Genomic DNA, 72,089 nt, shown 5'->3' with positions numbered 1-72,089 from the left:
AATAGGCGTGACGCCGTGGTACAAGTATAGTCAAACCATCCTTTATTAGTATCCCGTATATTATTTGGGGGACGAATTAGATACGTTTAGAGCTAATAAAATGATTAAAATTAGCCACCAACAGGGTTAGAGAGACATCCTCCTGTAGACAATAACTTATTTCAATGGAAATGATGTTACTATTTTAAGGAACATACTGATGTAATCAATGTCAACCCACTTTATTTGTTCTCTATTGGCCCTATTTGGGGCAATATCATTTAAAACAGTGAATGATTCACATTTCTTACCTCAAACAAAGAAAGGCTTGATCATGGGGTTATGATCACTTAATAGGGAAGGAGCAATAATAGGAGTATTGCACATTACGGTTACCGAATCTAACACTAATACGTGGTCAATAATTGTTGATGAATTTCTTCCTGTAAATGATGGGCCTCGGTTCCCATTAACATCACAGCCACATCTCAGTAACTGTAAATCATATTTAGAAATAATGAAGTTTAGTACCTTCACATATTAATTTTGATAAAAGTGAGCACTACCCATCATTGCCTGATTGGTAAATCCAGAAACATGTGTAACTGACAGCTCACAATATTAAAATCACCTGCCCAAAATACTGCAAAATTAAAGCAAATAGGGCGTAAGAAGAACTCATGGCCATGGTCAAGCGAGGGGGCCACTCTGCTACGACTAGCATCAACTACATTATTGTAAAAGTTCACCAGAATCAGGTCTCCTCCCTCTTCCATTTACGCCACAGTAATTGAGTATGTGGCCCCAATTTTCACAGAGAGTTTATTAGAAATGGGAATCTGTGGACCACCTTTCGCCTGCCTAGATTGAGAGGCTATCCTGCCTAGATTGAGAGGCTATGGTATCCAAGAATTGTGAGAAAACCCCCTCCACTACTGTTGGGGTCATACACCACGTTTCTTGTATACAGATGATATAAAAATGAGATATGGTATTAACCCAATCAGCATTTCCTAACTTATTTATTAGCCCACCCACATTCCAGGTTATAAATGTAAATTTCCCCACCTGAGTGTGGATATGTTTATCCCTTATTAGAACATTGGAATGTTGGTAGCTCCATTGAAAACAATGGAGTGCTCTGGGCTTATGATGGCTGGTGTAAGCCCGGAGTTCCAACATTCCAATGTTTCTTTTTTCACAGCTGTGAACAAAGGCCTAAGGGAGCCTGAGGGGATTTCAATCCCCTTGTGCTCCCTGAACGCTTTGTTTCATTTGTTAGAACATTCTGCCCTCTAGTGGCAGAATGTTCTAATAGCCTTATAGCCCTTCGTAGCAGGGCTAGACGGCTTTTAAAGTCCCTCTTTTTTGTTAAAGACCCTCGCCTTCGGCTCAAGCCTTTAGTGCCTCAGCGGGCCTTTGATAACCTGTATAGCCCGCTATGGCGGGCTATATTATAGCATGGGTGTATAAACATCTTACAATGGTGGTACCAACAGAGTTGTTAACAGTTCAATCTTGATTATCCATTATACAACTCATTTCCATCCAACAAATACCCAGGGAGACATTGAAAGGCAGGTTGTTATAGTTAGTTCCCGGGTTATTATCTCTAGCCCTCGTATCAATGTGCCCCCAGCAGCTAAGTCAATCATTGCCATCTCAGGTACCTAATATGTATTGGGCACAGCTAGATCTGGATCTTAGCATTCTCTGCGAGTCCCATGCAGCATTAAAATTGTGTTCAGGGCTCCGTAGGTGGCAATAGAAAAAGCCCAGTGGAAATAAAGCCATATCCTGAGTGAACGGAGATGATGGCTCTAAGCCAATGAACTACCTTGTTCTTTAAGGATTCAGTGGTCTCGCTAACACCTGGCTTCAAGGGGGGAACATTGACCAGAACCATCACATAGGGACAACATGCAGGAGAAGATTAATTGTTACTGGGTCACGACTAAGCTATGTGGTATTAGGATCAGTATGGTTATCTAACATCTACTGAAACTGTGTGCTAGAGATGGTCGATTTACCCCAGTAAGAGTGACAAGCACATGTGTCTCCTCCTGTACACATCCACCCTCAGCACTCGTGCCTTGATGCACTACTCGCCCCAGATAAAACCGTAGCATTCTGGCAGAGTGGTGCAGGATTTCTAGCAACGTTTTTCTGCCAAGATTTTAATATGAGGTGCTCAGCAGTACTAACACCAGATGTATTCTCAGTGGACACTTTTTGACAAAAAGATGTTACATTACTCAAGTCACCCTCTAGCCAGTCCAACTTTGTTCTAAGATGTGTTAATAAGTCATTAATAATGACAGATGCTTTACTCTACAAAGGAGTTCAGAGAGCATAATCAGTAGGGATATGACCGCCAGCTGCCCCATGTGAAACAAGGGATTCGGTGGGGCTGGAAATAGTCACCACTTCCTTCTGGGCTTTCATTTTATCTTTGCTGCTGGTGGACATGTAGTGGATATAGAAGCCAAAGAGGGAAGAAAAGAAGGGGCTTTTACAGTCCCAGACACAGCAGGTGGTCGGTAGGTATCAGTACCATCCACAACATCCATAACACTGATGCTATGGATCTTCTGGTCTTTACTCAATCCAAATTCTGAGGCCTCGGTTTGTACCACATGATCATGCACCTCATTTGGTCAAGCCATACTCTGTGACAGGCGCCAAGTCTCTAATTGTGGCAGGGCTGGTTTGCTCCCTGGCTGTAGGGAGCCCCAGCTTGCTTGAAGGTGCTGTTGCCGGTCGTGACCCCTGTCCTCGGCGGTGGCACCTCCTGGTGCAAGGAAGGATGGGACTCAGAGTCCCTAATTGCGGCACTGCTGTATTTTAACCCCAACTGTGGGAAGCCCTGGCAGGCTTTAAGGCAGGTGAACAAGCCTGGTTGCGGATGTTGCCCGACTGCGCTGCTCGGGCCCAACTGCCACTGGAGATGCATGGTGAAAGCAATAAAGTAGCGCAACTGACATTAGTCACACCAACTTACAGCAACATACTCTCCTGACAGGGAGGTAAGTGCGTGATGTTCTCCCCCCTACAACGCTTATTGCGCCGGAGGCAAGAGCCATCGACCGCAAGTGCGCAGACACTATAAGGACAGTGCAATACCAGCACTACGGTGAACCCTGACGCTGGTGCTCTAAATCTAGCGTCTAACTTATCTCTGTCCGGTGGGGGTTGCTGTGTGGAAGTAGAGCCCCACAGACCGCCACAGGGCAGTATGCAGAGAGTGAGCACTGGACGGCTTGTTGTGCGATCATCAATAAAAAGTACCAACTAGATTTTCACAAGGAATAAAATCAATACAAGCATTCCTGTCCCTCAAGATGGGGAAAACGGACAGGCAACAAATGCACTTCACTTTTCAAGCAAAAAAAGTGCCCAAGATTGCAGACTCCGAACAGGACCCACCTTCGCAGGCAAATGAGTCATTGGAAGCCACGTTGCAGGCCATACAGCAGAGTCTGCAATCAATTGATGGAAAGATAGACGCTTTCAACATCCGAATGGATAAGATGACTTCTAAGTTAGAAAAACAAGACAACAGACTTACCACGGCAGAACAGCGTATCTCGGGTGTCGAAGACAACATCCAAGAATTGACCCAAAACAGCTAAATATGGACAAGGCATTAGCTGTCATCCAAGCCAAGAATGAGGACTTGAAGGAACGGTGGCGCCATAACTACCTGCGCATAATAGGATCTCTTTTTTTGAAACTGAGGTATGGAACTCTTCCCCTTAACACATTTATGGAGGGCTTGAAAGGATCAAAAGCTTTTCTCCCAACCTGCCCAAACTGTCCACACGTGCCAGAATCCTTACCCCACTCCCTGTTTGCCTGCAAAGCATACCAAAGTCCAAGATCAAGATGGCTAAAACCAGTATGCAGGGACTAGGGAGCCAGAGACTTTAGGATCGCCCTACGTATCCTCTCCTCAGACACAACATCTCTGTTCATTGTTTGTGGGGTTGCAAAATATTTATCAAGTGCTTGGTTGATTCGTAGTAGGCAGATAGATTCAAACAAAGCTGTAAATTTGCCTGTTTAGACACCCCATATGTATTCTTGCACTTTACCTCCCGCTATCAGGGTTTTTTTTATATAGTAAATACTGTGTATATAGATTACTTTTAATGGGTTTATAGTTTTTAAACTTGTGTAATGGTCACATTTTTTTTTTAAATATACGTGTGACTCGGTGATATGTTATGTACTTTTATGATATGCAAATATCAAATAAAATAATTCAACAGCAATAATAGGCATCCCAGAATCTACCAAAACGTGTTGGGGAAAACTATGTGAAGGAAATGCTGAGGAGTGTATTTGGCAGTGAGGAACTGTCGGCAGTGCATATAGTAGAACGGTCAAATAGATCCTTACAGGTGCGACCGCCTCCTGGTGCCCCACCGCGCCAGATTATAGCTAAACCGCTATACTATAGAGATAGGGAAACAGTGTTACGACTCTCCCTGAGCGTGGCACTTTCAAATTTGATGGCTACAAAATATCCTTTTATCCAGATTCTAAGGTTGCAGTATAGGAAGCACGACGCAAATCTGGGCATGCAAAAAAGAAGCTGCAATCACTGGGCCTGAAATCCACCATGCTATATCCAGCTCGACTGCCGGCCTATTGTACTAAGCACTCCCAAAGCAGCAATGTTCATCAAGAAAATGGGAAGGCCACAAACTCTTTCCCCGAACAGAGACACAAATGATGGCGTTCCCCACTTCAAAGAAACTGAATAGTATTAATGAACTGTAGGCGTAGATAAGTGATGTCACAGGGGAATATGGGTGGACTGCACTTGCACTGTAAAGGGGCACTACGAAAAAATTCCCAGCCTCACCTTAGAATTGGAGGAAGGGTACATGGGACAGAGATATATATGGTGCCTATCCTAATCTAAAGGGCTGGAAATAGTGGCCAGGGTCCCACTTACAATTTTCCTGGCCCCCTTTGTACCAAAGAAGGGTAAAGTGCTCTTGTGCCCCCCAATGAGGGTAGACCCCACCTAATCTGAATGTTTATTTCATATCATGGTTCTTAGGAATGTATGATATTCTGTTGTGTAAATGTACATTTTTTGTGATGGGTATGGCTTTGGCACATTCCTTTCACCAGAGTGGGAGGGTTTGTTACTGTTGATATGTTATAGTCACCCGAGTACATTTATTTTTACACAACAGCCCACTTGGATATGACTAGACCTGAGAAACACCTCCCCTGCCGCCCGACAAAACAATGGGATTTTTAAATGATCAATAGAATGCAAATGCTCAACCTAGTTACATGGTACGTAGGAGAGCTAAGCAACCCCAAAAAAGTCAGGGAGGTTATCGCATACCTTGACATGTGCCTGATAGATATTGCGCTCATTCAGGAAATGCATGTCACACCACAAACAGCGACACATATTGGAGCACGATGGATACACGAAAGAGTAGCATCCTCATACTCCTCAAACTCAAGGGGAGTACTCACCCTGGTCCATAAGGGAATTGCATTCACAACGATACACTCCGAAACTGATGACCAAGGGAGATTCGTTATTTGGCAGGGGAACTATAGAGGGACAACACTCACCCTCATAAATGCTTATGGTCCCAATGTGGATGACGCCTAACTCTTCACCACAGTATATATTAGAATATGTAAACTACAGCCTTCCATTATTGTATGGGGGGATTTTATTTTTCCACTGGATCTGGCAATAGATATGTCCGAAACTCATGCAATTCTGATCAAACAAGCAAGCAGGGTACTCAAAGAGGGAATGATGGACTGGGAACTTAGTGACATCTGGTGGCTGCGAAAACTGGGGAAAACAGCGGGTGCATAAATATCGACTGCACATGACATGCAGTCCGCACTAGATTACTGACTTGTATCCCATAAAGTGAATAACTAGGCAAATGGGGTGAGGTACTTGCCCAAAACACTATCTGACCATTACCAAGTACTATTGTCACTGGTCCTGTCCACTGACACACCGAGAAAGTTCCAGTGGAGATTTCAGGATTCAGCCATTACAGATGCAGTCTATAGGAATGGGAGAATGGTGACTATCATACAATACTTCGGAGAAAATAAGGGATAGGTAGACACAGCGGAGGTACTGTGGGAGGCTTTTAAAGTCACCATACGGGCTCATTTATTGGTCCCAGGGCTGGTGTCCTCTTGTCACTATGCACTAGAATGTCCCAACTTGAAACACAGCTCCAGACGTTCGAGAGCGCATACAAAGCTGATCCCAAACCCCAAACACTGGCAGATATTAGAACACATCTTCAAGAGTACACAGAGACAGCGGACAGAAAGATCCGCTGTTTATCAAAAAGATGGGTGGCAAGGGCATACAAGGAGGGAGGGAGACCGGTATGCAGCCTAGCCACCAAAATAAAAGAGCCTCTGGATATACCCCAGATCCAGACCCTTAGCACACATGATGAAACACGGCTGCAAGACTCCCAGGAAATTCTAAAAAACTTTGTGGATTATTAAGTGGACCTGTACGGTGGCCATCGGTCTGCCACGGCGTGCATAATAAAAACATACTTAAACAAGATAGCGGTAGCATGGCTACCACAAGGGCAGAGAGAATACCTAGGGCAGCCAATTATCGGAAGTGGAGGTGTGTGATGCTATTCATTCCTTACCCAACAGTAAGTTGCCTGTAGCAATGGGATTCCAAGTGAATTATACAAAACTCGGATTTATTAACAACCCATTTATTAGCTATGTATCAAGAGGTGTATGATAAACAATTTCTCCCCCCCCCCTCCCTAAGTGAGGTGCTATTAATAACGTTGTTGAAACAGGTGGATTCATACCGCCAGCTGTCTCTAATTAATGTGGACATAAAGATTATGGAAAGGAACATTGCTTCACGGATTCAGCCGCTATTAAAACCCCTGGTGCAACCGGACCAAGCAGGTTTTATACCTTCAAGGTCTACCACAAATAACCTCTGTACACTATTCATGGTTATGCATCAAATGAACCCCTTGCTGCCGGCGGCAGCAGTCTTTTTAAACACTGCCAAGGCGTTTCATTGCATACAATGGCCGTACATGTTCATGATCTTGGCCAGGATGGGAATGCTGCAAGCACTCTTAAACTGGATCCAATTGCTGTACAAGAACCCGGTCGCAATGGTATAATATCAGAGCAAGTTAAAATATGCTGATGAACAAGACAGGGATCTCCACTATCCCCAGTTTTATTTGCGCTTGTGCTAGAACCCCTGGCATGCATCATACGACACAAACACTCATCTGCAGTTCTGGGCTTACAGCAACGGCATCTCGCGATCTCACTCTATGTGGATGACATGATGGCCTATATTAGAGATCCAAGTGCACACCTGCAACCCGCGTTGAGGGAATACATCAAATTTGAGTGGTACTCTGGGTTGACTATCAATTGGAATAAATCAACAGTGTTCCCACTGATGCCGGTAACCAAGACTCATTCAATAGAATTTCGACTAGAGTGGTGCACGGAGTCACTAATATACCTGGGTGTTTGGATACACAGGGACCCCAAAGAAGTCATATGACAAAACTATGGCACTGCCTTTACAAAACTGCAGGGTCAAATAGCATGCTGGATTAGACTCCCTCCGTCGCTTGCTGATAATGAAGATGATTAGCCTGCCCAAAGTTTTATATTTATTTGTCAATATTCCTATTCCCCTCATGCTAAATTGTTTTTAAACACTGCAGTCTTGCATGACAACCCTTGCCTGGGCAGGTAAGCAACCCAGGATAAACTGGCAGATAGCCACACGCCCCTATGCACAGGGAGGGTTAAATGCCCCAGATCTATACCTATAATATTTATGTGCCCACGCAGACTCACTATTGGTACCATCCCCAAAGATACATTGCACACACAGCAATTGAGTCTGATGAAGTACATCCGACACCCCTCAATGCAATGCTAATGCATGAGTGCCAAGTGACGAACCTCGAAACTGTAAGTCCACTAGATAGCACATTAAGAGAGTGGCACATACTTGCAACACGGGCAAATAAGACCCGAATAAATGCTGCCAAATTACCCTTACTACATCACCCCTCTATATAAGTTTCTAGAGAAGCAGGAGCACTGATAACATTACAGGAGGCAGGGCTCCGAACCCTAGGAGATGCTTTCCTCGCTGTTGAGTTCATCTCGCTAGGTGAGTTTAAAGATAGCCGTAGTGGCACTCTGATGCAGAGATGTGTATACCATTGATTGAGGCTGGCGATGAAAGTATTGTGACCCTGCTTCCCTCAGACCCCACCCGAACTGATGTTGTTGCAAACCATGTTAGTGAGCGATGACAGGAAAAACCTTATAACTAAGCAGCTAAGGCATCTCAGAAGGAGTGCAGGGCCCTAACTGATACTGCCGGGGAGCGGTGGGATACTGCCTAATCTAATGCCTGAGGACTGGGAGTTCTGTTGCGGGCTGCTACGTAGACTCACTTCAAATTGCAACCTGAAAAGCATTCATTTTAAAGACTTGCAGCAGGTCTACTACACCCCCTAGCAACTATATAAATATGGGTTATGTCAGGACTCGAAATGGAAAAGATGTGGGGAGGAGGAGGCAGGTTTTCTCCATCTTCCATGGACGTGCAGCCAATAGCGCAACACTGAACACAGATAACACAGATAATGACGGCAACGGTGGGAATCGGAATTCGATGCTCACCTGATGTTTGCTTACTGGGTCTTCTCAAGTTCATACCAAACACACAATGCAAATTTGTGGTTGTAGGTCTGTTATTGGCAAACGCAGAGTATCTATTTGCTGAGGTGGGAAAAAGGTAACAGAGTGGATGCGTGATTTGGTGTACTGCAAAACACAGCTCGAAACATACACTGAAGAACTGCCTGAAGCATTAAAGCTAAAAGGCTTTTGGGCCCCATGCGTGTAGCACTTGTTATCCGCAAATAGGGGAACCGAAGACTGATTATAATGTATTTTCCTTATGTGGGCTTGGCTTAACATCGATGCGGTGGTATTTTGCATTCATGTCAGGGTCTATACTGAGTAAGGTTTGTGCAGCTCTTTTTCTGATTAGGGTTAATCAGAAACTTTACTTACGTTTCTTTTAGGGGGAAAAGTTTTAAGATGCAGTACATATGTTATGTGCGTCTACCATGCAATCACTTTGTGTATATTTCAATTTACAATGTGATGGCATGGCATGTGTTTCTGTTATATGAAAAATTGTAATGAAAAACAAAAGAACAAAGTCATATCATGTGGGCAAGCCCACAAAGAAAATTACTTCCTCATTGTAACCAACTTTTTTGTGTTCTGGTGAGGATAACAGTGAGCTTCTCCCACTTAATTACTTCTAGGAAGGGAAACGGAATTGAAGGAACCCATACAAGACATAAACAATCAGCCGCCTGTTCAACTGAGCAAAGGGGAATGAATATTTCATGCATAAAGAAATAGAACATTTTACATAGATTCATCAAACGGAGCCAAAGTTACATGTGCAATGAACACTGAGACTTGACCATAGAATGTTCACAGAGCTTCTGTGAATCGACTCTTGATAAATATAAGTATTATCAGTTTGAAACATATCCAAGTCCAGTTGTAATGAAAATGTCTCAAAAATAGCGAATGTAATTACTCCAAAGAAAAGGCAAAGTAATGCTCTGAGAAAAAGTCCTCGTTTCACGGTCTGTTTCGTTTAACTCCATTCAGCGTTTCTTGCTGCAGTGAAGCGCATATTTTCCCATGAGAGTTAAAAAAGGAAATTGCAACTTTTTAAATCTCTTTTTAACATTTCCCTCTTCAAAAAACTTGGCATGTGGAACATTAGGCACACACATTATTTAACTGGAAAGAATTGGACACATATGTCAAACAACACCTAAGTTAAAGGAAAATCAAATACCTTTTTTTCAAAGGAATCCGAGGATTAATTATAAGTACACTATCACCAAAGCCAATTGTGATGTGTGTGTATCTATTTGAAACCAATGTCCTGCAAGTCCTGCTCATAGGCACTCTTTGCTGGGGAACAGCTTCACCCTGCTGTGCAACTCATGGGGGAATATTTACAAGCCCCTATTGCCACCACAACGTCACTTTTCAGGATGTCGTGGTGGTAATAGGGGCTTTGCCTTATTTACAAGGCAGCGCTAAGCCACTTAATATTTGTGTATGGAGACACAAGGGACACCCTACTCACAAGGAACCAGGGTACTTACAATTAAACAAATCCTTTAACCTTCTGCCAATACAGTGCCGGTCCGGCCCTATGTGAGTACCTTCACTCCCACTGGTACTCAGCACACCTACTGAAAGTTATCCCCAGGTAGGAAACTGACGTTACATTGAATTTGGGTACAATCTGTCCAGTCCTTACATGTATTCCAATTGACACATTGACTATCACTCTTGCAGGTGTCCCATCATTGATAGGTCCTGATGAGACCCCGTATTGATAGCTGGGTCGAAGCGTCGTTGACAACTTGAAGCAAACCAAAATTCCCAGTTCCTACTATTATACTAGGAGACTTTTGATATTTATCCTGTATCAATAGAATGGTTCCATCACATCGAAACCTTGTTTTTAAGTCACAAAATGTCACAACCATTACTGAAAGGTTTCACTTTCACTTGGGATACTTTGCGCTGTATTTGAAAATAATATGAATGTATGGGGGCGCTAGGTGGCGCACAAGAAAGATGGCTGCACTGCTGTGAGGCTCATGCGGCTTGGGCCATTAATCCGTCCCTTTATCTTGCCCAGTAGGTCTTAAGACGAGATCTATCACACCGGCGTGAAGTACAAAACCCGGTGGCCTAGATGTGTTGAAGCAGAGGCTCCTGCCTTCTGCTGTCCGTTGCAGAAGCTCCCCCGGAGTTATGCTGGTGACGCTGTCTGGCATGTCTAGATCCGGAGCAGGCAGAGTGAAATACGTGAGCATCACAGTGCCCACATGGAAGCTAGGCCATGCGCATGTACTGGTGCGGACTCACGCTGTTACAGTGAGGTGGCATTGAGTGCGAATAAGCCCTACACTCGCGAGTGCCTGATGCCTCCCGCACACTCCCATATTGAAGATTGGTGGCAATTAGCGACTTTCCATCCCCTGATGGGCCTCCGGTTTTGCAAGCGTGGGGCACTGTGAGATACCTGCCCATACTGTGCGTTGAAGAGACCCTCGAGCGCGGCTCCTTTTCTTCTTGTGGTGCCTTTTCGGCATCAATCTTGTGGAGACTGCTGGCGCTTCCCGCTTGACCCACACGGACCTTTTTGGTGAGTTCGGCTCTGTGGACGTGTTGCGGCCTTGTGACGGCAAACTCATTATAAGCACTGGGGAAATATATGTATCCCATTGAGGCTGGTGACACCGTGCCCCAATTCATGACAGACTGTTGCCCTGCGGTGCCTTAGGTGTCCCACTGATCCTCCCGTGTTGCGCCTGCGGGGAGCAGCTGCACAGCTGAGTAGGCTGCATGCGGATATGCTACAATAGCACTGCCTCATTATTGACCATGGGACCCATCCAGCGTGTTCCCCGACAGCCCTATAGACACTGCACATAAAGCCCATGGTTGCCCTCCTTGTAAGCTGGGGAAACACGAGATTGGAAATTCTGCTACAGGACCGCTCCCTGGACCGCAGGCTACTTACAGAGTGTATTGCGGTGGGCGCTGTGGAAACAGAACTACCCTTTGCTGTGCCCATGAACTAATGTCCGCTCGATTGCTCGCCTTTCATCAAAGCAAAGCAATTGCGCCCTGCTTGCACTGTTGGCCTTCACTGCGCTCGAGTGACCTGTTGCTGTGGGGTCGGAAGGCACCGTGGGCACTGTCAGCAGTAGCATCCCTGGACATCCCTCTTAGAATCCTATGTGGCAGCACTCCTCTTCATTATTGTGCATGTGGAGATAGTGGGATGTGGACTCCAGAACAGTGGCTCATAAAGTTAAGTGTGATCAGCACAATGGAGAAGACGGATGCAAAGCAGGGTCGACTGCCATTTGAGGCCAAAAAAGGTACTCGATCACAACAGGAGGATTCTAACCACACTAGTAAAGAACTGCCACGGAGATCGGCATAATTTCAAGAGGAAAACATAAAAGGCCTCCTACCGGCGATGAGACAAAGCCTTGCCTCCATAAAATGTAGAATGGACACAATGAACACTTGTATGGATGCCATTGTCCATAAGTTGGTCAAACATGATGAGCATATCAGAGACACAGAGGATAACATGTCAAAAATGCAAAAACAAATGACACAGATGGACAAACTACTTAGAGTCATCACTGCCAAGAATGAAGACTAAGAAGCGCGCAGCAGACAAAATAATATCCGCGTCATTGGCATGCCGGAAAGTACCAATGCAGGCTGGATGGAAGAATGTATAGATAGACTGCTGCATGAAACAATTGGCACTGACGCCTTGTCCTCACAATTCATAGTTAAAAGGGCACATCAATCCCTGGGCCCCAAGCCACCACCAGGAAGCACGCCTCGTCCCATCATCGCGAGGCTGCTTAACTACTACAACCGCGATTTGGCACTCAGGACGATGCGGGAAAACAGGCATGTCTCATTTGAGGGGAATGCTTTCACCCTCAACCCTGACTTTATGGAAAAACTCATTCCGGGCAAGCAAAATCTTCGACAGGCACAAATAGATTATGCGCTAATGTACCCGGCATGACCACGGGTGACGCACTAAGGCAAACAACATTATTTTACTACTATGGAGCAAGTAGATGACTTCTTGAAGGGACAAAAACTTCTCACACCATGCAGGAATTGTTACCTAAATCTTCGTCACCGGCCATGGAATAATACAAACTACATCTTTATTGCTGGGTGCCTCATGTGTCTGGTTCAGTACTTCGTCTTTATCTCTCCATCCGGCCGCAGATTTCGCCTCCTGCTATATGTTGGCACAATGAAACACTGAAGAGTGGTCTCTGCAGGTGGTTGCAGCTGGAGCATCACAAAAAGATATGTGCCTCCCTGGGGATGAGTGACACTTGACACCGAGCACCCCTGTCACCGATGAGTTTGTTTATTAACTACCAGGCAACTTGAAGGGGACGGTGTAACAATGCTTGTACCTAGGAGACTCCCCTATGGGCGATCCTCCTTACTGCAGATTAAAATTTAGGATGTTTTTGTCGTATCGGGCAATGTGGATGGGGTGAGAATGTTCATTCTTGCATGATTGGAATGCTACAGTGGATGGGGCTGGGACGGGGTTTGTTAATGCGAAGCAACATAAAAGAAAACAAAGCACAGACGGAATCTTAAGAGCATATATTGTATCAAATTTGCAGACGTAGATCACACACATAGCCATCTACATTACACTACGGCTTCTTACATGTTCAGCTCGATAAATAATCAGAAATTACATTTTTTAACATGGAACGTCAGAGGACTAGGCAATCCACGCAATCGTAGACAGGTCCTAGCATACCTGGAATGCCACCATGTCCAGTTTGTGATGCTACGGGAGACTCACTTGGATCCCTGTCATTCCCCTTCACTTGCATGTAAATAGGCAGGTCACAGTGTATTCTCCTTATACTCCTCATACTCCAGACAGACAGCAATACTTATAAAAATCACACCCCATTACCCCTGCTGGGGCATCGCAAGATCAGCAAGGTCGCTTCTGCATGGTCTAGGGTAGGTTAGGTTCAGTCTCCATCACACTTGTCTGCTATGGGCCCATTGTGGACGATCCTGATTTCTTTGCCACGCTATGGGGGAAAATCCTGGAAAAAGGATCTACTCATGTGATATGGGTGGTGATTTTAATACTACTCTAAATCCAGCGATGGATAGATCTAAGCCTGCACCACATCACTACACTAGATCACACAAGCTTCTGCAAGATGTGGTGGCTGGCAATGGATTGCTAGACGCATGGCAACATGTCCACCAACAAAAAACTGAAGGTACGCATTACACAATTCTGCACGCATCCTGGGCTAGATTGGATTATTGTCTGGTATCTAGCGGCCGGGGCCCCTTCGATTGTTTTAGTTGAACATTTGGTGAGAAAATATCCTGACCACTCCCCTGTTAGACTTTCGTTGACCCCTCCTGGACTTAACAATCTATCATGAGGAAGGCGAACTGTTGACCCGACTTTACAGGAAACCAACTGAACGCAATATCTTGCTCAGATATGACAGTAACCACCCAAGAGCCCTAAAAGATTCACTCCCGTATTCTCAATTCCTTCGCATCAGGCGTAATTGCTCATCAAAACCTGACTACTTCAGAGAGGCAAATATTCTGTCATCTAAACTTAAAGCCCGTGGGTACCCGAACAGATTAGTCAAGAACGCTTCCAAAAGAGCATGGTACTGTCCCCGAGAAGTCCTACTAGAACCAAAGACTAGGGAGAGAACTGAGAGAATTGCCTGTGTTACTACTTTCTCTCCAATCTCAAATAAAATCCGCAGGGCAATTCTGCAGCACTGGCCAACTATAAATGCGGGCCAACTAAATCTGGACAAACCACTGTTTGCATTTAAAAAGAGCAAAAACATAAGGGACCATCTGGTCCGGGCTGCGTTGCCCGTCTCGCCTCTGAATACCACAATTGAATCTAATTGGGGCTTACCACCCGTCATAGGGCATGTAAAATGTGGGCAATGTATTGTTTGTGACTTAACACTGGAGGGGCGCACTTTCAGTCACAACAATGTCACAGTTGATATGAAAGATCTAACAAATTGCAACAGTTGTAATGTAATTTATGCGGTTTTATGCCCTTGCCCTAAAATGTATGTGGGGCAAACTACACAAAAGGTGAAGGCACGTATAAGCCAGCATCGGAGCCGCATAAGATGTGGGACTCTCAATGCCCGTTTAGTGGAACATTTTGCATCTATGAAACACACGGCAGACAATATGAAATGGACAATTTTGAAATCTGTGAAACTACCACCGAGAGGAGGTAATTTGCAACAACTATTGAATCGTGAAGAACTGAAATCAATTATACAATTCAACACCATCCACACAGGACTCAACCAAAGTGAAGACTGGACCACACTCCTGTGAAAGAACAATGCCACACATATGACTTGAGACAAAATGAACATTTGCCATGCAGACAGAGTTGTTGGGCCCAGCAACCTGAAGTTATGTTGCTCCTTGACTTTCACTGAATATATATCTGTCTGTTTTTCAAAAAAAAATTATGCAATCTCGCACAAAGCATGTGCTCACCCACACTGTTGACACCGGCTGAATCACTACATGTTTACCTGCACTCCCCTTCCTCTGCCCCCATAACCGATATAATTCTCTACCTAAATAATGCCACTCATAACTCGAGACATGGTTTATAAATTTATAAAGAGGACTGTTCATAAAATCACCAAGTAATGTACTAAGAGGGCCCTTGGCCATTTCACCACTGTAAGATGGCGCCCATCCTCTACACCACGAGCCCTCACCACCAGCGGGAGAGCTGTATGCCAGGTAACCATTCCAAGATGGCGCTCGGTTTCACCAGCACGTGACCGAGTTGCCAGCCTAGAATTAACGCTCCCGGGCTCCTCACAAGGAACCGGCATCGAGACCGAGTATCCAGGTCACCCGCGAGCTCTAATCCGACCCGGTAAGTAGCTCTCAGCCAGGCGCCTGACCAAAACAAACAAGCCCCCGACGCCCCCTCCAGCCATGGTCTCCACACTAGACGCTTAATGAAATACTTTTTATTTTCAGCGTCCCATTCCGACATTGATCGCAAACGAGTGGACGGCCATCGAGCCTGACTCGACCAACCCAATACTATTGTTATTTAAGGTAGGCTTGACAGGCATGTGAATTTTTGGTTTTCGGACCCGACCTACTTGATTTTGTCAATTACGGCCCCTTAATTTATGTAATTTTGATTATTACTTTCTAGCTCGCCAAAAATCCAGCGTAACTGAAAGAACCAGTGTACCTTCCATCCACTTCCGCCCGCATTCTAACAGGAGCTGAAAGCATAACAATTTACTGGTATGCATTTCACTCTCCCAACTTTCCTTGTTTTTCACGTCATCTTGGTCCACCCCCACTCATTGTTTTTAATTGTTCTCACAGCTTGGCCCATTGCCGCAACTGGATTCATGAGATTACAATCAGCAACCACCAGCACTACCAGTGCATCTGCTCGATTATTTAAGGTACGCCACCTATGCACTGCGCTGACAGATTGTCGTTGGTACAACAGCACGGCATATACACCTTCTTTGCACAGGTTGATTAAATAAGTAATAAACCGGTTCCCCCATCAATTAACATCTGTTTTAACAGGAACGTCCTCTCCGTTTGTCTTGCTGAAAACCAGCCCAGACGTCATACCCAACAATCAAGTTCACCATTCCCCACCTCTCATTAAGAGGTATGTCCCATGCAGAGCATCAGTCACCTCTAGCATAATTGAATTACTTAGACAAAGATCCATGAATAAATATAGATGCACGTTGCTCTGCTCAATCACCAATTCACTGAGCTGTGAGCACTTTCTAGTCACATGTTCTGCACAATCCAGTCCAGTCACATGTTCTACACAATCCTTAGGTCATTTCCTGCACCAATGTCACTGCGATTCGAGGATAATTGTTTGTTGAAGATTGCAATTCAATCGAAAGGCTAGCACTGTCACCCCTCACTTGACACACACTGCGATTCCGGATTTTGTTAATGAGATGAAAGGCATGCGATGACAGCCCTCCGTCATTTCCACTTGATAAACTCCTTCCTTGTTTATTTTTCTGTTTTTCCAACAGGCGTTGTCATATTCAGGCAAATTTTATTTTAAAGTCCTGATGATGATCCCCTTTATGTAATTGAGCAAAGGGATCGAAACGTCGACACCCATGAGTGGGCATACATGTAATATATTTCAAATATGATTTTGTATGTGCTACTCCAGGCGACACTGTCACTATTCTCTACTATTTACAGTGCCCTGCCTGCTCCTTTTCTTGCCTGAAAACACCCCTTTCACTCTTTTTTACTTTCTTTCTCTCCTAGTACGGTACAGGATTGTGCCACGCTACTGTTGTAGAAATATATTATGATTATATCTGATATCTGTTGATAAATAAATTCCTTGTCCGGCTGGGCAAGGAGACTTAAGCGTATAGTAGCTTATTGTGTTCTATACTGTATTGTTATGATTCTAAATAAGCTAGGAACCCGTGTTTCTATAGCTTAGTTGATACCCATGGTTCTTAGCTACCCTCTGGGTCCCCCTTGTTTCTCAAAAATACTTAAGCGCAATCACTAGATTGCAGGGTTTTTGCCTTAACTCAAAATACCTCGTCCTACGAGGGTGGCCTTCCTAGTGCCACTGTACGCACACCTCTATATCTTTTTTTTTTAAGTTTGAAGTTTATTAAGGAATGAGATTAGCAAAGTAGTACAGTAGTACAGGAAGAAACAATCATAAGTTATAAAAACACAACTTTTTCTCTTACATTACAGTGGAATTATTCATGAAAAATAACGTAAAGAAAACAATGTATATTGAAGAGATGCAAGAATATTGAGGAGAAGGGAAAATCATTAGAAGTAAAAATCGTAGAAATAACAATAAGAAAACATAATGTGCATCGATAGATTCATATATATTAAGACTAAACATTCAAGGTGGTTTTTGAACTTCGACATTGCGTAATGGAGAAGTGGGAGGTGGTCTGGAGAACTGGGATAGGTATTCGGTAAGGGGTATCCATAGTAGGTCACGTTGAATTGCTAGGGAAATAGGGGATACAAAATTTGTGTCTAGACGATGGTTAAAACACACTGCGTTCCACCATGCAGTGAAGGAAACATCATTAGCCTGTTTCCAATGTGATGTAATATGATGAAAGGCTATGGCAATCAGGAGGTCCAGTAGTTTGAGTTTGAGGTGAGATCCAGGAAGATCAGGGGAACCTCTATATCTTTTGAAACCCCCTTTTTCCTTAGATCCAATTTTCTATTCCTAGGAGATGTCAGACCATGCCCCTCTTTACACCGTAGATCACATCAAACATTTATGTTCGTTACCTTCACTATTATCAGAAACTCCAGATGCCCCTTCAGGTGCTGTTTCCAGTTTGCCTGAACAACTTGAAAAATTGAGAAAGAAGCAGGTCCCGCTCCAACTGATGGTATTAATGCTAACGGATTATCTCAAGTCTGAGGTGATACCACTTGGCCTGCAGGTGCGGAACATGCCAGGCATATTCACAGACAACCCCAAGTATACGACAAACCTTAGCTATATTGGCACCACATGCTCTAGACAATGGCTAGCACTAGGCATTGATATCGCTACTGAGACACTTAAAGCACTTGAGACAGAAATCAGTGACCTCTTAAAACAGATCAACGACTCTGACCCTACACCGGAGTGTAAGAAACTGCTTGAACAAGTGGATAAAGCAGTTGCAGATTTCCACCGCATCGAGCAAAACAAGAAATCAAATAAAATTAAAAAAGATATAAAGAATGACAGTGTTGAGAATACTTATCCCTATCTCAACAAGGATTTTTACACCAACAGACCCAATTTCAATCCCCAAAATAGACCTTGGGGCCGTTACAACAAATGGCAAAACATAGTAGGATTCTCTGATACCTCGGAGGATTCATCAGATAACTCAGACCCCGGTGAAGGAGGCAGTAACTCAAGAAGAGGAGGAGGGGGGGCCCAAGGGAATTTTTTAGCCAGAGGCCAACCAGGCACCCCACAGAGAGGGAGAGCGAAAAAGCCTCGGAGATGGTTCAACGTTCCAGGGGAGCGGAAGACCCGGAACAACTTTTATCAGTGGTAGCAGCCTCTGCGCAGAATACCCCTGAAGTAATACCAATCTTCAATCTTTCCAATCATATTTTACAACAATCAGAGTTAGAACTTCTAAAGAAGGGACTGTCCTTTGTCCCCACCATTCGCCCAAATTTCATGGAACTGCAGACTGAATTACTCAGATTCTTCAGACTCATTCGTCTAAAGGCTTTTTTTCGGCTGCACCCCTCACCTGAGTCTAATCGCAATACACCTTTCAGCCCTCCGTCTACCTTCCTACCAACTGCTAGTATGACCCCTTCTAAGATCATTACTTTTGAGAAATTGGTTCTCAAAAATCTTGAGGCATTGGAAAAGAAAAGGCTATTCATCCCGTATAACATCCCCAAAAGCGAGAAAGAGGCAATCTGTACACTTAAATCCAATACTGATGTGATTATTAAAAGTGCAGATAAGGGCGGAGGAATTGTCCTACATAACATTGACTCTTATAAGAATGAAATTAACCGCCAATTGAGCAACAGAGAACACTACTCAAGACTTGGTCGTAACCCAACAAGTGAGATCTAAGCCTTAATTAAAAAACTCACCACAGATGCTCGAGATGAAGGCTACCTCAGCAAGAAGGAATACAGCTTCCTCAATGTTAAATGCCTGCGCCTCCCGGTAATCTATACCCTTCCTAAAGTCCATAAAAATATCGAAAATCCCCCAGGAAGACCCATAGTGTCAGCCTGTGGCTCAATTTTGGAGCCGTTGGGTTCCTACGTGGATTTTTTCATCAAAGACGTTGTGCCATCCACTTGCTGTTATGTACGTGACAGCATGGAAATGATAAACCTAGTCGACATTTCCCTTATGACCCTGGTTTTCAAACACTCTGTACCTTGGATGTAGAGTCGCTCTATACTAATATCCCTCAAGGAGCGGCTCTACTTGTCATTCAGAAAATCCTAGACTCTAGACCCAGACCCCACAGAGTACCGACACTTTTTATTCTACAACTGCTCGAATTGTGTCTGACAAGAAACTTTTTTGTCTTCGATGGGGTATTCTACCAGCAGATAAAGGGTACCTCTATGGGGGCTATTTTTGCCCCCCACCTGGCAATATTGTTTATGGAAGCGCTCGAGACTGGCACGATCCTATCGGATGAGAATCCCTTCCGATCCGGTATTGCCATCTGGCGACGCTACATAGATGATATTTTCATGATTTGGAACTCTGAAGAAAAAACTTTAGAATCATTCCTTCACTGGCTGAACAATAACTGTGATGACCTACATTTTACTCTTTTCCATCACAAAACAGAGATACCCTTCCTGGACTTAACAATCTATCATGAGGAAGGCGAACTGTTGACCCGACTTTACAGGTAACCAACTGAACGCAATACCTTGCTCAGATATGACAGTAACCACCCAAGAGCCCTAAAAGATTCACTCCTGTATTCTCAATTCCTTCGCATCAGGCATAATTGCTCATCAAAACCTGACTACTTCAGAGAGGCAAATATTCTGTCATCTAAACTTAAAGCCCGTGGGTACCCGAACAGATTAGTCAAGAACGCTTCCAAAAGAGCATGGTACTGTCCCCGAGAAGTCCTACTAGAACCAAAGACTAGGGAGAGAACTGAGAGAATTGCCTCTGTTACTACTTTCTCTCCAATCTCGAATAAAATCCGCAGAGCAATTCTGCAGCACTGGCCAACTATAAATGCGGGCCAACTAAATCTGGACAAACCACTGTTTGTATTTAAAAAGAGCAAAAACATAAGGGACCATCTGGTCCGGGCTGCGTTGCCCGTCTCGCCTCTGAATAACACAATTGAATCCAATTGGGGCTTACCACCCCTCATAGGGCATGTAAAATGTGGGCAATGTATTGTTTGTGACTTAACACTGGAGGGGCGCACTTTCAGTCACAACAATGTCACAGTTGATATGAAAGATCTAACAAATTGCAACAGTTGTAATGTAACTTATGCGGTTTTATGCCCTTGCCCTAAAATGTATGTGAGGCAAACTACACAAAAGGTGAAGACACGTATAAGACAGCATCGGAGCCGCATAAGATGTGGGACTCTCCATGCCCCTTTAGTGGAACATTTTGCATCTATGAAACACACGGCAGACGATATGAAATGGACAATTTTGAAATCTGTGAAACTACCACCGAGAGGAGGTAATTTGCAACAACTATTGAATCGTGAAGAACTGAAATCAATTATACAATTCAACACCATCCACACAGGACTCAACCGAAGTGAAGACTGGACCACACTCCTGTGAAAGAACAATGCCACACATATGACTTGAGACAAACTGAACATTTGCCATGCAGACAGAGTTGTTGGGCCCAGCAACCTGAAGTTATGTTGCTCCTTGACTTTCACTGAATATATATCTGTCTTTTAAAAAAAAAATTTATGCAATCTCGCACAAAGCATGTGCTCACCCACACTGTTGACACCGGCTGAATCACTACATGTTTACCTGCACTCCCCTTCCTCTACCCCCATAACCGATATAATTCTCTACCTAAATAATGCCACTCATAACTCGAGACATGGTTTATAAATTTATAAAGAGGACTGTTCATAAAATCACCAAGTAATGTACTAAGAGGGCCCTTGGCCATTTCACCACTGTAAGATGGCGCCCATCCTCTACATCACGAGCCCTCACCACCAGCGGGAGAGCTGTATGCCTGGTAACCATTCCAAGATGGCGCTCGGTTTCACCAGCACGTGACCGAGTTGCCAGCCTAGAATTAACGCTCCCAGGCTCCTCACAAGGAACCGGCATCGAGACCGAGTATCCAGGTCACCCGCGAGATCTAATCCGACCCGGTAAGTAGCTCTCAGCCAGGCGCCTGACCAAAACAAACAAGCCCCCGACGCCCCCTCCAGCCATGGTCTCCACACTAGACGCTTAATGAAATACTTTTTATTTTCAGCGTCCCATTCCGACATTGATCGCAAACGAGTGGACGGCCAACGAGCCTGACTCGACCAACCCAATACTATTGTTATTTAAGGTAGGCTTGACAGGCATGTGAATTTTTGGTTTTCGGACCCGACCTACTTGATCGAGTCAATTACGGCCCCTTAATTTATGTAATTTTAATTATTACTTTCTAGCTCGCCAAAAATCCGGCGTAACTAAAAGAACCAGTGTACCTTCCATCCACTTCCGCCCGCATATTAGCAGGAGCTGAAAGCATAACAATTTCCTGGTATGCATTTCACTCTCCCAACTTTCCTTGTTTTTCACGTCAACTTGGTCCACCCCCACTCATTGTTTTTAATTGTTCTCACAGCTTGGCCCATTGCCGCAACGGGATACATGAGATTATAATCAGCAACCACCAGCACTACCAGTGCATCTGCTCGATTATTTAAGGTACGCCACCTATGCACTGTGCTGACAGATTGTCGTTGGTACAACAGCACGGCATATACAGCTTCTTTGCACAGGTTGATTAAATAAGTAATAAACCGGTTCCCCCATCAATTAACATCTGTTTTAACAGGAACGTCCTCTCCGTTTGTCTCGCTGAAAACCAGCCCAGACGTCATACCCAACAATCAAGTTCACCATTCCCCACCTCTCATTAAGAGGTATGTCCCATGCAGAGCTACAGTCACCTCTAGCATAATTGAATTACTTAGACAAAGATCCATGAATAAATATAGATGCATGTTGCTCTGCTCAATCACCAATTCACTGAGCTGTGAGCACTTTTTTAGTCACATGTTCTGCACAATCCAGTCCAGTCACATGTTCTACACAATCCTTAGGTCATTTCCTGCACCAATGTCACTGCGATTCCGAGGATAATTGTTTGTTGAAGATTGCAATTCAATCGAAAGGCTAGCACTGTCACCCCTCACTTGACACACACTGCGATTCCGGATTTTGTTAATGAGATGAAAGGCATGCGATGACCGCCCTCCGTCATTTCCACTTGATAAACTCCTTCCTTGTTTATTTTTCTGTTTTTCCAACAGGCGTTGTCATATTCAGGCAAATTTTATTTTAAAGTCCTGATGATGATCCCCTTTATGTAATTGAGCAAAGGGATCGAAACGTCGACACCCATGAGTGGGCATACATGTAATATATTTCAAATGTGATTTTGTATGTGCTACTCCAGGCGACACTGTCACTATTCTCTACTATTTACAGTGCCCTGCCTGCTCCTTTTCTTGCCTGAAAACACCCCTTTCACTCTTTTTTACTTTCTTTCTCTCCTAGTACGGTACAGGATTGTGCCACGCTACTGTTGTAGAAATATATTATGATTATATCTGATATCTGTTGATAAATAAAGTCCTTGTCCGGCTGGGCAAGGAGACTTAAGCGCATAGTAGCTTATTGTGTTCTATACTGTATTGTTATGATTCTAAATAAGCTAGGAACCCGTGTTTCCATAACTTAGTTGATACCCATGGTTCTTAGCTACCCTCTGGGTCCCCCTTGTTTCTCAAAAATACAAATAGCAGTGGAGCCATGGCTCGCAGATCCCATCCCTTTGCTAGGCATGATATGCAATGCCCCACAGCCCAGTGACATAAACACCACAACAATCACATGTACAGTGACCGCCTGAAGAAGCATTATGAAACTACTGCAGGCCCCCATGCTTTAATCTCCGCTACTTCTGCTGACATATCACCCCGCAGGGGGTTGAAGTAAAATGTTGGTGGTTCAGCCAAATCTAAGGGACTGTGGCCAAAGTTAAAACCTCCTGAGTATTGTGGTGATCACCTCTGTCTGACAGTGTTCCATGGAATATTATCATTAAGGCCAATGATGTTGGTGGCTAACCTGTAGACCCAACGTTGTTCCTTTTCAAACAACCTTTGTGTTGTTTTTTGGCCAGGTTTCACTACTTCTATCACTGTCCATCTCATGTCATTAGTGGTATGTTTGTTTTGAAGGAGGTGTTCAGTCAGTTTGGTTATGACTTTCCTGCACCTGATTGTGCTGACAGAGGTGATCACCATAGATACACACTTCAAACTCCCTGATACTAATATGTTAGATTGATCTAGGTTCCACTACACCAGTAATCTCACACTGATAGTTTAGCAACGTTTCATTTATTATTCTTGAACTCCTGGATGGTCTGTCCTCTCCTATGTAGAAAACCTGGTAGTTAGTCATACATATTCATAAACATTGTAAGGTGACATTTCCGGTATCTATCTTGATTTTGCCACGTACAAAAATCCTTGTGTGATGCGTAAAAATATCTCTCCATTTCGTTTTTAAATACAGCCGTCGTTATCTCCATACAACTTGTATTAGGTAGGAGACTAGGCACACTGAGTTTGTTCCAGTTCAAACAAAGTTGTAAGAACCCACAATGCCCAGGAGGCTCTACCCCTGCCGCCTCCTCCTTGTAAAATTATATACTGCTTGAAATAATCGGTGTCGATTGGAGGCACTCCTTGTACCCGTCCAACTCACTTTTGCCAAGCTTTCTTTGGATCCTTCAGGTCGTAGAGAGCTTCCCTCCCACGGGATTGGCGTCTTTTGAAAGCCGACCCTGTGGCGAGAGACGCACTGCCTCTGTCTCCCTAGTAACCCTGTGGGCTCAACTGTGGCGCGCAGAGGCCACGCAGGGTTGCCTAGGTAACGGAGACAGTAATGACTTTCTGTGTGAGCGCAAACAGGAGACGCGCTCACAGAGGTTCCACGTTTTAAAAATAAATAGTTTCATAAACAAGTTTTTCGCTCATGGAGGTCCCGCGTTTAAAAATAAAGAATTTTACAAATGCAGGGATATAAAGGCTTATCCTCACCTCCTTAACCACGCATTTTACGATTCACCTTAACACAAGGCTACCGACAGGGCGGCACTGTGTGCACCAATAAAAAGAAGAAGAAAACAAAAGGAGTGTGAAGAAGGGGCAATGCCATGGAAATAGAGAAAGAGCTTCCAGAATAAGCCCTCAGTAGCCCAAATTCAAGGAAAAGCCCTTAGCAAGGACCATGAAAATAGAGGAAGGGTTCCCAGTAGTAACACTGAACACCCTGGAACCAAGCTAAGTTACCATAACAACCAAGCAGACATTTTGTGTACCTATCATCCCAACCTGTTTTGACAGTTGATATCTCACTAACCCCTTGATGACCTAAGGCCTGACCTTATCTCTAGCTACGTCCTCAGCGCCCTCAACCAGCACTATTGAATAGACATTAGTGCAGGGGTCTTCAAGCTGTGGGGCGCGACCCCCAGGGGGGCCGTGGAGCGATGCAAAGGGGGTCGCGCATTAACAGTGTCACTTCTGCCCTGGCCTCCAGGGCTTCAGCCCCCCTCCTCTCCCATCCTGTGTCTCAGCCCGTACTTCTGCAGTGCAGCTTGCGCTCCTGGGGCCTCGCTGGGCCTCGCTGGGCAGTGTCTGGAGTCTTATCTCCGGCCCGAGTTTTTCACAGGTCTTTAAAGACCATTAGCATATTTACATGCCTTTGTTAACTGATTACCAACGTTAGTTTTGTTATGGTTCCAGTACCCCCTGGGGCCCCACTCTGCCTATTCCTTACATTTGTATTTTTACACTTACTGCTGTAGTGTGAGAATGCATTTAATGAAAAGTTAAAGATCCTGCAGAGACCTGCTCTTGACACTAAATTGAGTTATAAATAAAAAAGTATGTATTAATTAGTGATGTGACTTTTCTGTCTTTATTTTCTTTCATTATTAGTCATGGATCATTAACGCATCCCTAGAACACAATTAAAAGTGCTTTCTATTTATATTTCCTATTTTAAGTATTCACAGATAAGTGCAAAAAAATACAGCTGTAGGTGACTGCTTATTTCTGGGCCATCAAAATAATGAGCTGGTAACCCTAATCATTAGACTGGAAGTTTGTTGCAGGATCAGCACATTATTTATTTCCTCAACCCTCGAACCCTCATTAATGCCATTATAGCAATATTTTACCTTATATCTGAAACCCTACGCTTCAAGTTTCTGGGAATGCACCCTGCTTTCAAAGTACTCACTTCTCATTCTCGCCTTCACTTTCACGTTCACCCTACACTCCCAGCGATCACAATGCACTCACACTGATCACCATGCACTCATAGCGATCACAATGCACTCACACTGATCACAATGAACTCACACTGATCACCATGCACTCACACTATTCACCCGCTCACCCTGCACTCACACTGATCACCATGCACTCACACTGATCACCATGCACTCACACTGATCACCATGCACTCACAACATTCACCCGCTCACCCTGCTCTCACAGTGATCACTCTGCACTAAAAATTTGCTCGCATTGTTCACTCTGTACCTCACCCTGCAGTCACACAAGCACACTTCTCACCCTGCACTCATGTGACATTCCACTCACCCCCTTACTCCCCCCCTTACTGCTCAATCTGTAGCTCACTCAAACAAGGCCATCACTAACCATGCACTAATTCGTCCCACTCTGCCGAACCCAAATTCATATGGTCATCTCACTCACCCTGCAGTCACTCCTTTTACCATACTCTCACATTGTTGCATTGCTCACCGTGCAGTCACATGGGCACTCTTGTCACCCACACAGTGCAGAAGGTTAAAGTGCCTGGTACAAAGATGATGTACCATGCACATCACAGAACTGAGTGTGAGTAAAATGAGTAGCGCTATAAAAAAAAGAAATGTTTGTCCAACAGGTGCTATAGAGAGATGCGGTGTATTGTTGGTGAGTGGTAGTGAGGGAATTCATGGAGAAGGTGGAAAGACTGTTGCACTGTGTGCGACCAGTGCTTGGACAAGCCCTGGCTGGGAGTGTTAACCCCCCCAACCCCCGAAGTTCGGGTCTAGTGGATCCCCTGCTTCTGCCTATTATTTCATTTGTAGTGCGCTACAAAAAAAGGTGCCCTGGGGCTAATAACCATCTGCCTGCAATGTGAGAGAGGGATCCGGGGTTAGGAGAGGAGAGAAGAGAGGGATGGAAGAAAGGGGGTGAGAGGAAAGGGGCATTGGTACACTGCTTAACTCTGCACAAGACCACCACGGTTTGAATGCACCCTTGCTTCTCGCGGCCATGGCCAGGTGAGCTTCTAATGTGGCAGCGCGCATTCCTGCGGATTGGGAGGCCCTTCACAGAGGTTGACTAGACATCTTTCTGATGTTAATTGCTGTATTTTGGTTATAAACTGGTACTGATCGGGTGAAATCTTTCCTCAGTATTACTGTGTTTAAAAAAATTTGAAATAATAAAGCAATGCTAACCCAAAATACGCAGCATCACAGAACATTATTTACATTTTCTACTCACACAATTTAGTGAAGCCTGTCGCATAATTTGGTCCTGACCTTCCTCATAACCTAGAGGTTTCGAAATTTTTGTCAGGAGGGGGTCCTTATGCTTGAAAATGTTGTCAGGGGGGTCTCGGCATCCAAAAGTTTGAAGACCTCTGAATTAGAGGGACTAATTAACAAGGTCTTAAATAGGGTTATGGGGTCACTTGATGACACCATTATAAAAAAACTTGAAAGGCTATCAAATAAAGGCTGGCAGTCCACAAGACCTACAACAGCGCAAAGAAAAAGACCAATTAATAACAACCCTCCTAGAGGTACCAAAAAGCCTAAGAGCTCCAACCCAAGCATTTTGACCTCACGCCATGGTGGTGACAATGACAGTGCCTTGGGTACAATAGATGAGCAGCATGAAGACCCAGCTTTACCCATCCCTATTGACAGTGTCGATGGGCTGGAGTATAAGATTGATCTTTCCTACTCCTCTGACTTTGACTCTGAGGAGGAAGGTGAACTTGTGGATACTTCAGGTGAGGCATCAAAGTCCTCAGGGTCTAAGATGAGAATCATTGACCCCTTCGGGGAATATATGTTCGACCCACTGCTAATAAAACACCCCCTCGCTCCCGAGTGGAATCCCTCCCAACACATAGGGGAATACCTCTACTTCTGGCTCCGTAAAGAGATCCCCAAGGAGGTCAAATCTCGACTTAGATTTGAATGTCCTCGCCCCTCTTTGCCTGATAAGATAGATCTGACCCCCGATTTGGACAGAAAAGTGGTTGCATTCATTGCCAAAACTGGGAGAGACCCAAGAAAAGGACTTGACAAGGGCCTTAAGTCCTGCCAAGATAGACTCTTGGACATTACGGGCCATCTGACTAAAATGTTGGAGATAGCCGAAGGAGCCTACCTTAACAGTATTCCCATAGGAGCTGCAGCAATGGGAGCAAAGAGCAATTTGCCTACTGGGCAATGCAAACACACTTCATTAAAAAGTCACAAAAAGATGTTAAAAAAGTATTTAACAACAGAGTTTTTGGAAGGGCCGGGAAAATGCTGGGTCGGTTCCCCGGCCGCGGCATTTTTTTATCAAGACCCTGCATGGGACGAGGAGGAAGATCCTCCCTATCTGGCTTTGGAGGTCAGTCATCCTTCTACCCCCAATGACAAAGATTCAAAGGAGGCTTTTCATCAGGTAAGAGCAACCAAAGACCTTACAGATACCCCTATAAAGGTGGGAGGGAGGCTAGGCCTTTTTTTGTGGGAACTGGAACAGGTTGAGCCAAGACCCCTGGGTACTATATACAGTCAAAGGTTACAAGATAGAATTCAAAGATTTGCCCATGCAAGAGAGACTTCCCCGAGAAATACTTTTTTTCACAAAAAGATTTCACCTTGGTGACACAAGAGGTAAAAGACATGTTTGCCAAAGGTGCAATCCGAGAGGGAAAATAAATTGGCTTTGTCAGCAATGTCTTTCTAGTAGAGAAGAAGGACAAAAAGATGAGACCCGTTATAAATCTAAAGGACCTAAACCAATAGGTGGTTTACCGCCATTTCAAAATGGAAGGAATACACCTCCTCAGAGATGTTTTAAGGAAAGGGGATTGGCTTATTCAGCTAGAGCTTAAGGATGCATATTTGACCATCCCTATCTGGCCCCCGAATCAGAAATACCTCCAATTCTTTTGGAAGGGCAAGCTATGGCAATTTTGCTGCCTCCCCTTTGGTCTGTCATCAGCCCCTTGGTGCTTCACCAAGGTACTGCGCCCAGTGGCAAGCTGTCTAAGAAGGAGTAAGATTAATTATATATCTGGACGACATATCAATAATGGCTCAATCCAAAGAGGTGGCGCTCCAACACACAGACCTCACAATAAAACTCTTAGGACACCTGGGTTTTGTAATAAACAACTCCAAGCCAGGACACACAGTTCCTGGGTTTTACGATAAATACAGTCCAAGCAGAAGTGAAATTGCCAGGGGAAAAACTCAGAAAACTCAGGGAGAAGTTAAGAAAAATTCCAAAGTACAAGGTAGTCCTGATAAGGACTTTAGCAAGGGTTCTTGGCCTTTTGTCCTCGACTATCCACGCCATATATCCGGGACCCCAATATTATCGGGCCCTTCAGAGACTCAAAGCCAAAGTCCTGAGACAGATCCATTCTCTCCTCAGATAATTTTCCGGGAATCAGACTCCATGAAAGAGATACTCTGATGGTTGAGGAATGCAGAGCCTTGGAATGGCACGGCCATCTTTGGGGAAGAACCAGACTTTATAATAGACTCAGATGCGAGCCTGGAGGGATGGGGTGCCACATGCAGAAACTCATTGACAGGTCTCTGGACAGCCCAAGAGAAGGAACTTCTTATCACCTGCCTAGACCTACTGGCAGGATCCTTCGCAATAAGTAGCTTTACCAAGGGTTTGATGAAGTGTTCAGTCACGCTTTGCATGGACAACATATCTTCTGTGAGATACATGAACAAGATGGGAGGCTCTCATTCCAAAGGACTCTCAGACCTAGCCAATAATTTCTGGGTGTATTGCCTCAGCAAGGGTATCTCGGTGATTGCCGAACATATTCTGAGTTTGAACAATGGGGTTAGCAGACAAAATTCCAGCATTGGAAACTGAACAGAGAGGATTTTCTGACCATCCAGACAGTATGAGAACCTTTGGAATAGATATATTTGTAGACAGAGTCAACACTCAACTGCCCACATTTTTCAGCTGGAGGCCTGAACCTCAGGACTTAGGGGTAGATGTCTTCCTTCAGAATTGGCCTGGTTTGAGACTTTATGCCTTCCCTCCTTTAGCCATGCTTCCACGACTTCTTATACAAGTTCTGACATCCCAGGCATGGCTCCCATCCTAATGGAGATGAGTGTAGATTTTCCAGTTCTCATACCTACCTTCGACAAAATAATTGCAGGTCCTCAGGGAGAATGTCACCCCCTTGTACTTCAGTGCCTCCTGTCTCTGATGGCATGGAGGATTTCAGGAGACAGTGGCATCTCCTAGGACTTTTGGAGAGCACTTTCAGACGCATATCAGAGTCCAGGGCACCTGGCAGAAGGAAAGCTTATAGATTGGCTTGGCGTAAATGGGTTTATTTGTGCCTTCGATGGAATTACGATCCCATTTCAGCTGACCTAATTCAAGTTATCAATTTCTTGGTTGAAATCTTTGCTTCAGGTCTGGCTTATCAAACTATTAATGTCTGCAGATTGGTCATTGCAGCAGGGCTCTACTCGATAGGCCAAAACGTATTAACTAAAAAGCTCATGAGAAGTATGTGTGTTTTAAATCCACCTTTACCTAAATGTTCTGCCTTATGGGACGTGAGGGATGTTGTTAGAGTAATTACCGATTGGGGTGAGAATAGTACTCTCTCACTAAAGAAACTGTCCTATAAACTCACTGTTTTACTCTGCCTTGTCAGATGTTAAAGCCTTAGATACCACAAGTAGGTCCTATCAACCTGAGGGAGTTTGTTTCTTCCTAAAAAAATGAACTAAAACTATGTCAACTTCTGTTTTCTAACCCTTTTTTCTTCTACAGAACGAAAGTTTGTGTGTGGTGGCCTTCAATGCTTCCAAGAGCATCACCAGAGACTCGATCGTGCTATTGTTCATCTCCAGGTATTCCTGTATGGCAGCATGTACAAGAGTCCTGGTATTAGCATCCCTGAGCCACCACGCGTTAAGGCTCAAACCCAGCCATGAAGACAATGGGCTAAATTGCATCTGCACTTCCAAGGGAGAGAGGCCACGAGCATGTATGTGTGGGTTATTGACCAAATGAAAGTCTGAGGTGGGGAGAAGAACGTATTCAGTTCTTCACAAGACTTTGTGAGCTTCATAATAGAAAGCATATCCCCGGTCCTGCGGGTGTAAGGTCTGCTATGCATCCAACAGACACATCGCTTCAAGGAACCATGCAAGAGGAGATAGCCCATGGCCAGAACCACTAGAAATGGGTGTCCTGTCCAACTCCCAGTCCACCATCTCATTGAAGTCACCCGCCAGGGCCAAGCATCCTGTGGGAAACCGTGTCACTAAGACCCCCAGAGTTATCATAAAGTCTTGTGTGAGCTGTTGGGAGGTGTAGACACTTGCTATCACTATCGGATGCCCATGGAGAAGGCCAGATATCACGTGTACCGGCCATGGTTGTCATGCCAAACATTCGTTACCTACCAAGACAGTTTTTGCTAGGAGGAGCACATCTGCAGTGTATTATTTGTCCTGTTTCAGTACTTCCCCTTGCTTAACAGCATCTAAGAAGCCACTGACGTCAAAAGGCGGTCCAAGCCCTGTGTCTCGTGGTAGCTTGATCAGTCCTGAGAAGTGTGGATGTGATGTGGTTGATTCACCAGCAGAGGCAAGCCAGGCCCAATATCGACTGCTTATGTGCGTGGGTATTGCTGGGTGTATGTGCATGAAAACAAACAATTAAAACAATCCATTCCTGATCCATCCCCCACCCCATACCCACCTTATCCCTCAAAAACAGAAAGCACCTCTTATGGAATAAACTAGGAACTGCTGCCAAATAGGAAACCAAAATTCAAAATAGCTTGTGCGCTGTTCTCCAAAGCAATCCCAAAAGCACAACTCATAGCAGAGCATACAGAGAAAAAGAGAAAAGAACAAAGGGGGTCCACATGGGCATCAGCAAGCCACCTGCTTGAAGACAAAGCTATCCAGTCCAGCTGGGGACTGGGAGCAGAAAAACATCAAGGGACTGGTTTACCATCGGAGACGGAGACTTCTCCCAGTGTGTCTGATCTGTGTCCAAAGCTCTGTAGAGGTGAGAACCTGGAGATTTAGGCAAATCGGGAGCTGATTTGCGGCAGTACTGCATCTGCCAGGACCGGTGCATCAGTTGTCGCTAGCCCATCCCTGTTCCAGCCCACTCCAGAGGGTGGGTGAGGAGTGTGCTGCCTGCCCAGAGGGAAGGTTGTTCCTCCAGCCAAGACTAAACTGCTTCAGGCATATCAAAAAAGAATGTTTTGTTTTAAAAGATGCCCTTCAACTGTGCCGGAAAAAGGTGCATGTTTTGGATTTGATGGGCATGTCGTTTTTGCTTGACCTCCAAAAAGGATTGTCTCTGTTGCTGGACATTAAGGGTGTAGTCAGGAAAGACTATTACCCGGGAAGAGTTGCAAACCAGGAAAATATGAGCCATTATTGGCAAAGGCAGGGCACCCCACAACAACTTCCCTTTCGGTATCTACGAGTGTAGACAGTTGGTTACAGATTGAGTTGGGGATGGCCTCTGTATGCCCTCCGGAATCCCCACAAATCTAATATTATTGTGCCTTGAGCGACCTTCTGCATCCTGGGCCTGAAGCTCAAGCTATTGTTTGGAGACCGGAGATTGTGGTTTATAGTGTATGGTGGGAGTCTTCAGTTGTCAAAATTTGACTCCCTACCTCCGCCACTCTTTCACTGTTGTGTTGCACAGGTCTAGCCACAGTAACAACACATCAATCTTTAACTGCCCCATTTTCCCCATAGCACATCCTGGATCGCCTGCAAGAAAGAAACCTCGGGTTCAGATGGGACTATCGTAGCCAGTGGCATTCTCTGTCAGTCACTCTCACTGCCTACCTAAGCTTGTCAATCTAGCCCTATGATGGCTGGGCCCCCAGATGTGTTTCCCCATAGTCAAGCTTGACCTCCAGGCGAATACGAAGAATTGCAATGATGCCCCATATTGCACCGGGCTCCATATGCGGCAGCAGAAGGTAGCCCGATACAATTTACTGGCAGTAGCCTGTCGGATTCATAGAGAAAATAGGGGTGGATCCCTTGCCCCTGATCCCAGGCATGCAAGTGACATTCTGACTGGAGCTAAGACTTAACACCCACCACTTCAAAACATAGATCTGACCTCCCCACCACTTCCTGTGGTCCGCTGTCTGCGCCACACTCGGGCTATGCTCACTGGGTTCCTTAGTGGATGGGCAAGAGAGGGGAGTGAATCCGGGGACAGCCACCCTGAGCCCAACATCACCAGAGCTGCCCCTGACTGGGGTTGAGGGCCAATGCCTACCGGCAACCGATGTCCAAGATTGCCCCCTGCCTAATGCTACACTTTGTCACTGTGCTCAATCACCCCCCTCAGAGCAATGTAGGTGACCCCGACAGGACACCACAATCCCGCATGTACCTGGGGAGAGCTGGTCCAGCCCCCTGGCTCACTTTTGTCTCCAAAGGGCCTCCCAGGCACAAGCTCCTGGTTGGAGTTGGAGCCCAGCACCTGCCTGCACCAAATTATGTCAGGAGGCCCTGGCGATGGCACAGCAGCTCTTTTCAGCCCCAGGGTAGGCACAGACACTCCTGCCAGAGCCTACTTACACAATCCCCCAGAGTCCGCCATCCCCTGAGAAAAGCCAACCTGCTCCCTGTGCTGCAGCTGCACCCCTATGGCCAGGCCCGCGGTGACGGTTTCAGCGGCAGAGGCACTCCCTGCGCCAGAAAGAAGCCTGCTCCCCCCTCCAGCATCTCACCTGTTCAGTGCAGGGACTATAACCCTAATGATGGCCCCTCCTGACCAGGCTGTGAACAGATTTTGTCAGAATGGCAGCAGAGCTCACAAATGAGCAGCCACCACATTGTCTTTTATATTTCTGCATAAATAGGTATTTTGTAGGCATTATAAAAATAATGTATATGGTCTTTGGTATCGAGCAAAAGGTAATTCAATAGAGTCTTTGGTCATGGGGCAAATGTAAACTTGGAGGGGTCGGGCAAACAATAAAAACATGTCGTGAGATTTAAGGTTCAAGACTCTGTACAGAAAGGAAAGAGGAAAAAGCTGAAAAAATATCAGTTTAAGACAGTGTCCAGCATAAGCAGACACAAATGTTTAACAGTTCTCAAAAAGGAAGAAGAGAGTCACTTTCCCAAACCAAAGGGGGTTTCGGACAACGTCTCTTAATTCGGGAGCAACAGTTCCTGGCCCTCATCAGGCTTACTCTTTAAAACCACAATGTTAATATCCTTCTCTGATGTGCACATTTGATGGCTAGCCATAGCAGGATCAATCGCCATCTGAGAAATGCACTATACAGGGGTTTTGGATCAAATAACTTAAATGGATAAACTGAAGATGGCACTACTGGGGGTGGGGAAGGTTGTGAAGTCAGACAAGTTGTTATGCTTGAAATCAAGGTTGTAACGTGGCTACATATATACAGATGCTGTTCACTTAATATCTCTTAGAGTGTGTTCACTGCACTGATTGACTCCTGCAAATCCCCCAAAAGATCATTAACTGAACATTTGCTATGGGCCTTGGGAGCTCTTTGAGAGCAGCGGTCATAGGGGCATAATAATGGGGATGGGAAGGGAAGCATGTGAGGGCTCAAGGGTGTCAGGCAAAAGTGTCTCTTTACTGCTGCTGTGGCCGTCCTGCATAGGCAATTGTAGTAGGAAAAGGAGAAGGTTGAGCAGGGGGTGCAAGTTAGGTCCTCAATGGTATGTGGTCCACAGGAGGTGGATGCAGGCTCAGATAATGGATGGGCCTTCTTTTCGGAGATCACTGAAAGATTCTTGTCAAATACAGGATGGACCCTATTGTCTAGCTTGTCCTGGATGGTGGTGTCACACTCTCCACCCCCAAAGTAGGCTTGACAGCGGTATACAACCGTTACCACGCATCTTTTACCACGAACTACTGTTACAACAAAACCATTAAAACGCAAGGGTATTTACAACGCATGTATTTACAACGCATTACACTACAACACAGCTACTATTACAACGCATACCATTACAACGTAAGTATAGGTAAGTTTACCTTTTTTTAATACATTTATTAGGGGTATTGGGTTATGGGGTACATGAGTATTTTAGGGTTCAGGGCTGGGTTTGGGTTATGGGGTACATGGGTATTTTTAGGGTTCAGGGCTGGGTTTGGGTTATGGGGTACAGGGGTATTTTTAGGGTTCAGGGCTGGGTTTGGGTTTTAGGGTACAGGGGTATTTTTAGGGTTCAGGGCTAGGTTTAGGTTTTGGGGTACAGGGGTATTTTTAGGGTTCAGGGCTAGGTTTGGGTTTTGGGGTACAGGGGTATTTTTAGGGTTCAGGGCTGGGTTTGGGTTTTGGGGTACAGGGGTATTTTTAGGGTTCAGGGCTGGGTTTGGGTTTTGGGGTACAGGGGTATTTTTAGGGTTCAGGGCTAGGTTTGGGTTATGGGGTACAGGGGTATTTTAGGGTTCAGGGCTGGGTTTGCGTTATGGGGTACAGGGGTATTTTTAGGGTTCAGGGCTGGGTTTGGGTTATGGGGTACAGGGGTATTTTTAAGGTTCAGGGCTGGGTTTGGGTTATGGGGTACAGGGGTATTTTTTGGATTCAGGGCTGGGTTTGGGTTTTGGGGTACAGGGGTATTTTTAGGGTTCAGGGATAGGTTTGGGTTTTGGGGTACAGGGGTATTTTTAGGGTTCAGGGCTGGGTTTTGGGTTTTGGGGTACAGGGGTATTTTTAGGGTTCAGGGCTAGGTTTGGGTTTTGGGGTAAAGGGGTATTTTTTACATATATATTAAAACATTCTTAAATAAAATGTAATTAAAATAATTAAATTATTTAAAAAATTATTAATTACATTATTTTAAAAAATCATATACTTACCTATACTTACGTTGTAATGGTATGTGTTGTAATAGTACCTGCGATGTAATGTCATTGCGTGCTAATGGTATGCGTGGTAAAAGTATGCGTGCTAACAACATATATCCCTTGACAGAAATTGCCTGGAGCATTGTGATGGTCAAACCTGTCTGTTTTTCTTGGCAAGTGCACTCTCCCTACCAGTGGCTGGCTCCTCCTCCTTGCTGCTGGTTGGCAGCTCTCTTGCCCACCTTGCAGATGTGCATCTTCATCCTGGGTCCAGCTGACATAGTGGTTAGCCAGCTCGGTCCACTGACAAGGAATGGGGGCAAAAGAAAAATAAAAGGTTTAATGCATATGTCTTTATGTCTACCTTTCTTTATAGGGATATTACAAAAAAATTAAAATAGGAGCAAGTTCAACTTTGTATTCACTTTCACTAACATTTGCCATGGTTATGTGTGAGCCAAATCTAAAGTTTGAAAAAACAATTTGATTGATTTTTAAAAGCAATCAGGCATATTACATATTTTCACCTGATATCTTCAATACATTTTATAATTAGAGACAGAAACATAATAAATGATCATGGCAAACAATGGTAATTATTGAAAATTAGTCTTAGCAGGGTGTCTATCACAGAAACACTGTATTTAAAAAAAAACATCTTTATTGTTGTTACAATTTATAAAGGAAAAATATCATGAAAAAAGAATTAGATCAGTTACTTAAATATAAGATGATTTATTTTAGTTACACAAATTAAACATTTAAAAGAATGTTAGACCAGTCAGTCCATTTTTAAAACAAAACAAAAAAAGTAACACGCAAAGTGAAAATAAAAAAAAAACATTAGACTGGACACATAACTGGATCACACTTTAATAGCACATATTCAGTTATATTTGCTACTGTTTCACTACTGCTTATAAGCTCCCAGCTGAGTGTGGTAGTTCAACCAGGTGTTTTTTAGGACTTTACTGGATATTTGTGTCAACCTGGAGATTTATAAATGAGACTGTGTGAACATAGCAAAAATATCCTGGGCCTTAATCTGGCCTAGTGCCAAAGGTCCCCCTAGCGCTTGTGGCACTTATGCTCTCTTTGGGTTTGGACGCCAAGTGCACAACAGCACATGCCAATATCTCTCCAAAGCAATGCTCAGCTGGATCTCTGAACCCCAAAAGAGCTGAGGGTAACTTTGGAGGTTTCCATTGTAACGATGTTAGGTTCTTCATCTGTGAAGCTGTTTTCCTTCCATTCTTGCCCCTCACCCATACAGAAGGGTTATATTTGCAAAGGAGCATCAGAATGGAGGAGGGTAATGTTGTGGGGATCGGATGCCTCAAAGTGATCAGAAAATGTCCGATTTCCTCTCCCTGTATGCCATGTACTGTTTGCAACTGCAGTTGGACATATATTCCCCAAGAATGGAGGTTTCTACCCTGCATATTCAGAGAGGGTACCTTAAACGGAAAGGGTACCACCATTATCTAATTTCGCTGATTAGTCCGGAGTAATAAAAATGACATCCTGCCCAACTTAGGTGAAAAATGGCGACCTTTTAACTCCATACCTTTACCTGTGTTGTGTTCCCCACCCGATGCTCCTGCATGAGGCCAAATATCAGGAGTGATGTAAAATGTTAGCTTTGTTTGATGCCAATGTTGTGTAATGTACACCAGGTATTGGAAAATGGCTCTCTCTGAAAGCTCACCCCAAACCTTTTTGCCTTCCTCCTGCTCTTGTTCTGATGTCAATTTTGTTCGCTTTAGGACTCTGAGCACGTTACCACTGCTAACCATTGCTAAAGTGCATGCACTCTCTCCTCTAAACATGGTAACATTGACATATCCGCAATTGGCATATTCAATTTATTTATAAGGCCCAAGTAGAGTGCACTACATGTGCCCAGGGCCTGCAAATTAAATGGTACTGGTGGGCCTGTAGCACTTATTTTGCCGCCCACTAAAGTAGCACTTTAAACATGTCTAAGGCCGGTCAATGCAGAGCCTGTGTGGGCAGTTTACATTGCCATGGCAACTTGCCATTTAAACCTCTTGCCAATCAATCAATCAATCAATCAAAGAATGTATAAAGCGCACTACATACCCGCGAGGGTCTCAAGGCGCTAGGAGTGGGGGTACGGGGCTGCAGCTAGTGATCGAAGAGCCAGGTTTTGAGTAGTCTCCTGAAGGTCTGTTGGTCTTCTGTCTGTCGTAGGAGGAGGGGGAGGGAGTTCCATGTCTTGGCGGCGTGACGGGAGAAGCACCTGCCCCCGGAGGTGGTTCTGTGGATGCGTGGGACGGCGGCCAGTGAGAGGTCGGAGGAGCGGAGTTTCCTGTTGGGTACGTAGAATGATAGTCAGTTGTTGAGGTATTCTGGGACGATGTTGTGGAGTGCCTTCTGTGCGTGGGTCAGGACTTTGAAGGTGATTCTTCTGTCGACGGGGACCCAGTGCAGGTCTCTCAGGTGGGGGTGATGTGGTCTTTACGGGGGACGTCGAGGATCAGGCGTGCAGAGGCGTTCTGGATTCTTTGAAGTCTGCTGACGAGCTTGGACGGGGCTCCGGCGTAGAGGGCGTTGCCGTAGTCGAGTCTGCTGTTGATGAGGGCGTGGGTGACGGTTTTTCATGTGTCTGTAGGGACCCACCTGTAGATCTTGCGGAGCATGAGGAGGGTGTGGAAGCAGGTTGAGGAGACTGTGTTGATTTGGTTGGCCATGGTGAGTTTCGAGTCGAGGAATACTCCCAGGTTGCGTGCGTTGTTGGTTGGTGTAGGGGCAGTGCCCAGAAATGTGGGCCACCAGGAGTCGTCCCAGGCTGAGGGGTTGGGTCCTAAGATGAGGATCTCCGTCTTGTCTACACCAATAAAAAAAAGAAGAAAACAAAAGGAATGTGAAGAAGGGGCAATGCCATGGAAATAGAGAAAGAGCTTCCAGAATAAGCCCTCAGTAGCCCAAATTCAAGGAAAAGCCCTTAGCAAGCTAAGTTACCATAACAACCAAGCAGATATTTTATGTACCTATCACCCCAACCTGTTTCGACAGTTGATATCTCACTAACCCCTTGATGACCTAAGGCCTGACCTTATCTCTAGCTATGTCCTCAGAGCCCTCAACCAGCGCTATTGAATAGACATTAGAGGGACTCATTAACAAGGTCTTAAATAGGGTTATGGGGTCACTTGATGACACCATTATAAAAAAAACTTGAAAGCCTATCAAATAAAGGCTGGCAGTCCACAAGACCTACAACAGCGCAAAGAAAAAGACCAATTAATGACAACCCTCCTAGAGGTACCAAAAAGCCTAAGAGCTCCAACCCAACCATTTTGACCTCACGCCATGGTGGTGACAATGACAGTGCCTTGGGTACAATAGATGAGCAGCATGAAGACCCGGCTTTACCCATCCTTATTGACAGTGTCGATGGGCTGGAGTATAAGATTGATCTCTCCTACTCCTCTGACTTTGACCCTGAGGAGGAAGGTAAAATTGTGGATACTTCAGGTGAGGCATCAAAGTCCTCAGGGTCTAAGATGAGAATCATTGACCCCTTCGGGGAATATATGTTCGACCCACGGCTCATAAAACACCCCCTCGCTCCCGAGTGGGATCCCTCCCAACACATAGGGGAATACCTCTCCTTCTGGCTCCGTAAAGAGATCCCCAAGGAGGTCAAATCTCGACTTAGGTTTGAATGTCCTCGCCCCTCTTTGCCTGATAAGATAGATCTGACCCCCGATTTGGACAGAAAAGTGGTTGCATTCATTGCCAAAACTGGGAGAGACCCAAGAAAAGGACTTGACAAGGGCCTTAAGTCCTGCCAAGATAGACTCTTGGACATTACGGGTCATCTGACTAAAATGTTTGAGCTAGCCGAAGGAGCCTACCTTAACAGTATTCCCATAGGAGCTGCACAAATGGGAGCAAAGAGCAATTTGCCTACTGGGCAATGCAAACACACTTCATTCAAAAGTCAAAAAAAGATGTTAAAAAAGTATTTAACAACAGTGTTTTTGGAAGGGCCGGGAAAATGCGGGGTCGGTTCCCCGGCCGCTGCAATTTTTTATAAAGACCCTGCATGGGACGAGGAGGAAGATCCTCCCAATCTGACTTTGGAGGTCAGTCATCCTTCTACCCCCAATGACAAAGATTCAAAGGAGGCTTTTCATCAGGTAAGAGCAACCAAAGACCTTACAGATACCCCTATAAAGGTGGGAGGGAGTCTAGGCCTTTTTTTATGGGAACTGGAACAGGGGGAGCCAAGACCCCTGGGTACTATATACAGTCAAAGGTTACAAGATAGAATTCATAGATTTACCCATGCAAGAGAGACTTCCCCGAGAAATACATTTTTCAGAAAAAGATTTCGCCTTGGTGACACAAGAGGTAAAAGACATGTTTGCCAAGGGTGCAATCCAAGAGGAAAAATAAATTGGCTTTCTCAGCAATGTCTTTCTAGTAGAGAAGAAGGACAAAAAGATGAGAACCGTTATAAATCTAAAGGACCTAAACCAATGGGTGGTTAACGGCCATTTCAAAATGGAAGGAATACACCTCCTCAGAGATGTTTTAAGGAAAGGGGATTGGCTTACTCAGCTAGAGCTTAAGGATGCATATTTGACCATCCCTATCTGGCCCCCGAATCAGAAATACCTCCAATTCTTTTGGAAGGGCAAGCTATGGCAGTTTTGCTGCCTCCCTTTGGTCTGTCATCAGCCCCTTGGTGCTTCACCAAGGTACTGCACCCAGTGGCAAGCTGTCTAAGAAGGAGTAAGATTAATTATATATCTGGACGACATTTTAATAATGGCTCAATCCAAAGAGGTGGCGCTCCAACACACAGACCTCACAATAAAACTCTTAGGACACCTCGGTTTTGTAATAAACAACTCCAAGACAGGACACACAGTTCCTGGGTTTTACGATAAATACAGTCCAAGCAGAATTGAAATTGCCAGGGGAAAAACTAAGGAAGAAGTTAAGGAAAATTCCAAAGTACAGGGTAATCCTGCTAAGGACTTTAGCAAGGGTTCTTGGCCTGTTGTTCTCGACTATCCACGCCATATATCCGGGACCCCAATATTATCGGGCCCTTTTGAGACTCAAAGCCAAAGTCCTGAGTCAGATCCATTCTCTTCTCAGATAATTTTCCGGGGATCAGACTCCAGGAAAGAGATACTCTGATGGTTGAGGAATGCAGAGCCTTGGAATGGCACGGCCATCTTTGGGGAAGAACCAGACTTTATAATAGACTCAGATGCGAGCCTGGAGGGATGGGGTGCCTCATGTAGAAACTCATTGACAGGGCTCTGGACAGCCCAAGAGAAGGAACTTCTTATCACCTACCTAGAACTACTGGCAGGATCCTTCGCAATAAGTAGCTTTACCAAGGGTTTGATGAAGTGTTCAGTCACGCTTTGCATGGACAACATATCTTCTGTGAGATACATGAACAAGATGGGAGGCTCTCATTCCAAAGTACTCTCAGACCTAGCCAATAATTTCTGGGTGTATTGCCTCAGCAAGGGTATCTCTTGTGATTGCCGAACATATTCTGAGTTTGAACAATGGGGTTAGCAGGCAAAATTCCAGCAATTGGAAACTGAACAGAGAGGATTTTCTGACCATCCAGACAGTATGGGTACCTTTGGAATAGATATATTTGTAGACAGAGTCAACACTCAACTGCCCACATTTTTCAGCTGGAGGCCAGACCCTCAGGACTTAGGCGTAGATGTGTTCCTTCAGAATTGGCCTGGTTTGAGACTTTATGCCTTCCCTCCTTTAGCCATGCTTCCACGACTTCTTCTGCAAGTTCAGACATCCCAGGCATGTCTCCCATCCTAATGGAGATGAGTGTAGATTTTCCAGTTCTCATACCTACCTTCGACAAAATAATTGCAGGTCCTCAGGGAGAATGTCACCCCCTTGTACTTCAGTGCCTCCTGTCTCTGATGACATGGAGGATTTCAGGAGACAGTGGCAGCTCCTAGGACTTTCGGAGAGCACTTTCAGACACATATCAGAGTCCAGGGCACCTGGCAGAAGGAAAGCTTATAGATTGGCTTGGCGTAAATGGGTTTATTGGTGCCTTTGATGGAATTACGATCCCATTTCAGCTGACCTAATTCAAGTTATCAATTTCTTGGCTGAAATCTTTGCCTCAGGTCTGGCTTATCAAACTATTAATGTCTACAGATTGGCCATTGCAGCAGGGCACTGCTCGATAGGCCAAAACGTATTAACTAAAAAGCTCATGAGAAGTATGTGTGTTTTAAATCCACCTTTACCTAAATGTTCTGCCTTATGGGACGTGAGGGATGATGTTTGAGTAATTACCGATTGGGATGAGAATAGTACTCTCTCACTAAAGAAACTGTCCTATAAACTCACTGTTTTACTCTGCCTTGTCAGATGTTAAAGCCTTAGATACCACCAGAAGGTCCTATCAACCTGAGGGAGTTTGTTTCTTCCTAAAAAAAAGAACTAAAACTATGTCAACTTCTGTTTTCTAACCCTTTTTTCTTCTACAGAACGAAAGTTTGTGTGTGGTGGCCTTCAATGCTTCCAAGAGCATCACCAGAGACTCGACCGTGCTATTGTTCATCTCCAGGTATTCCTGTATGGCAGCATGTACAAGAGTCCTGGTATCAGCATCCCTGAGCCACCACGCGTTAAGGCTCAAACCCAGCCATGAAGGCAATGGGCTAAATTGCATCTGCACTTCCAAGGGAGAGAGGCCACGAGCATGTATGTGTGGGTTATTGACCAAATAAAAGTCTGAGGTGGGGAGAAGAACATATTTAGTTCTTGACAAGACTTTTTGAGCTCCATTATAGAAAGCATATCCCCGGTCCTGTGGGTGTAGGGTCTGCTATGCATCCAACAGACACATTGCTTCAAGGAACCATGCAAGAGGAGATGGCCCATGGCCAGAACCACTAGAAATGGGTGTCCTGTCCAACTCCCAGTCCACCACCTCATTGAAGTCACCCGCCAGGGCCAAGCATCCTGTGGGAAACTGTGTCACTAAGACCCCCAGAGTTATCATAAAGTATTGTATGAGATGTTGGGAGGTGTGGACACTTGCTATCACTATCGGATGCCCATGGAGAAGGCCAGATATCACGTGTACCGGCCATGGTTGTCATGCCAAACCTTAGTTACCTACCAAGTCAGTTTTTGCTAGGAGGAGAACATCTGCAGTGTATTATTTGTCCTGTTTCAGCACTTCCCCTTGCTTAACAGCATCTAAGATGCCACTGACGTCAAAAGGCGGGCCAAGCCCTGTGTCTCGAGGTAGCTTGATCAGTCCTGAGAAGTGTGGATGTGATGTGGTTGATTCACCAGGAGAGGCAAGACAGGCCCATTATCGACTGCTTGTGTGCATGGGTATTGCTGGGTGTATGTGCATGAAAAACAAACAATTAAAACAATCCATTCCTGATCCACCCCCAACCCATACCCACCTTATACCTCAAAATCATAAAGCACCTCTTATGGAATAAACTAGGAACTGCTGCTAAATGGGAAACCAAATTCAAAATAGCTTGTGCGCTATTCTCCAAAGCAATCCCAAAAGCACAACTCATAGCAGAGCATACAGAGAAAAAGAGAAAAGAACAAAGGGGGTCCACATGGGCATCAGCAAGCCACCTGCTTGAAGACAAAGCTATCCAGTCCAGCTGGGGACTGGGCGCAGAAAAACATCAAGGGACTGTGTTACCATCGGAGAAAGATACTTCCCCCAGTGTGTCTGATCTGTGTTCAAAGCTCTGTAGAGGTGAGAACCTGGAGATTTAGACAAATCGGGAGCTGATTTGCGGCAGTACTGCATCTGCCAGGACTGGTGCAGCACTTGTTGCCAGCCCATTCCTGTTCCAGCCCACTCCAGTGGGTGGGTGAGGAGTGTGCTGCCTGCCCAGAGGGAAGGTTGTTCCTCCAGCCAAGACTAAACTGCTTCAGGCATATCAAAGACGAATGTTTTGTTTTAAAAGATGACCTTCAACTGTGCCGGAAAAAGGTGCATGTTTTGGATTTGGTGGGCATGTCGTTTTTGCTTGACCTCCGAAAAGGATTGTCTCTGTTCCTGGACCTTAAGGGTGTATCAGGAAAGACTATTACCCGGGAAGAGTTGCAAACCAGGAAAATATGAGCCATTATTGGCAAAAGCAGTGCACCCCACAACAACTTCCCTTTTGGTATCTACGAGTGTAGGCAGTTAATTACCGAATGAGTTGGGGATGGCCTCTGTATGCCCTCCGGAATCCCCACAAATCTAATATTATTGTGCCTTGAGCGACCTTCTGCATCCTGGGCCTGAAGCTCAAGCTATTGTTTAGAGACCGGAGATTGTGGTTTAAAGTGTATGGTGGGAGTCTTCGTTGTCAAAATTTGACTCCCTACCTCCGCCAATCTTTCACTGTTGTGTTGCACAGGTCCTGCCACAGTAACAACACATCAACCTTTAACTGCCCAATTTTCCCCTCTAGGGAGGATCGCACATCCTGGATCACCTGCAAGAAAGAAGCCTAGGGTTCAGATGGGACTATCGTAGCCAGTGGCATTCTCTGTCAGTCACTCTTACTGCTTACCTAAGCTTGTCAATCTAGCCCTATGATGGCTGGGCCCCCAGATGTTCTTCTCCATAGTCAAGTTTGATCTCCAGGCGAATACGAAGAAGTGCAATGATGCCCCATATTGCACCGGGCCCCAGATGCGGCAGCAGAAGGTAGCCCCATACAATTTATTGGCAGTAACCTGTCGGATTCATAGAGAAAATAGGGGGTGGATCCCCTGCCCCTGATCCCAGGCATGTGAGTGACTTTCTGACTGGAGCTAAGACTTAACACCCACCACTTCAAAACATAGATCTGACCTCCCCATCCCTTCCTGTGGTCCACTGTCTGCGCCAAACTTGGGCTATGCCCACTGGGTTCCTTAGTGGATGGTCGAGAGAGGGAAGTGAATCCAGAGACAGCCACCCTGAGCCCAACATCACCAGAGCTGCCCCTGACTGGGGTTGAGGGCCAATGCCTGCCGGCAAGATTTTCCCCCGCCTAATGCTACACTTTGTTGCTGTGCTCAATCACCCCCCTCAGAGCAATGTAGGTGACCCCGACTGGACACCCAAATCCCGCATGTACCCGGGGAGAGCTGGTCCAGCCCCCTGGCTCACTTTTGTCTCCATAGGGCCTCCCAGGCACAAGCTCCTGGATGGAGTTGAGGCCCAGCACCTGCCTGCACCAAATTATGTCAGGAGGCCCTGGCAATGGCACAGCAGCTCTTTTCAGCCCCAGGGAAGGCACAGACACTCCTGCCAGGCCAGAGCCTACTTACACAATCCCCCAGAGTCCACCATCCCCTGAGAAAAGCTAACCTGCTCCCTGTGCTGCAGCTGCACCCCTATGGCCAGGCCCGCAGTGACGGTTTCAGCGGCAGAGTCACTTCCTGTGCCAGAAAGAAGCCTGCTCCCCCCTCCAGCATCTCAGCTGTTCAGTGCAGTGACTATAACCCCAATGATGGTCCCTCCTGACCGGGCTGTGAACAGATTTTGTCAGAATGGCAGCAGAACTCACAAATGAGCAGCCACCCCATTTTCTTTTATATTTCTGCATAAATAGGTATTTTCTAGGCATTATAAAAATAATGTATATGGTCTTTGGGATCGAGCAAAAGGTAATTCAATAGAGTCTTTGGTCATGGGGCAAATGTAAACTTGGAGGGGTCGGGCAAACAATAAAAATATATTGTGAGATTTAAGGTTCAAGACTCTGTACAGAAAGGAAAGAGGAAAAAGCTGAAAAAATATCAGTTTAAAACAGTGTCCAACATAAGCAGACAAAAATCTTTAACAGTTCTCAAAAAGGAAGAAGAGAGTCACTTTCCCAAACCAGAGGGGGTTTCAGACAACATCTCCTAATTCGGGAGCAAAAGTTCCTGGCCCTCATCAGGCTTACTCTTTAAAACCACAATGTTAATATCCTTCTCTGTTGTGCACATTTGATGGCTAGCTGTAGCAGGATCAATGACCATCTGAAAAATGCACTATACAGGAGTTTTGGATCAAATAAATTAAATGGATAAACTGAAGGTGGCACTACTGGAGGTGGGGTAGGTTGTGAAGTTATGCTTGAAATCAAGGTTTAATGTGGCTACATATATACATATGCTGTTCACTTAATATCTCTTGGAGTGTGTTCACTGCACTGATTGACTCCTGCACCTCCCCCAAAAGATCATTAAGTGAATATTTGCTATGGGCCTTGGGAGCTCTTTGAGAGAAGCAGTCATGGGGGCATAATAATGGGGATGGGAAGGGAAGCATGTGAGGGCTCAAGGGTGTCAGGCAAAAGTGTCTCTTTACTGCTGCTGTGGACGTCCTGCATAGGCAATTGGAGTAGGAAAAGGAGAAGGTTGAGCAGGGGTCGCAAGATAGATCCTCAATGGTTTGTGGGCCACTGGAGTTAAGGCGGAGGTGGATGCAGGCTCATATAATGGATGGGCCTGCTTTTCGGAGATCACTGAAAGGTTCTTATCAAATACAGGATGGACCCTATTGTTTAGCTCCTCATGGATGGTGGTGTCACACTCTCCACCCCCAAAGTAGGCTTGACATGAATTGTCTGGAGCATTGTGATGGTCAAACCTGTCTGTTTTTCTTGGCAAGTGCACTCTCCCTACCAGTGGCTGGCTCCTCCTCCTTGCTGCTGGTTGACAGCTCTCTTGCCCACCTTGCAGATGTGCATCTTCATCCTGGGTCCAGCTGACATAGTGGTTAGCCAGCTCGGTCCACTGACAAGGAATGGGGGCAAAAGAAAAATAAAAGGTTTAATGCATATGTCTTTATGTCTACCTTTCTTTATAGGGATATTACAAAAAAATTAAAATAGGAGCACGTTCAACGTTGTATTCACTTTCACTAACATTTGCCATGGTTATGTGTGAGCCAAATCTAAAGTTTGAAAAAACAATTTGATTGATTTTTAAAAGCAATCAGGCATATTACATATTTTCACCTGATATCTTCAATACATTTTATAATTAGAGACAGAAACATAATAAATGATCATGGCAAATAATGGTAATTATTGAAAATTAGTCTTAGCAGGGTGTCTATCACAGAAACACTGCATTAAAAAAAAAACATCTTTATTGTTGTTACAATTTATAAAGGAAAAATATCATGAAAAAATAATTAGATCAGTTACTTAAATATAAGGTGATTTATTTTAGTTACACAAATTAAACATTTAAAAGAATGTTAGACCAGTCAGTCCATTTTTGAAACAAAACAAAAGAAGTAACACGCAAAGTGAAAATAAAAAAAAAACATTAGACTGGACACATAACTGGATCACACTTTAATAGCACATATTCAGTTATATTTGCTACTGTTTCACTACTGCTTATAAGCTCCCAGCTGAGTGTGGTAGTTCAACCAGGTGTTTTTTAGGACTTTACTGGATAGTTGTGTCAACCTGGACATTTATAAATGAGACTGTGTGAACATAGCAAAAATATCCTGGGCCTTAATCTGGCCTAGTGCCAAAGGTCCTCCTAGCACTTGTGGCACTTATGCTCTGTTTGGGTTTGGACGCCAAGTGCACAACAGCACATGCCAATATCTCTCCAAAGCAATGCTCAGCTGGATCTCTGAACCCCAAAAGAGCTGAGGGTAACTTTGGAGGTTTCCATTGTAACTGATGTTAGGTTCTTCATCTGTGAAGCTGTTTTCCTTCCATTCTTGCCCCTCACCCATACAGAAGGGTTATATTTGCAAAGGAGCATCAGAATGGAGGAGGGTAATGTTGTGGGGATCGGATGCCTCAAAGTGATCAGAAAATGTCCGATTTCCTCTCCCTGTATGCCGTGTACTGTTTGCAACTGCAGTCGGTCATATATTCCCCATGAATGGAGGTTTCTACCCTGCATATTCAGAGAGGGTACCTTAAACGGAAAGGGTACCACCATTATCTAATTTCGCTGATTAGTCCGGAGTAATAAAAATGACATCCTGCCCAACTTAGGTGAAAAATGGCGACTTTTTTTTTTTTCACCTAAGTTGGGCAGGATGTCATTTTTAATGGCGACCTTATTACCCCCAATATCTCCAAATACTAACAAATAAATCTGATCACTTCCTGTTTAAATTCGGACATCCCAAATTCTTTAAAAAAATAAAACTAAAGGTACTAAAAAACCTGGCAAAACTCTGGTATCAAGTAAGAAGCGCATTAAATATTCCTTACTATAGCTATCCAGCCCCAATATGGGATTCGCCAGGCACCCCTGAATGCTTAAAAGATGCTCTAGCAACCCCTTTAAGAACGGCAGGAATTAACAAATGGGGACAACTGATGACAGAGAACTCAATAGTGCCTTGGGAACAACTTACAGAAATCACTAACAGGACCCTTTCAAAATTTAAATATTATCAACTTACAAGTTGGACAAGCTCCTTGTTGGAGAAAAAAACGGGAAATATAGAAATAGAGAAAGAGATCATGAAAATGTCCCCAATAAAAAAGGAAATTTCAATATGGTACTGGGCTATAATTACGTCAGGAGATAATAACGCCTCAATAGCGGAATCAATCTGGAGTAAAAACATCATAGGCTCAGAACTTGATAACTTATGGCAGAAATCATGTGAAAAATTTTGGAATATTATTAAACCAGCGCGTCTAAAGAGAAACCACCTATTCACACTGCATAGGGCATATTGGACGCCAAAAAAACTGTCAAAATTTAAAGGAGCAAGCATAAAATCCTGCCCCAAGTGTGGATTAGAAAAAGCAGACGACATACACATGTTCCACAGATGCCCACAATTGGAACCCTTCTGGCAGGAAGTAGGTAACACGCTATGTCGGATATTGGGAACAAACCTAAAAGTAAGTACAACATTAATTATTTTTGGGATATGCACCGAGTTAAATGTAAGCAACGAGAGGCTAACCAGAAAACAAGAAAATTTATTATTTGTCTTGATACTTCTTGCTAGAAGAGAGATCTGTCTGAACTGGGTTAAACCAACGTCTCCGTTGCATGAAGATTGGCTTAATTCCATTATAACCATTAATAAACTAGATAGAAAGGGAAAATTCTCCAAAAAGTTTAACTTCTGGGAAATCTGGGAAAATCATTATACTAATTAATATATGAGAGAAACTTGAAATAAAAACAATATGTCCGATGATTAAAGCGGTGACAATAATTCAGATGGGAATAATTTCCCGTCGAGTAGTCAAAAAGGCTAGCTCTCTTTCCGCCCCGCTATGAATTATTGAATATGGTAAAGGATGCAGGAGGACTATAACACGACAGTTCCACCAAAGGGGTACTCTATGTGGCCGGAAAATATAAGAAAAGAGTGAAGGAATAAAAGTGGAAGTCCTAAAGTTCTCTGTTGCACTCCTTATACATTCATTCGCAAAATGAGGATAAAAAATGGAAAAAAAAAGAAAAATGGCGACCTTTTACCTCCATACCTTTACCTGTGTTGTGTTCCCCACCCGATGCTCCTGCATGAGGCCAAATATCAGGAGTGATGTAAAATGTTAGCTTTGTTGCATGCCAATGTTGTGTAATGTACACCAGGTATTGGAAAATGGCTCTCTCTGAAGCCTCACCCCAAACCTTTTTGCCTTCCTCCTGCTCTTGTTCTGATGTCAATTTTGTTCGCTTTAGGACTCTAAGCACGTTACCATGCTAACCATTGCTAAAGTGCATGCACTCTCTCCTCTAAACATGGTAACATTTACATATCCGCAATTGGCATATTCAATTTATTTATAAGGCCCAAGTAGAGTGCACTACATGTGCCCAGGGCCTGCAAATTAAATGGTACTGGTGGGCCTGTAGCACTTATTTTGCCGCCCACTAAAGTAGCACTTTAAACATGTCTAAGGCCGGTCAATGCAGAGCCTGTGTGGGCAGTTTACATTGCCATGGCAACTTGCCATTTAAACCTCTTGCCAATCAATTAATCAATCAATCAAAGAATGTATAAAGCGTACTACATACCCGCGAGGGTCTCAAGGCGCTAGGAGTGGGGTTACGGGGGCTGCAGCTAGTGATCGAAGAGCCAGGTTTTGAGTAGTCTCCTGAAGGTCTGTTGGTCTTCTGTCTGTCGTAGGAGGAGGGGGAGGGAGTTCCATGTCTTGGCGGCGTGACGGGAGAAGTACCTGCCCCCGGACGTGGTTCTGTGGATGCGTGGGACGGCGGCAAGTGAGAGGTCGGAGGAGCGGAGTTTCCTGTTGGGTACGTAGAATGATAGTCAGTTGTTGAGGTATTGTGGGCCGATGTTGTGGAGTGCCTTCTGTGCGTGGGCCAGGACTTTGAAGGTGATTCTTCTGTCGACGGGGACCCAGTGCAGGTCTCTCAGGTGGGGGGTGATGTGGTCTTGGCGGGGGACGTCGAGGATCAGGCGTGCAGAGGCGTTCTGGATTCTTTGAAGTCTGCTGACGAGCTTGGACGGGGCTCCGGCGTAGAGGGCGTTGCCGTAGTCGAGTCTGCTGTTGATGAGGGCGTGGGTGACGGTTTTTCATGTGTCTGTAGGGACCCACCTGTAGATCTTGCGGAGCATGCGGAGGGTGTGGAAGCAGGTTGAGGAGACTGTGTTGATTTGGTTGACCATGGTGAGTTTCGAGTCGAGGAATACTCCCAGGTTGCGTGCGTTGTTGGTTGGTGTAGGGGCAGTGCCCAGAGCTGTTGGCCACCAGGAGCCGTCCCAGGCTGAGGGGTTGGGTCCTAAGATGAGGATCTCCGTCTTGTCCGTGTTCAGTTTGAGCCGGCTTTTTTCCATCCAGTCGGCGACAGCCTTCATACCACAGTGCAGATTGGCTTTGGTGGTGAGGGGGTCCTTGGTGAGGGAGAGGATCAGCTGGGTATCGTCAGCATAGGAGATTATGTTGAGGTCGTGAAGTCTGGCGATGCATGCGAGTGGTGCCATGTAGATGTTGAAAAGCGTCGGGCTGAGGGATGATCCTTGCGGGACTCCGCAAAAGGTCTTGGTGGCTCCTGAGTGGAACGGGGAAGGCGGACTCTTTGTGTTCTGTCAGAGAAGAAGGAGGTGATCCAGTCCAGGGCCTTGTCGCTGATCCCTACGTCGTGGAGGCGTGTGCGTAGTGTGTGATGGCAGACGGTGTCGAAGGCGGCGGAGAGGTCCAGGAGGATGAGGGCTGCTGTCTCGCGTTTGTCGAGTAGGATTCTGATGTCGTCTGTGGCAGCGATGAGGGCGGACTCGGTGCTGTGGTTCTTGCGGAAACCTGACTGTGAGTGATCGAGGATTCTGTTGTCTCCCAGGTATCGGGTGAGTTGGGTGTTGGCGATCTTTTCAATTACCTTCGCCGGGAACAGATGCGGGGAGATGGGCCGGAAGTTCTTGAGGTCGCTCTGGTCCGCCTTGGGTTTCTTCAGTAGGGCGAGCCAAGCTGAACAAAACCTTTTATTACATATAAGTGACCCCTAAGAGTGGCCCTTGGTATCTCATAGGGCAGGGTGCTGGGCAATAAAAAGGTAGGATATGTACTTTTAAGTTGTGCTGCTCATGGTACTGAAAAACACCCAAATTCGTTTTTTACTACTGTGAGGCCTACCCTTCTCATAAGTTAACATTGGGAATTATTTATTACATTTATAAGTTGTAATTCATGATTCATATCACTAGAATGGTAATGATGGATCCTCTTTACTGGTAATACATAAAAATGCCACATTTAGAAAGATGCTATTTTTCTGCTTTTAGCCGTGCGTGCCTGCAGCCTGTCTCTAATACACATCTGGCGTTGGTGACAGCTGGGCTTTGTGAATTCCCTCTAGACTGTCTCACACAAAGTGAGCCTAGGTGTGACTGAGTGGCCCTCCACATCCTGATGGGCCATCCTGGACAGGATGGCAGGTAGGAGCTGACACTTACTCCTGAATACACTGTGTCCTGTCCACGCACAAAGAGATTGTTAGAAAGTGAGGCGGTGTTCGATCAATGTGGTGCAGGCAGGTTGAGGTGCAGGCAATGTTCAGGTCGTGCAGTGATGGTGTCAGTGATGCCCAGGCAGGAAGAGGTGAGGTGGTGCGGAATGCCGTGCCCACAGGATGCAGTGCAAGCAAGGGCTCGGTGATGATCATCCAGACAGCGTCGGTGAGACCATGGATGGAATGCGAAGTGTGGTGGGGCCTTCTGCAGTGCCTTCGTGACACAGAACCCTGCGGCGGACCCAGTGACAGAGTCAGCTGCTCCTTTCTTCTGTGGCAGCTGAAAACAGCGGTTCCAGAAACGGTGCCCTGAAATTTGGTGAGGTCTTTGCTGTTCCTGAGATCTTTTGAACAGGGGCAAGCGCATCTTCCAAGCCCTTGGAGATACTTTTCTCAAGCAGGAGGCACACACAGTTCCTCTCCTTAGTAGAAACAGTTACTGCAGGCCAAACCCAGCACACAGCAAAGGGGCAGTACAACTTCTCCAGTTTCTTCCAGCTCTGCTCCTTGGCAGAGGTTCCTTCTTGAAGCCAAGAAGTGATCTAATAGTCTGGGATCTGGGCCCCACTTTTTATAGCACTAATTCCTTTGTTCCCAGGTGGCAGAAAAACTCTTTTCCCAGCCAAATACAGTTTTGTCCTCTCTGGTGCAGCTTCCTGGAAGGAGGTGGAAACAAGGCAGATCAGGCCTATTCAGGTGTGTAAGAAATATCCTCCCCCCGACACTGAATGCAGCCCAGTCCTATTCAACCCAGCCCTGACTCACCCTGGAAAGGCAGGACACATCTAAACCCCCAAAGTGGTTGTCTAAATAGAATGCACATCCCCACCCTCTGCCTCCCTAAAGCAGACCTCCTGTTTTTGCTGTCTTTGCTGAGTTTGTTTTTGCTGGATTAAGGAATCTGGGTACTTCACCACTGCTAATTAGTGCTAAAGTGCATGTACTCTATACTTAAAACATAGTAACATTAGCTTATCCACAATTGGCATATTTAATTTACCTATAAATCCCCACTAAAGTATACTACGTGGGCCCAAAGGCTTGTAAATTAAATGTCACTAGTGGGTCTGCAGCACTGATTGTGCTGCCCACTTCAGTAGCCCTTTAAACATGTCTCATGGCTGCCATTGCAGGTCCTGTGTGTGCAGATTAAACTGCCATGTTAACCTGGCAAGAGAAACCATCCTTGTTATTACACATAGGTCCACCCTGAGGTAGGCCCTGGACAGCCCATGGGAAGGTTGTGTTGTATTTATAAAGTAGAATAAGTTCTTTTGAGTTTTACATGTCCTGGTAGTAAAATACTTCAAACTTAGTTTTTCACTCCTGCAAGGCCTAGCTTTCCTATGGGATAACATTGGGATTGCCTTATTACATTTATAAGTGTAATTTCCAATTGGGAAGAGATGGGAGCACCAAATGTGCTGACTCCATAGTCCCAGTTTAAAAAGACAACTTCTGGTGAAGTTGGAACTTATACTGCAATTCAGAAAATACCACTTTGTGAAAAGTGGCATTTTCTTACAGTAACCAATGGTGCCTTCTGCCTGTCTCTGAATATACGTCTGAGGTGGATGACAGTTGGCTTTTTGCATCCCTCCAGACAGAAACAGTAATAATAGCAGGAGAACCTACTAGTACCATGCACTGTTCACAGTTTTTTTTTTATCCCAAAACCCTATTTGTAAATAAAAATAAACAAGGCTAGTCAAATATTCATTCTGTCATTATATTCAGTTCGTTCAAAAATTAGCAGGACATTTCAGATGATAACATTCATAATGCAGAAACAATATTTCTGTGTTTGATAATGCAAGACATTAATCACTTTTAATGATGCAAAAACATAGTACACAGTTTTTGAAAATGTTGAGAACGTGGTAGTACAGCTCTTGTACCAGCCAGGTCCCTTACACCTTCACTTCAAATTGCTGGAACACAAACCGAAGGGGTGCAATCACTACAAACAGCTCCTCAAATTTTTTTTACCTCAAGCTCCGGATCAAGGTCGCCCCCCATCAGCAGCAGACAGCAGCGCCAGCGCGCCACATCAATACCAGAAACACAAGGATAGGTAAAGGGGAAAGGAGGCAAATTTCTTCGAAGTGACAAGACAGTGACCTAGTGATAAATATCTCATCCCAAACATTAACCTTACAACAAAAAAGCATTTTATCATGCGGAATGTCATGTCTTCCTACTAACAGAACTACTTTACTACAGGTTGAAGCTGACTTCTACAAGTCAGCTTCAACCTGACTCAGTCTATGCCATTTCTTCACAAATGTAGTTCCTCCTGAACAAAATCAAACTACCACTATTGCAAATCCCTTTAAACTACGTAGAACCTTCATACCATCAGTATCACATAAAATCCTGAATTCTTTTGAAACTGTAGTCCAAAAAGATCTGACCCACATCAATTACTAATCGATGAGATACAATAATCTCACCAGGCAGGACAGATTACTTATTAAGACCTTAGCCAATAATTTGGACATTACTATGCAACCAGCGGACAAAGAAGGAGCTATTGTTGTAATGCATACATCATATTTCATTTTGAAAGTAAATGCTCATGTATCTGATGACAATACATTCATGCAACTCACGAATGACCGGACAACACAATTGCAAAATATTCTCGCTGAGATATTGAATGAGGCTACAGACCAAGACTGGATCACTGATCAAACTAAAACTTAACTTACAACCAAAAACCCGAGAAGACCAACACTGTACATGATCCCCAAGATACACAAAAATGCTATGGACCCACTATTCCATCCAATTGTGTCAGGATGTGGATCATTGTTCGACCCCCTCGGGAAATTATAGGATTACTACATGTAACAATTTGTCCAAAAGTGGAGTTCATATGTGAAGGATACAACACATTTTCTTCAAAAATTGGAAATGATTGGCGGAATAGACATTTCTAAAATTACTCTTTGCACCATAGATGTCACTGCTTTATATACGTCCATACTACATCAAGCTGGTCTGGAAGCTGTAGAGTGGGCATTGGTATGTACAGAGGATGTAGACATGGAAAAATTGTTCATCATAAAATTTCTGACATTTTGCCTCAACCACAGCTATTTCGAATGGCAGGGTCAATTTTATGCCCAACTTACTGGCACTTGTAACTATGCGCTGTTATTGCACTTACCTTCAAAAATTCATATCTTGACTTCTACTGATTTGATTTGTTCCATTTCGGTCTTGTTTAATGTATAGAATTATGCTCTGTTGTTCTAAACTAGTGTGGAGTCTTTTTGTGGTGTTTACACTATATGCACAAATACTTTACTCATTGCCTCTTAAGCTAACCCAAATTACCAGAGGGTGAGCACAGGATAATTTAGGGTGTGTTGGGACTTATTCTGACTAGGATTGTAGTTCCTACTTGGACAGTGTGCATACCCCTGCCAACCAGAAACCCCATTTCTAATAACCTTGTTTTGTCAGCTTCAGAAATGTAGCTACTTTAGAGTTGTACTTTGATGACTAGCATCATTGTTGGGGTGTATGTGAAATCCTTAACATTCCCTATTACTCCATTAACCAAACCTGTTTCTACTTTGAACTTCTTTCAAAATGTGTGTATTATGAAAAATGACATTTGCCTAATTGAATCACTTTCTCTAATCCTGCAGCTTCAGAGAATGATTTCTCTCTTAATAAAGCCATTCGTCGTAAGGAGAATACATTCCCTTATACTCTATTTAATCAGTTGACTATATTTTGAGGATGATTACAATTTCTGACTCTAGAATGACAGAATGGACCAGTACACATTGATCTAGTGTTAGCAGGAGTCAAAAATGTTTTTTATTCTCTGTCATTAGCGCTGCTTTCAAGCCAATTACTCCATGGCCAAATACATTTGTTTTGCTGCTTCATATATTATGTATTGTAAAGCTGGAGTATAATGCATGTTCTACATCAATATGATATATTGAAATTAGTAGAACGCTGACATTTTCAGTTTTGCAAAATGTCTTGTACCTGTCCATGTGTTTTAAATTGTAGAATACTGGCTGGTATTTCACTGGTGTGAGTTGCAGGAGGTCTCCAAACAATGTGACATTTGTGACTGCAAACAGCACTTCAAAATCTATTCTAAGGGCTTCTTTCTACCTAAGGTGTGCAATGGCAAACATTAAGTTTGAAACCCTGCTAACTTCAGCAATTATTGAAATGTTAATTTCCTAAATTCCACAGTGCAATCCGTGGATATGCATTTCTGGACAATTTGTTTAATTATGATTCGTTATTATGCTCACAAGGCAAGCTCAGGTAATTGAGCAACCATTGCTTCTAAATCAATGACCTCCTCTGCTGCTTTTGTTCCATGTATATTCTCGAGCACATTCATTGCAAATTTAGTAAATTATCCATTTCTGGGTACAGATTCTGCCTTGCTTCAGAAGTGTATTTTGCAATTTCCTCAGCTGTTTGCTTCTTCCAGTCAATTACTGGCTTCGTCAGTTTAAAGTAAGTTTTGTAAGGAGGACTTTGAAAATGTTCTTTTTCTGCATTGAATTCTGTCTCATAGGCAATAAACCCTCACTTTCATCTCTCTATATTTTGAAAAGCTGAAACATACCAACGGTTAACTAGATGTGGGTATTAGAGTTTACCAAGCAGCCTTCACAGGATATTAAAGCACAGAGGCCAGCTTCTTCATCAGGTGGCATATTTTGTATAGGTATAATGCTATACTACTTTCTACAAACATATTTTTTAATGTTTGACTCAGTTTTGGAAAGTAGGTGTTCATCATGTTACTTTGAAATCTATCTCCACTTTCTTGGGCAAAATGAGCCATCACTTAATCATTTGAAAAATACTTTAGAACTCTTTTGTGTATGTATAAAGGCATAAAACGGATGTCAGAAATCATCAGAGGAGCAAGACAGCAGACCCCAGCAGAGAAGGGCTCATTGTCATTGGATGGCAGCTGGACAAGGCCTTGTTGAAGCCATTCCCCTTGGCAGAAAAGTACTAAGCAGGAGACATTTTAAGTTAGCGCTCAAGGAAGGTCTGTCAGTGGTCGTATACTTTTGTCACCTTTACCCAGTGAAGATTTCTACCTTTGGACTTGGTCACTTTTTTGGAGATAAGATTCTTTCTGTGGGACAAGGCTACAGGCTGTAGCCCTGATGGGCTTCACAAAGCCAGTTACCTTCTCTGCAAGGTTTTGCTGAATTGTACTTGCTGCTGCAGAAAATCTCCGAACAAGGGCAATCTACATTTTTGGCCCAGCTGTAATACACGTTCACTGGATCAGCTTGGCAGGTTGGTCCCATTCCTTCCTAAACTCCAGGTTTCATGTAAAAATTCGAGGTGTATACTTTGACACCAGGACCTTAAGGACAGCACTTGGAGGTCAAGACTCACATCAGCATAGGCCAGCATCAGGGTACATGGCAGGTCCAGTTGGGAAGCAGAACCGTGCACTGGGAGAACAGGATGTAGGAATGCAGGGACTAAGTCTCTCTACCACATCAGTACATGTAGACCCAAATCCAACTAGCTCACGGTACCAAAGACCCCACCCTGAAAAGCAACACGAACAGCATGACCAAACACACTACAGCACTTGCGGAACTGAGAGTAGCCCGGGTGAATTCTTTTGGTCACTTCTCAATTCTGCCTAGTGGAACTCTGCAAACCCTGCAAACTCCGCCCAGGCCTTCTCCTAGCTTTACAGAGCAACAGGTGATTTTGGCAAACCTAGAACATAAACGTCTTGTCCCCAAGGGAACAGTGGACACAGATCATAACCTTTCGTTGTCACTCATGCATGTCCATAGTAAACAAGCAAAGACACAAAGGAAGTTTAAAATATATTTATCAAAGCTATCGTAGTCTATCTTGAAGTAAGTGTGCTGTGATTGGTAAACAACCAAGCAACATAATCAACATTACTAACAGGCTGTACACAATGAACAACCCGACCATGGCAACTAATATATCTATCTAGGCCTACCCTCACTAGGTGAATATAGGGATAGATTAGTGATCTCTGGGAATAGCACCTTACCCCATATCCAGTGTGGGTAGTTAGGTGTTCCAAATCAAAAGTGTAAACTCAGTTTACTCAAGGCTGCAGTCTCAGTTCGAAGACTGTTCACTGCTGGAATTCTCCCCACTGCTCTCCAAGGGGTTGAAACTAAGCCTGGGTGCAGTTCAATGATGTTTGCTACACGGAACTCCGTGAAGTTACAAAAAAACTCTGTGAAGTTCTGCAAGTAGCGGAATGTAGTGCAAACTCCTGTTCACACTGGTCTTCCTGCTGCTCAGGTAGAAATTCTACCCGAGCGGCAGCACGCACTCGCCAACTTACCGTTCGCGAGCAGGGAAAAACTCTGCTGCACAACGCGAAGCAGAGTTTTCTGCACTCCGTGAGCTCAGTGGAGCGCAGAGTTAAAAAAACTCAACAAATTCTGCTAACGGAGCGTAGTTCACCACCCAGGCCTAGCTGAAACATGGTTTATATGATAAGAACTATTGTGCTAGAAAACTGCAGCTGTGCTACTGTGTTGTGTCTATAAACGTTAGGAGATGTTGCTGACTAGACATAAGAAAACAGAGCACCATGATGTTTGACCGTGTTCAAAATGTTCAGATTGAATCCCAAGAAGAGTAACTGTGTAACAAAACACAAGCGCATTGTATTTCTAAAATATTATGTAAGACTGTGCAAAGCAAAGTCAGCCTACAGCTGCTAATAGAAGAAACCAAGAGAGAACCAAAGTGGGCCCAGAAGGGGAAATACAACAGTGATTGCAGAAAAGGCTTCTTGTGGGTGAGGGTGACTCCTGGCCCTTCTCTAACCAATAGGGTAAAGGTTCCTAGGAGCAACATTATCCACTTTTACACTTTCTGTATGCCCTAGTACAAACAATTCAAAAGTATTCCCTCTGCCTAAACCCAAGAATGGTGAAATCCTTTTCCCTTGTGCAAAGCATGTGTGCCTACACCAGAGTTTTGGGCAGGGAAATCAGCAACCCCACCTCTGTAGTCACTCTAATCCAGTTATGTGGAAGGCTTCTCCTTGATTGGATTGGTGCCTGCTCAGTAAAAAACAAAGAAGGGCCCTGGTCAGGCATCACCTAACATTTCCTCTGACCAGGTAGGCCTCTTTGAAGTTACTTACCTTCCTGTATACAGCCCAGATTGTCATCCAGCTGGAAGAACTGAACACCTCCTCACACGCAAGGCCATTGTCTTAGTTCTGGGGGCAAGTTCACACCTCATCAAGTGGCCTATTCTGGTCCTAAGTACTGCTGCAAACAAATGGGCCTCCAGAGGCTTTAGGTAGGATAATGTCTCTTTCTAACAGTACCATTTCCAAAATATGTATTAGACATCTAATTTTACCTGTGAATTGTGCTTGTAATAAATATTCAAAGAAGTCCAAAAATAAACTTTGTAGCTGTTTTCTAGATAGATGTAACATTTAGTAAACTTAATAGTGTAACCCAATACTTTCCTCTGGAACAGTCAACCAAGCTACAGTGAAAAACAGTTTGCGGCCTTTTACTGTAAGGACATGTTAATATTAAACTTTTAAAAGTCCTACTTTTCAGTACCATGCACTTTGCTTTATGGACAGTAGGGCCTATATAGTGGTGACTTATTCATGTTTAAAAGGATGGTTTAGGCCTGCCAAATGGGTTATTTAGACAGGTCAGATTTGCAATTCTAAAACTGCAAAGCCAGGCTAGATATGGTAGGCATCCAGTCATCTTCACATTGTTAACGTAGTTACTGGAAGAATGGGTGCTGCAGTCTACTTGTAACATTTAACTTACAGGCCGTGGGCTCACTTTTATACCATATACAAGAGACTCATAGGGAAGTTAATTGTGACAGTCAGAGTTATGCCAGTTTCATCATGTTGAAAGGGAGAGCGCAGACACTTTACCAGTGGTTGAAAGAGGTAAAGCCCACAAAGGTGTACAGCTATCAAAAATAGAGCACATATCTGGGGGTACACAACGCAAAAGATAGTAATTTCTATCACCTTTTTTCTTCTTTTTTATTGGGTATAGCCCAAGTCACATTTTTCTCTAAAGTCCATGACTTCCTCATTACTGTGTGCAGAAGATTTCAGTGCACATTCGATTGACTGCTACATGAAAATACCTGGCATATCTACTGCCCAGTACTCCTTCCTGTAGAACCTCGGCAAATCAGCCAGTTGAGGATTGTATGCTGGATAAAAAATAGAGAATTGCTAGCTATTGTTTGTAGAACTATTTGACCACATTTGTAGAGTCAATGGAGCACAGTTAGCCTCATGTTTTAAATTCTACTCCTGGAATGCTGGCTGTAGCTTATTTTAATAACCATGCAGGTCATTCGAAACATAATCTGCACAAGTCAGAGTTCTTCTCTTTCTCTTCTTTTGTCTCCAATAAGATACAAAATTATTGTTTTTTCTTACTGTACATAAAATTGCATATTTTTTTATGTATGTCTTTTCAACATTCTTTGTAATAAGCACAATTGTTTTTGTATTGCTCTGTAGGCATCCTTTCAACGTCAGTACAACGCTACATGCAACAATTAGGAGAGGGCTGCTCAATATTTCAGATCAAAGGATGGACATTTGGTACCAGCTTTCGCACAGTGTTTTGCATTTTTGAGGGGGCACTGCCATCATTTTCTTATAGTGAAAAGTGTAGTCACAGACTTACTTGGACAAACGATCTTGTCAATGTACCTGTAGTATAGGCAAGTTCCTAGCAGTTTACAAATGACTTTTGTCAAGTGATGTATAGTGTTGTACACTTCCATTTAGATATTAGCCTTTGAAGACTTTTTTGAGCCATCCTGGGGAGTGATAGCGTGGCTTCTTCTCAAGAAAAAAGTTATTACTTTGGCAATAGTTCTCCATCTACTACTTGGTACCTTCAACAATTGATGTCAACAGCAAATCGAAATGTACCGTATTGCCCTATGTCAGAGGTGCACACCCACTTTTCAAGATATGTTAGGTTATGTACAGATATTGTAAACCACTCTAGAGTATGTAGGAGGTTTTCAAGCTATTTGTGCTTACATAAGTGAACCCATGGTGCGGAAATATTGGCAGTATTAATAGGCCCTTGCAATCGAGGCCTAAACTTGGATTTTATTTGCAACCCATGGTGAAGATAGCAAAGTAGAGGATTTTGAACAGGAGCATGTGTCACTTCATTTTACCTTTGCCATAACACAATGTGCAGCCAGGGCTTGCAAAATATTTCAATTCTAACCTGATGGATCTTCATGTTCTCCCTTTGCAGGCTCATACAAATTTTAGAGCAAGATATTCATTTACAAAAATACAAAGAACAGCAGTCCTACCTATTATGTAGACAAGCTCGCAACATTCCTCATGATTGGATTGAATTCCCCACGAATCCCTGATGTATGGCTTATGTGTTCAAGTCTTTCAGCACACGCAGGACACTGGACTTTGATTGCAGTTTGTGTGGAGTGTTGAAGGACACAGCACAACTTTAATTACTTTGCACATTATACGTGAGTTGCTACCACGAGGAAGTCACAGCGCTACACCACGTTGGATGCTAACAGCCATATGGAACTTTGGGTGAGCGACCTCAGGTGAGAGATCGCTCACCGGAGTAACACACTTACTATTGGTTTATTTTCATTGGTACAATACTGTTTTGTGGGGGTGGCTGTGGGAAGGTTAGTTCTGTTTCATGGGGTGGTGTGTCCCCATTGCGTTCATAGGGAGATGTGTACCCTATTACGTCTAGGTTGTGGGAGATGAGTGCCCAAGTTCGGGATCATAGGGAGATGTGTCCCCTATTACATGGATGTTGTGGGAGATGAGTGTCCCAGTTCAGTTTTTAGGGTGGTTAGTGCACTACGTTGAGGTTCTGGGGTGGTAAGTGCCCCAGTTCTGTTATTTTTTTGGGTGGTGAGTGCTTTATTACGTTGAGGTTGTGGTGGTGAGTGTCCCAGTTCGGTTTTATAGGGTGGGGTGCACCCTATTACAGTGAGGTTGTGGGGTGGTGAGTGCCCCAGTTCTGTCTTCAAGGGTGGTGTGTACCCTGTTACGTTGAGTTTGGGAGGCGGTGAGTTCCCCAGTTCAGTTCTCTAGGATGGTGTGTACCCTACTACAGTGAGATTGTGGGTGCTGAGTGCCCCAGTTCTGTTTTCAAGGGTGATGTGTACCCTGTTACGTTGAGTTTGTGGGGCAGTGAGCACTCCAGTTCTGTTTTCTAGAGTGGTGTATACCCTACTACAGTGAGGTTGTGGGGCGGTGAGTTCCCCATTTCTGTTGTATGGGGAGGTGTGTGTCCTGTTACATTGAGGTTGTGGGCTCTTGAGCACCCTGGTGCGGTCTGGTGGGTGGTGAGTGCCCAATACTTAAAGGCATAGGTTTGTTGGTGTTTTCAGCCATGCCCTCGCAAAGCTCGTCTGTCTTTATTTTCCCTAAGGGAGTAGGATGGGGCATGTTTATGCATGTATATTTTAGGAATGTGTTTCTACATATATATTTTGGAATGTTTTTTCCATATTTCCTGAAGTAATGATATATGTACATTTCATGCATGTATATTTGGAATGTTCCTACAACCTTTTCTGATGTAATGAATATGATGATGTTTCCGTTTGTTTCTTTCACTTTTGCTTTTAGTTTTCCTAAGGAAGGGGGATATGTTATAAATTACTTGTTGCTATTCCTCTTTCCTAGCTGTGTCATCCCTACAGCTCAGGCAGGATGAGTGCTGGAATGTGTGATGATGTCACCGAAAGCTCGGTTGCCTGGTTATGTGTGGAGTGTTAGTTGGTGGATGCAGGCTGAGCAGCAGAAAGGCGGCTCCTGGTAGGGCTATACTTCCATCTACCTATCTTCTTCTACTAAACATACCCTGGAACTAAGCCTAAATAAATCTATCCTGTTTTATACCCCTGGCTAAAGGACTTTCTATTTACAACACAGATCTTTTACATACATCTACCTAGGTCCTATAACAGCATCTCCATATCCATCAGGGATGCCTCAACACTATTCCAATTTAGGAAAGAGGGGAAGACTCATCTCCTGAAGAACGGTATGTCAGAATGCAGCGAAGGTAAACATCTCTTTGACAAACACTATATCATAAAACTTTAGCGGTACACTGCCGCTCCCCAGCGACATCTCCTATAACCCTTAACTGTATGATTACTTATCACTTCACTGACATATGGCTAGGTTTGCGCAATACATAAACCTAATTCATATAGGCTTACACAAATACCAGGTAGGTGTCTTGAAGTACGTGGCAAATTACCCATCTCTTTTCTTTCCCTACAAACAAGTTTCATCATATCTTTTTGTCCTATTCCAACCTGCAATTTTATGGCATGACATGGAGGCCATATTATGCAAAACTCCTTTATTGCCACAGCTCAGCAGCAACAATTGAACTACATAGAACTTCAAAGAACATTCTAGAGAAGTATAAAGTCCCTTTGTGACCAGCCATCTTCCTTCTTTGTTAGAACTGCGAGGAAAGATCAACATGCAGAAACAGGAATACAACTGAAGATAGCTCTCCAAAAGTGGTTCGAAGAATAAAGAAGCTTTTCAATCTGAAATAAATAGAACAACATTTCATAATATCTCATGCACAAAGGGAGGGATAAATTACAGACAGTGGTGGGATAATATTAGCCTCCATGTCTTTAATAAAATCCAGATTTACTGCCCAGCAGGCTTTGAAAAATCAAAATTTTATGGCATGACACGGAGGCCATATTATGCAAGTTTAAATTGCTTTAAGAACATTATCAATCACATTAGGGATTGGTCTGAAATAGCAAGCCTTAATCATAGTGTCACCGACCAGTCTGCTGCCCTAAGGATATCTTGCAGTCTTCCTCCCAGAAAGAAGGCATTTGAAGCGAAGCACCTCTTAGGGAGTGACCTCCAAAAATAGATATGTCCACTCCACTTTCATTCATAACATGTTTTACCCATCTAGCCAGGGTTGAAGAAGAAACTCCTTTATGAGGGGATTGTGGTATCTCCCACCCGCTTCCCCCTCCTCCCTGGCAGCTCAGCATGTAATGGAACTGCTCGCGGTGACATCACTTAGAATGTCACCTCGACAAGGGTTCCAAGGTGAGCGGCGCGGAGGCAGAGTTTAGCTGTCACCTGCTGTGGCCGGGGTCGTTCGATACCTACGTTGACTATCGTAAATAAACCTTGGTTTGCCCTTCCTCTCACGGTGTCTGCCTTTCGTTATTGCTAAATGTTACACTGGCGACGAGGGTCTTCAAGGGTGAGCGACCTCAACATGCAAAGAATGTAATAAAAGAAGATTGCCGTGAAGTACAGGAGAGCGGATCGGGTACTCAGCGAAGTAAAAAAGATGCACTGAAGAAGAAAGAGTTACGATCCCATTGAGGTGTTCAAACAAGAGCATATTAGTGCCGCGCAAGGTTGCGAAGAATAAAAGAACCAGCTGTCACCTTTGAAAAACAGCTGTGAAGAGCAGCCCAAGTCGTGGAAGGTTGGCGGTGTAAATCAAGGAGAGCGGCAACCGAAGTTGTGGTTCATCGTTGAGCGACAGTGGGACTCTGTGAGTAAAGACTATCGACGGTGAGTCACAGCGCGACCCATAGCGGTGTGATTGTGAAAAATACAAGCCGGCACGCATATCAGTGACGGATGACAGACTCTTGTTGAACTCTGTCGGGGTCATGAAGCGACGTAATTGAGGAGGTGAACGGCGTGGGAGCGGCGCTATGTGACTGCATGCCCGAAAGATTTCCGGAGTGAGGGAGAATAAAGGACAGTAGTGTGTGGGAAACATAACCCGGAACATTTGCGGAGTAACCTCACCTTCTCCGTGTTGTGTGGGCAAAGCTGATCGTATCCACAAACCCTCTTTGGTGCTTTCGTGAATTTGGTTGCAAGGCTGAAGGGACTTCCAAGGAAAACCACAACTGACTTTTGAAAAGGGAGGAAATCGTGTTGTCAGGGAGAGAGAGACTGTGAGGTGTTCCTTAAGAAACGAATACACCATATCTACCAGCAAGGAAATCTCACCTCTTGGGGAACTGACTTTAGCGCAACTTCGCCACCTAGTGGTTTGAACGTTAATTGCACCTCCCGCAGCTTTTGTGAAATTGGCCGGATTTTTTCAGAAAAGGGAAGAACTGCTCCGAACATCTCACCATAAGTTGAACTTCCCACTATGGAACTGTAACCTAGCCCCCACTCCTAACCCTGTTTGTGTCTAAAGGAAAACACGTCCCACTTATTAAGAGTAGACCCCTAGTTATAACAGCATTATGCAAAGTGTGACACCACCACCATTCTTTCTGACTAGCCCAGGGGAGCCTACTATACAATGGAAAGAGTGGAAGAAAGTGTTTTTGAACTATGCAACGGTGTGTGGCCCAAATCTAGGGTTAGAAGGAAAAGTAGCCCTAATAGCATATTACCTAGGGGCGGAGGGGGAAGAGGTGTTGGATCATCTACCAGAACTGGGGGCACAGGAAGCGAGAGGCCTGAATGAGGTAGAAATCAGTCTTAAACAATTTGATTTGCACTACCTTCCCAAGACTAGCACAATAATGGAGAGGTACCATTTTGGAAAAAGGGTACAGAAGGAAGGGGAGTCTGTAGAAGATTTTGTGTCTGATCTACGAAAACTTGCGGCGACATGTAAGTTTGGGGGCGCAATGAAGAGAGGATCAGGGACCAGTTTGTGTTAGCGTGTAGAACAGAGAGCGTACGTGAGGAGTTATGGTTGAAAGATGACCCACCACGGAGGGAAGTCTTAATAGTTGCAAAACAGGTAGAACACATGCTGCAGTGCGCCAGTGAAATCAAACAGGACAGTGGTGAGAAAAAACCCAAAAAGAAACCCAAATTAAGCAAAGTTGTGACTGAATGTGAGGCTGTGTCTGTGGTCAAAGGTCAGAAAATAGTAGGAAAAGAGCAGAAAGAGAGTAAAATGGGATGGTCATTCAAGGGTACCTGTTATAGATGCGGAAAACAGGGGCACATGGCCAACGACAAGGAGTGCCCTGCCCTCAAATTCACATGTAACAAGTGTGGCAAGAAAGGTCAATTCAGGCAATACTGCAGGAGTGGACAGGGATTTAGCAAACAGAGTAAGGACAGGACAAATGCAGTATGTGACAAAATAGTTGTACAAGTAGGTGAAGGTCTGATCTGTAGCTCCGAAGACACAGTATGTGATGAGATAGTCGTGCAAGTAGGTGAAGGTCAGGTCTGCAGCCCTAAAGACACCATAAAGGTAAAGGGTACGGAAGTAGAGGTATTGTTTGATTCCTGTTCAAGAATAACAATCATCAGCGCAAAGAAATTTTCACGGGTGTCTAAGGGGAGGATCAGTTTGAGAAGGATGGATGTAAGGCCCGGGGGGTATGCTGGTCGCCCCATCTCTAGGAAGGGTTACTTCTGGGACACGGTTGAATTCAGGGACAGGAAAATGTTATGTTGTTATGTTACAACGCTCTTGTATAGCGCACGGCTACTCGAAAAGAGTGTCCCGGCGCTTTCCACCTGCAACTCAGAATAAAAGTAACACAACACAGTAAAGAGAATAAGAAAAGAACTGAAACTGAAACAATAAGAACAGCCTAAAGATTAAAAAGCCAGGTCTTCAGGCTCTTCCTGAACTGGAAAACAGTGTCAAAGGTCTATGTATCTACAGTAGGAGACAACATCCTGGGCTGGCAGGCACAGAAGGAGTTGGGGGTCTATCTCAATCCAAATAGCAATCCCCAAATTTTTATACAAGAAGTGCAAGAGCCAAAGGAAGATTTGGTGACTGAGTTCAAAGAAGTATTTAGTGAAGAACTTGGGTGTTTGAAGAATTACTGCCACAAGATCAAACTGAAGGAAAACGCAAAGCCTGTGGTAGCCAAGGTAAGGAAACTACCCATTGCCATCCAAGAGGCGGTGAAGGCCGAATTGGAGAAACTGTGCAAAGCAGGAGTCATCGAACCGGTGGAAGCGACAGAGTGGCTTGTGCCTATTGAGGCAGCCCAGAAAAAAGATGGGTCGGTCCGGTTGTGCATTGACCTTAGAGCTTTGAACAAGGAGGTTGTGGTCGACCGGTTTCCTCTTCCCAACATCACCCAGATGATGAGCATGCTAGATGGAGCAAGGGTATTCTCCACACTTGACCTTACCTCTGCTTATTTTCAGATCAAGCTGCACGAAGAGTCGCAAGAACTCATGGCGTTTGTTACGCCCATGGGCGCATTCAAGTTCAGGAGGATGCCGTTCGGCTTAGTATCGGCGGCAGCCGTGTTCCAGAGACTCATGGGGAACATCTTGAGAGAGATCCGTGGCGTCCTATGCTACCAGGATGATGTGCTAGTATTCGCTAAAGACCATGAGGAACACGACAAGAGGTTGAGACAAGCGCTGAACAGGTATAGGTCGCAAGGATTAACTGTGAGAAGAGAAAAGTCTGTATTTGGCTCCAAAGAACTAAATTTTTTGGGACACAAGGTAACAGCAGAGGGGATCCGTCCGAAAGCTGAGCTCCAGAACACCATTACGAACTTGGTGCCCCCGAAGAGCAAGGACGAAGTCAAGTCCTTCATGGGAATGCTGGAATTCTACAGCAAATTCATATGGAACTTTGCAGGAAGGACATTTACAATGCGACAGCTACTAAAAAAAACAGTGTTCGAGTGGTGTGACGAGTGCCAAAGTGAGTTTGAAGACGTGAAGAATGCGCTCGCAGAAGCACCCAGCCTGAAATCTTTCATACCTAATCATGTGACAATAGTCACCACCGACGCAAGTGCCAAGGGGATAGGGGCGGTCCTCACCCAAGTAGGAACAGGCGGAGAAGAAACGATAGCTTTCGCCTCAAGATCTCTACAGAAGTCAGAGAGCAATTACTCTGTGATTGAAAAAGAGGCCTTGGCGGTGTTCTGGGCATTGGGCAAATTCAGAGACTTTCTATGGGGCACAAAGTTCACTCTTCGAATGGACCACAAGCCATTAGTGGAAGTGTTCGGCAAGAAGGGCCTGGATGCGATCTCTAGCAGGATTAGACGCTGGGTTGTAAGTCTCCAAGAATACACATTCCGTGTCAAATATGTACCTGGAACACAAAATCTTGCAGCAGACTGCTTGTCACTACTGGTGAGGGAAAATGGCGGGAATGAATCAAAGGAAAAAGTGGAGGAGGAATTTGAAGACTACAAAGAGGAAAATGTGTGTGCAATAGTACAGAGAGCCATAGGAGAAGAAACATGGAGAGAAGCACTAAAGTCAGACGAGATTTTGGATGTGGTGTGCAAAATAGTAAAAAGCAGATGGAAACCTGAAGATAAGAAGGACGACGCTCTAGGGCCATTCTGAATGGTCAAAGATGAGCTGTCTGTGGTCGACGAATGTCTGTTCAGGAGAACAAGGTTGGTACGACCCGTGGCTGTGAGGGAAAATCTGGTGAATATGGCTCATGATGGCCACCTAGGCATCACCAAGACCAAACAAAGATTGAGAGAAGACTACTGGTGGCCACGCATGGACCTCGCCATTGAAAGAAAAGTAAGAGACTGCATTCCGTGCAGCATCAGCGACAAAGTACTTAAACAACTCATACCTCCAATGGCGTGTACGCCACCCCATCAGGACCTTGAGTTGGCATTGGACATCGTGGGCCCGCTGACGGGAGAAGTGCGCACGCCGTACATTCTGGTGCTCATGGATCTTTACTCCAGATGGCTGGAAGTGACGTTGGTAAGCGAAATCACAACAAAGACCGTCATGGAGTTCCTTCGACAGTTATTCAGTAGGGAGGGTCAACCCAGAAGTCTACTCACGGACAATGGAGTACAACTGTGTTCGAAAGAGATGGAAGATTTCCTTGAAGAGAGGGGGATCACACACAAACATTGTGCTTTGTACCACCCTGAGACCAATGGCATGGTCGAGCGCTTCAACAAGACTCTCAAAGAGAGCATTCAGTTGGCCAAAACCAGAGGCATGAACTGGAAGGAAGAAGTATAGAGACGGGTAGAAGCATACAGGTTTACACCCCACCAAACAACAGGCATCACCCCTTTTGAGTTGCTCCGAGCAAGAGTACCCAACACAAAACTGTCGCCAGGCTGGATGGGGTAGAACAAGGGATGGTTGGACCACTCCAAAGAAGAGAAGGGACTAGAGAGACAGGGTGAAGTAGTGGTTGAGAGGAAAGAAAGGTTTGACAGACCCCACTCTACACAAGAGGAGGGTTCAAAGTAGGAGACGATATTAAGATCAGGACACCCACTGGCAGGGCAAGTTGGTCTGAATACAGTAGGCCCACTAAGATTGCTAAATTTTTTAGGAATGCCGTAAAGACACAGGAAGGAAAGATCTGGAACCTGGTAAGAATTGTGAGGTATCAACCCCCCCCCCCCCCCCCCCCCGGGCAGGAGTCCTGTAGGGGAGAAGGGCGTGAAAGCAATTCCTGAGAAGAGTATGGGTTCCCCTCCCAGAGAACAGGGGGCGGTCCCGCACCCGGGTGGTAGGACAAGCCGGAGAGTGACCAGGCCGCCCAGACATTTAGAGCAATATGTGATGATGTAACCTTCTGTTGTACACCTGTTTTATAATGTTTCATTTCTGATGTCTCATTCAGTAGGGAAGGGGGATGTGTGATATCTCCCACCCACTCCCCCCCCTCCCTCGCAGCACAGCATGTAATGGAACTGCTCGCGGTGAATTCACTTAGAATGTCACCGCGACCAGGGTTCCAAGGCGAGCGCCGCTGAGGCAGTGTTTATCTGTCACCTGCTGTGGCTGGGGTCGTTCAATACCTACGTTGACTATCGTAAATAAACCTTGGTTTGCCCTTCCTCTCACAGTGTCTGCCTTTCGGTATTCCTAAATGTTACAGGGGTCTTTAGGAAATGAGTAGTTGGGATTCATTCAGTCGTAAATATTTAGTTCTTTTCTCGTACTCTTTCAGACACTTAACTACGCAGAGTCTTTCATTCTGAGGAAAAAAGGGGTAAAAGATAGAGGAAGACATTGTCTTGGTTCTTTTCTTGAGGTAAAAGCAAACGCCCTCAGGTTGGAAGGCCCTGCTAGTAATATCTAATGCAATAACATCTGATGTTCTGCTAAAAATACTAAACATAGTAAAATGGTAAGTTTGTATGAGATGTGTTTAAGGGAGAGGGAATTATTATCTCCCCAAGAAGATAGAGTTCTAAGGACAAGAGTAACGTCCCACAGGGCGGTGTATTTAGCAGAAGTAGGGTTGCATGCTTCTCATTATCTTTTTAGTTAATAAGCTTTGTCCAACTGAGACTCCGTTAATCAAAGAATTATTTTAAATTTCCCATCTCCATCTCATCTGTTCCTTTTCTTCTGTGCATTTCTTTCAGACATTTTTGAAAATCTATATTTTATCATATTATTTGCACTTTTTTAAAGTTCTGTTCTCTCTTTTTGTCTATTTAATTACTAGATCTATAGAATGTGTTGGGTTTGTCTGAGGTAGTCCGAGTGGTATCTGCACCATTGTATTTGTGCAAACATGTGAATATGGGTACACATTCAACACCATATGTATGTCCATCTGTATATTTGTGTGTGAGTTTGTGACTATGTGTCTATTCACATGTACAAGTATGCACATATGCACAAATACATTTTCATACACATGCAACAGTGTCTATTTCTGAGTGTTGTGCTAGTATTGAACATGTGTGCATTTATGTGAGTGTGTGTGTGTGTGGATATGCTTGTCCCTGTGTCTCCTTTGGAGGGGATGTCTACAGGAATATGTTGTTTTCTATTTAGAAAGACACCAGGGGCCAGGATGTAGATTTATGTCTTCTTTATTAAGTCTTCAATTCAGGTTACATCTGTCTTGACTCCAGCCAGCCTAGTGTGGAGTTCGTAAAAGTTACAAAGTTACAAGTTAAGGACACTTTCGGATGGACTAGGACAGAACCCTTTTAGACTTAGACACTAGAGGGGCAAATACCCTCCAGACTACCAGAGTATTTGTGTTACCTCACCCACGGAAGCCGGGTGCATAGGTGTCTTTTGATGTCGGGGTTTCGTCATCGTTTTTTATGGAGAGCTGCAAAGAAGTGCTGCAGGGGACCAGAGGAAAAGTGTCCGGGTGTATTCAAGGGTGGATCAGAGATGTGAAGAACCTGAAAGCAGAGGGGACAGAGTCTGGGTCACTAACCAGTGACCAGGAAAGAACCAGGAAGGAACCAGGTGATGTTGCGTGCTTGAAGGTGAAGAAGGTGAGTTTGTCTCTTCAGCCACGAGGTCCAGGAGGCATCGACGATGACCAGGAGCTGGATTCGAGCTGTCCCACAATGGATCTTGAAGACTGCAGCATTGGTATCCGGAGTGGACCCAACAAGCCTTGGCAACCGCAACCCACTCAGGATGTCAAGATTGCCTCTGTCTTCAGGGGGCTCACTAGCTAACGGGCAAGGAGCCTGGAAGATGCGTCAAGCACAAATGTAAAGGTGGGGCCCATGGGACACTCGCGGAGTGTGGGGGCCAGGGCTTCGGGTCAAATAATGCTCGGGGCTTGGCCTTCTCGTACCTCAATGCACAACTTACTGAGGCTTCAGAAAAGGAGTGCAGGTAGCAGAAAGCAGGATGTCTAAGATGTCCGGTCCCACGTCTCTTGTGTCCGCCACGGGTCTCAGCTTTGCTGTGGATGTGGGTCGGGGTCTAAGAAGTCTGGAAGTCCAGTTCTTGAGTCACACAGTCTTCGGGTTCCGGCAGGAGCCTTGAAACTACAGACGAGCAAAGTTGCTGTTGGTGCCTGTTTGAACAGGGTGGTCACTCCTTGACCACAAGGGAGATGTCTTCCGTCTTCTAGTCAGAATAGAATGTTGAAGGTCCAAGAACTCTGTATCAAAGTTTCGTTCCAGGATAATCTAAAGTCCTGGGGACACAGCTCCTATACTTATACTAAGGATGGGGGCTGGATTACCTGCCTAGGTCCCTCCTATGGCTGGACCTGAGTAGGGGGTAGTTACACCCCTTTCCCTCTGTCCAGTTTTGCACAAGAGCTGGGGATGGAGTGCCCCAGCAACTGGTTTGAACCGGGCCATGTGTGGAAAACCTTGTGTGCCCCAGGCAGTGTCTAGATTAATTCACTGAATGCAGCCCTCCCTGCCACAATACACAAATCCCCTGTCTGGGAAGGTGCTGGCATCTCCCTGGACAGGAAACCTATTGTCCAGGCTGCCCTTGCTGGAGTTTCCCCCAGCAACAGGAGGTAAGGCGCATGCCTGTGGTAGCAGCATCCATTTTGTGATGCTGAGGCTCTGGTCAACTTCAACCGGGTAAAGCAGTAACATACATGTCTTTTCCCTCTAGAAGGGTGAAATGCTACCCCGCCG

This window comes from Lissotriton vulgaris, chromosome 10 (genome assembly GCF_964263255.1).
Source record: "Lissotriton vulgaris chromosome 10, aLisVul1.2, whole genome shotgun sequence".
NCBI lineage: Eukaryota > Metazoa > Chordata > Amphibia > Caudata > Salamandridae > Lissotriton > Lissotriton vulgaris.
Note: the sequence above shows the minus strand (reverse complement) of the source record.